This window comes from Corvus cornix, chromosome 2 (genome assembly GCF_000738735.6).
Source record: "Corvus cornix cornix isolate S_Up_H32 chromosome 2, ASM73873v5, whole genome shotgun sequence".
Lineage (NCBI taxonomy): Eukaryota > Metazoa > Chordata > Aves > Passeriformes > Corvidae > Corvus > Corvus cornix.
In genome coordinates this window covers 74,887,937-74,960,025 of record NC_046333.1, presented here as the reverse complement: position 1 = coordinate 74,960,025, position 72,089 = coordinate 74,887,937, and positions in this window count along the sequence as shown.

The following is a 72,089-nucleotide window of genomic DNA, read 5'->3' as shown; positions in this document are numbered from 1 at the left end:
TTCTACAAGAACACACACAGAGAATTGCCATGTGGACATGTTATAACAGAACATACTACTGAGCAGCTTCTGAATAGGACAAAGATACACATGACATATGAAATGTCATGTGTAAAGTCAGGTAAGAAACCCAAGGCTGACTTAGGAATTACTGACCGCTGTGCCAAAGCAGTCTACATACAGATTTTGGAGCATCTAACCACCTTCCTATAATGCTGTTTGTAGTTCACAGATCTGAAGGAAAAGGCATGTCCAGTGGAGGTGAGGGATGCTCCTATGTTATAAAAGGCAGGTTCAAGAAGTATGCCTTGCAACTGTAACAGAAGGGACCTCAGCCTGCTATTACTGATTCTTAGAGTCACTCAGTAGTTTCAAACTGGCACTTCAACTGAAATGAAAAGAAACTTGGTTTACTGTGCCATAAAAACTTTAAAGAAGTGAACTTTCTTCCCAGTTGGAGAATTACCATTACCAATAGGAAATTATCCATCCCAGGATAACCCAACAGTCAATAATGCGTTTCCATTCTGACCAGAAATTCTGGTTATTCAAATATTCAAACATTAATGCGATATCTAATATATTGTCTGAGGGAAATATATAGTATTCTCCTATTTTTTTGTTTTACCATTCTCAATACTCTGCTTTTTTTTGTACGACTTCCACTTGGTCAAATAGAAATGTAGTCTCCTTTATTGATGCACAATATCCACATGGAAGGCACATTCTTGCCTTAGGAGCATAAGCTTGACCACTGGGTGCATTTATTTTAAATGCCTGGCACCAGCCAAAACTATGCAGTGATGATCTTGATTACTGGTGGAAAGATTAGTAATGCAGTGCTTCTGTATTCAAGGCTCCTTCCAACTCAAGCTATTCTGCAATTATCTGACACACATTTACTTTGTGGAAGCAAGAGAGCGAAGGTTTCATGGGCCTTTGCAGATCTCACTAGTTAAGAAACATTTGCAGCTAATGGTCTTGCCTGCAGGACTGGCACAACTTTGTTAAGAAAGATGTGGATTATTCCTGTCAAGCTGTACTATGTACCCCTCATCAGAAGGATTTCAATCCTGTTGTTATTTACCCTGTCCTGCTTGTCTGACACAGTACTGGTGCAGAATGGATTGTATAACCTAAAGGCGTACATTAGCTCTGACCCATACGGGCAGAATTCATATCAGCAGTGTGACACATTGCTGCTGCTCTGTGTTCTCTCCTATAGCTGCAGAAACACACTGCTGCTGTCCTCACCCCATCTAAGTTGTATTCTGGGCTTTTTTCCACACCACCATTACCTTTGATGTAAAGGCAGTTTGCTGCAACATCAAAATTGCTGTTCCCTTCAGAAGGATTTACATTTGTAAAATGTGTGCCCTGAAGGAAGATATCATATTTAATAATATGTTTCATCAAAAACATGCATACATGCATACATGCATGCAAATTTCCTAACTGAGCTAGCAGAGAGCAGTTTCTGATCAACAAAACTGCAGTTAAGATTAATTTTTTTTATACAGACATAATTTGTCTTATTGATCCAGTGTGTGGACACAACCTTTAAATTCCTGAGCATGTGCTGTGCTGGTGTGGTTTTGATTTTTTTTTTTTTTTTTTTTTTTTTTTTTTTTTTTTTTTTTTTTTTTTCTGGGGGACAGTGGGGATAGGGAAAGTATTTCCGTACAAAATTGTAAATTTATTTCTGTACAAAAAAAAATACAAGATGCCTTAAATATTACTGATGTATAGCTGTAAGACATTTGTGCAGGTACTATGGATGCATAAGTGAAATGAATACAAGTTGGGATACTTCAAACCACATAAAAACAGAAAACTGCATTAGTGAACATATAGTCTCTTCTATAGTCTAACAGAATGTGTTAACTTTTGTTCTGATTTAACCAATGCTCTGAAGCAAAAGCCCAAGCAGTAGAAAAGTTTAGATTAGGACTGTTAAACTGGAGACCACAATTTTTTTGTCTGGTTGTCTAAAACAGCTGCAAAGGATATAAAGCTAGTGAAAAAGATAGAGTAAATGGGCCAAGTGCTGTGGAATTTAATAAAAATACTGTGATATATCAATGACTGAATCTGGGTTATTAATTTTATTAAAACATATTTTTATTATGGAATAACAGACCCCTATCCAGGTCAGATGTAATCAAGAAAAATGTTAATTGTCTGGAAAAAGTAGGATGGTCTGACTCAAAGTAAATAATTACAGGAGCAAGACCTTTTTAAATAAGGAGAATGAAGACAAACATTAAATTTCATTACTAAGTGATAAATGACTTATGATTGATTTAGTTTTCACTACAGTCACACATTTCAAAATGTTACATTTACACTCAAATAACCTTTTCAGGAAGAATCTGTGTGGCATGTATAAATATTTTGCTAAATGGTCTCATGCTTCACTAAGTTCTCTCCATTTGTAATTCATTATTTTGTTGATTTAAATGGCTAGTGGTGTCCCAGCTTTTTTAGCAAAAACAAAGAAAAGTTCTTTGTTTTTTAAGATATGAAAATAAATTCTTGCTCTAATATAATGCAAGCTATAATTAAATAAGGATAAAAATATAGAATTTTGAGTCTGAAATAGTTTTCAAATGGATTTTTTATTTGTTATTCAGACCTCCTAACAAAAGTTGGTTAGAGTTTTTTTGTTCTTTGCTTCTGTGTTTTGGGATTTTTTTTAAATGAAAGATAATGAAGGATTCTTTAAAGGAAGTGGTAGACTTAAATATAAAACTATATATATATATATACATATATATATATATATATACACACTATATATATATATATACATAAATACATCTGAGTAACTTTTAAGAAGCCTTTCAGCTTGCATGCGAATTTCTCACCATCTTGTGGTGGCATGTCACTGAAAGGTCATAGAATCATTTAGTTCTACTTTCTCTGACAATTTTTCAACATTATGTTCCATCAATCTACAATATTCAGCACCACAGGGCACTAAATAATAATGTAGATTTATGTACTGCACAGAGAGCAGAGAAGCAGGAGAAAAATGTGCAAGGTACTACACTACACTTGTTTCTTCCTGCGATACTCTTTTGCTTGTTAGCAGAAAATCTGTCACTATTCTTGCAAAGAATTTTTAGTGTGAAGTTTTAAAAACAGTATTATTTCACAGCAAGCTTCATACTTGCAGTTATGACAGAAATAAATCCATAAATTTTGAGAGAGAGAGAGAGGCAAGTTAGGCAAAATGTTCTGCCTGCCCTTCAGGCATTTACCAAAGAAATGGTGAAACACTGAATTCTTTAAGGCCTATAAATTTTATATTTCAGTATAGAAGTTATGAAGCAACACATGCTTAGCTTCTCTTCTTGGTGTGCACCTTAAAGTGTTTTCAGAGAGGAATCGAGTTCCCAGAGGAAAAAATACACATACCTGAATTAATCACATGTATTTGTGCTACAGTCATGGAAGAGTAAAGTACTTCCTCGGTGCAACTGTTTGCATCATGGAGTAAAGAAGCAAATGAAATATGATGACACATATCCTAGAGGTGTGGTTTTGATTCACTAACTGTAAAAGAAGACTGGATGATTGGGTCAGGTGAGCAACCAAAAATAAGAGAGATAAACTGTACCTTATGGCCTATAATTGGCTACTCAATTAAAAAAAATTAAAAAGAACAACCAAAAACTAACCAACTACCACCAACAAAACCCTCTAATCCACAAACCCCAAGCACCATTTGTAATCCTTGGAATCTTTAGAAAAAAAACCAATGCTAAGATATAGAAGTTTCTGGTGTAATAGCAATTTCTTCTCTGTCTTCAGCCAAAGTAATAATATTATTTGTGTTTAGGTAATGTTGAAATGGAAAATGTCCAAAATAGGATAGACTGTATGAGCAGGTGTAGAAACAGAGTGATGTAGATTTTATGATAAGAAGAAAGCTCTTACAATTAATGGACACCTATCCAAACAAGAATATTGGGGAAAAAAATCAGCTACTGTTGCCTTTTAAATCCAGAAGGCAGAGACTGTTCTGTACTCCTAAACATGCAATATCTCTTGTTTGAGCTAAAATGTGAAGAAATATTGTTGCCCTGAAATGATTTCTTTATATAAAGAGCATCTCTGTCAACTCAGAATTTGGAGTTATGTTAGCCTGCTTGCTCAGTATAATATTATCTATTTATTTACCAAATTATTACAATGAAAAGAGGAATAATTGGTTATTAGAATTTTGAGCAGCAGTGGTTGGGAGAGACCATTAAAAGTATCTGAAACAAAGAAAAGCATGCACTTATTGCAGAGCTAAGAACCTGAAACAGAAAAAAGAGAACTATCTTATCCTGTCTGAGGGTTACCATTCTTCAAGAAAAAATACATGCATATCGCATCATGAAGGATTCCTGTCCTTTCCTTTGATCTCTTCTTATCTAAGATCAAAAGACAAACTCCGGCAAAATATATTTAAAACATGTATAGAAATCAGTCTGTAATCAGTGCACTAAAAATCAGTATTTGGTTATCATATAACAATTGGATATTTCTAAAATTGCAAGACACTCAAAATTATTACTCTCAGATTTTTCTGTTATTCTTTTAGCCTGGAAGTTATGAATGGTTACATAAATCATGGCTTTAGTTTGTTGCATGCTAGTATTAGTACTTTAATAGGTTGTATACATAAAATACACAGTTTTAGAGCACAAACACCTATGAATATCAACATGCAAATCAAAACTTCAGCCTTTATTTTGTTTTCTGTGTATACTGAGACACTGTGCTTTTTAATGTACAAAGGTAGTGCAGGAATGTTCTCAGCCTTGAGAGTTCTTGCCTCTTGTGCTGGTAAACCATCCACTTACATGCTCACTGCACACTTGGTAGACAGATGGGAATTAATAGTAACCTTACCTGATAAAGTGCATAGGTTAAGCAAGCACAATTGTTCATTGGATTTTGGCTTGCTCTGGTTAGAGAACTGTGCTGGTATTCTGTTCTGAGGAGGAGTGGCCCATGATTTACCCAAATAAAAGCATAAATTCTGAAGTACTGATGCACTTAGCTGTGAAAATAAAATAAAAATATTATGTCTCCAATGATTAAATGTGCATTGCTACTCATCAATTAGATGAGTAATGCAGAGTATGTAATAAAGATCAGTAATCTGATCTGATTTCAGATCCTACACCTGTTACTTTAGATGGTGACATGTTATATTTGGAGCTATTTTCTAGTAGCAGGTATTGATGTCTTGAATAGTTAGTAGATGTGGCTGTGCAGAATTTCAGTCCCTAATAGAAATCCTTGCTGACATGCATTATAAATGCCCAGCCCTGTGTTTTCTGTCTCTCCCATTACCCTTAGCTCTGTTCCTTCCTGTCGCCCCTGATGTGTTTGGATTTCTTAAACTCTTTCAGTCAAATCCTTCCTTCTCCTGCAGTCAATATGAATTTCTGCTGGCTTTGAGCTCTATGAAGGCTGGGGAAGTTGAAAGGTCCTTTCTCTTAAGAGGCATGAATTAGCTTTAGGTTTGCACTGAACAGTCTGAAATAAAATTCTGAAAGAGTTATATAATCTGTATATTTTGTATATATAACAGGAATGAAAAAGGTCGGAAATTTGATAAGTTTATTCAGAAATATCTAAGGAAAAGAGTAAGTTTTATGGACAAGGGAGAAGTTAAGATATAGACACCTAAAGTCAGAGAATCAGAGAATCACAGAGTGGGTCAATGGGCTCTTGAGTATCTCCAGTGACGGAGACTCCACACCCTCTCTGGGCAGTCTATTCCAGTACTTGGTCACCCGCACAGTAAAGAAGTTCTTCTTCATGTTCAGAAAGAACTGCCTGTGCATCAGTTTCTGTGCATTGCCTCTTTTCCTACTGCTTGGACCATTGAGAAGAGCCTGGCTCCACTCTCTTGACATCCTCCCTTCAGATCCTCATAGACTTTAATGAGGCTCCCTCAGTCACCTCTTCTTGAGGCTGAACCAGCCCATCTCTCCACAGGTAAGGCATAGAATGTTATCTTCTGTTCTGGGAAAAGGAATGAGAAATATGAGACAGCTGTGGGTGAATGATGATACCTATTCATTTCAGTGTAGCTTTATATACCATATAATATAAGTCTAATAGAAATAAGGAGTTAGCTGGAACTTAAAATCAACCATTCTAAAGCTTTTGGTAGTACTGAGTTTTTCAATGGAGCCCCAAAGTATTTTGAGACACAAAACCTGGAATTTTTCAATTTATAATCCACAATATTTGCAATTTCTAGTAGGATGATTATGTAGCATATTGGAACAAAAGGTCTATCTATATACACATCTCCCTGCCTATTCATGGATCACTACAAGGTGGACTGGGCTTCTAGGCCTAATTTCAGTCTGTACAGCATCTGTCTGGGTTACTACAAATTCTGCAATATCCCCTTTTCGTTTGTTTTTCCTTACCCCACAGCAGCCTACCTGTCTTTGCATGAACTGCAGTCTGGCTGCCTGTGCAATGACTGCTTGCTGTAACTGGCAACAAGGAAACTTCTCATTCATTAACCTCAGGAATATCACTGCCCTCTTTCCACATCATCCTTGTCTGGTCACTCTTCTTGAAAGAACAAAGCACATAACAAGAAGCCAACACCTAGAAGAGATACTGTTCATCAGGCTGCAGCTGTGCATACCAAGTCTGCTATAGTGAAGGGTTAGAATTCCAAAGAAACAGCTACATACATGATGGAGGGTAGGGATTCATTGGAAACAAGTAAATATAATTCAGTCAGATGTTAATGTCAGGCCAAATCCTTCAGCATCACTGGCGAAAGGCTTTGTAGAATGAGGCTGCATAGCTAGGATCTAGCTCTCATGTACTATTATGGTTTGTTTTCTGTGTTGCAGTTTGACTATGTGCATAGTACAGGTCTGAATAAGTGTTTGATTTTTAAAAACAGTTTTCAGGGGATTAAATCAGTTTTTGCTGTACTAGCACAGAAGATTCATCTCAGATTCCTTGGAAATTTTGCCTGTATAAGACCTTGAAATTAATTGCTTTAATGCAAACACAGAATTGTAGAAAAGGTCAAGTTGTTTTTTCTAAGCTACAGCAAGCCCAGTCTAACTAGCAAAATAATTCTGCCAGACAGACAGGCTTGTCTGAAACTTATCCTCCTGCCAGTGGAATAGAAATATGATGATAGTGCTTTTCATAATATAATTACTGAGAAACATTCAGTAAATTGCTGAAGAAATCTTCTGCTGCAGTAGTGTATATTCAATGCAATAAACCAGGTGGCATTTGGACCAATCCTGTGGGAGATGAATGCGAGCAGACAGACTGATGTAACATGGGCTAATATGCACCATGATGATGATTTAGCACATTGTGCATTTGCTGTAATTACTTGGTAGTAGTACTGTGCTGTATCAGACCAGTGCTACCTTTCTATAGTAGTTTGAGAAACTTCTCTTTTTATTTTATTTTTGAACGGAGGCTAAAATAAAACTTTCATAGCTGTGTAGTAGTGTTGCTTTACACAGTTTGGATTCCAAAGCAATTGAAAATTAGTGGGGTTTGTAATTTACAGTTTACTCTTTGGGATACCAGTGTGTTGATTTTACCATGGAGGAAGGTCATGGAGAAGAAATAGAAAAGAGATGCTGGCATCAGTTATAAAGCAACTTCTTGTTGTGTCAAAAAATAATAATTGTTGTAGGGGTCTGTCTAATCACTGATGTTAGTGCATGCATGCATAATTTTTTTATTTTCTGTGAGTGCTGGAAAGGCAGCGCAGTCCTCTTATAAATTTTTATGGGCTTTTCAAAAATACCAGGTTTTCTGGTAAATATATGAAATTACTTTAGATGTCTACCCTTACTCTTGATTTGATTTTGATTGTTTTTGTTTGGGGTATTTCCCCCCCATTTGATGAAATACAGTGGAAATGATTTGGAGGGAGTTGTTTGTTTCCTTATTTCTTTCTATTACAATTATTTTAGCAGCATTCAAGTAAAATATATCTGAGTCAGACTAAGACTAGAAATATGGGAGGATGATATAATGTAATCTACCATAGAACAATACTGAACAAATATTTCACATGTTTCACAAAATAAATGAAATTGATATAAAAAGCAATTCTCTTTCATCTACGATTTCACAAACACAGCAATTACAGCCTCATATTTGCCTCATGAAATGCATGATGCTTTCCACCATGGATTTTAGTCTGCATTAATCAGGCTACAGTTTAGCCTTCAGTTTTTCCTATGTTTTTCCTATGTTTTTCTGTTGCAATTATTTTTGTCAGAAAATAAATTCATGTTGTAAATTTATTCTCTTCACTGGAAATAAATCTGCTGACCTTAAGAAGACAGCAAGTAAACATAGGCTTCCCTTTTTCTGCCAAAAGAGAAGTTACTTGATCAATTGATGTATGTGTCTGTGAGTCTGTAAAAACCCTACTTTTTCCCTGAGAAAGAGTGAAAATGTGACAATCTAATATCTTTATGCAAGTCTCTATGTTTTGTTCTGTGATTTTGTTTGGTTTTTGTTTGTTTTTTTTTTTTTTCCTGGGGAGATCTGCCTTTTATGGTTCAGTTGTATTTCCTTTGCAACAGGCATCCATTTTTCTCTAACATTAAATCCTCAGGATTACTTCCTCTGAAGTCTTCAGAAGCAATTGAAATGCTAAACACTCAGAGTAACTGGCAGAAGTAGACTAAAGCAAAACATGATATGAGATGCCTTCATGAACCTGTAATAGTAAGATACAGTGTGTGAGAGCAGGGGTCATGTCAAGGTAAGGCACCACTGGGATTGTGTCTGGGCTGTAGTTGTTTCCCTCAAGAGCAGAGTGGCAGTGTGAGATCTGCATGCATATGATTTTGTCATTAGCCTGTGATGCCCTGGCACCTGTGGGGCCAGAGTCTGGTCCTGGTCTGGGTGCTGCTGGCCACCCCAGCTGCAGGGGTGTGGGTCACTCACCTCCCCAGTGTGAGCTGGGTCTGCACACTACCAACAGCAACGTGGGCTGTGCTGGGGAAAAGCACAAGGCTGAGGAGGAAGAAATCACTGACACTCTGCCAGACAACAGGAGGAAGAAACCCTAACCATGAACCTCTTCTGACAAAGACTCTTAAGTGTGATCTTCTCTGCTTCACCCCAAGGCTGTAGTTTGAGGAAAACTGAAGCTGCTCACCAGAGGATCCAGAAGGGCATTGCAAAGGTGATCTCAGTACAAACAAAAAGAGGTCATGATGTTTTAAAGGAGGATATTATTAATGAGGATTTACTGTGGCATCTGGACTGTGCATATTAGTGTTACTGGACCAGTCATAACTGCTGTGGTTTTGTTAATTTACTAATGCTTTAATTAGGCTGATGATGGTTTGGGCTTGTCTCACATATATATGGTGTTTTCTCTTTTTGTCAGCAACAAGATTCTGCTAGACTAATTGCCTTAGGTTTAACTAAATAGCTGAGTATTCTGGTTTATATTCTAATGAAATCTGACTTTTGAGTTTGAGAGTGTTTTCTGTTCTCGTTATACAGAAATTAGTGACATGGATCTTTTTCAGGCTCCTGAGTTCCATCACTATAATAATGTAAAGATCCAATGAAACTTGTCCACTGTTCCACATTGGTGTGTCCCCTCTTGAAGTGTGATGTTGTTGAGAGGAAGAGAAAAAATTATCTCTTATTAGATTATTTCAGAGAGATTTTACAGTTTAGTATATTTTCATGTTCTTCTGTCTAGAAAATACAATACATTAGGGCACCCTGAAAACCTATGAATATGCCTTTAAGGGTCCTGCTGAAGGAAGGGAACTGCTTTCTGTATTCTGAAACAAGGAATGGCAATTACACTTTCCCACAACACACAGCAACACACAGTTACCACATACAGTTACTTTTATTTTCTTTGCCCTGGAGTTCTATGATAAGTCACATTTTCAATCTGTGCAGGTCTGTATCTTGTTTCTCTTTGGTTTTGCATCTATGAAATCTTAGAGTATATTAGCATTTAAGGTACAACAGAGGTTGATTTCTGTGGAAAATTTTGTTTTTTTTCTTTCTGGTTTTATACATATTGGCTTAATGTTGAAAATCAAGTTTGGGAAGAGGTTTTAGTTATCATGGAAAGTGCAATTTTATCACAAATTTAGTGATTAGCTAGTTTATTTTTTATCAATTTATCATCATTATTTATACAATATGTTTTTATGCATGTATAGACAGAGGGAAGCTGCCTACTGTGTTTAAGCAAGAGAAAAAATAACTCACCAAAAGCTGGTGTGCAACATTTCATGTGAAGATGATGATTTTTGTATTAGAATGTATTAAAGGAGGAAAGGCAAATTACTTTGAAATTTATTTTCTAGAAATGTTAAATCTTTTGGGGAATTGCCTGGATATTACTCTTTTTCCTAGTAATTATGGCCTCAACCTCTTGAAGCAGTCTCATAATCCTAAAAAGAATTCTTTTTCTTGGACTAGGAAATTCCATTCTAGATTATTTTCATTACAGAACAACTGCTTAATATTCTTCAAAAATAAACTTTGGTAGAGAATCTGCTATTGTGAAAATTTCATGTAGGATATAGATAAGCCTACTTTTGATGAAAAAATCCATGAGGTAAGTAAGAAAAAAGAAATTAAAATTGGAGCAAGGGGAATTTTTGGGTGTCTATATCATCATATTTCAGTTTATTATTTCTTTTTCAGTATTGTGGCTTTTTTCTCAAATGACATATTTTTCAGATACTGTTAGGGAGTGGGTTTTGTGTTTTAAGGACTGCTTCCCTGTGTGCATTCCTGAAGTCATTAGTCTGAACTTTTCTTAGTCTTGATTGTAGGTGAGTTCAGGGTAGTGTGGCCTTTGGAGAACAGTTTACTGTGAGTAAACAACTCAGTATTTATAATAAATTGGAGTATATGAGTGCATCATTCCTTCACAAATCATTGTTGGAATAATTCTGGAAGTATTCCTCAGTTCTAGTCAAAACAATAACTAAGCTTAAGTTCAGGAGTGAAAACATACTACAGTTCCTATGACAGCAGCTAAATTAAAAAATAACTCATAATCCTAAATGTTTGCTTATTGGACACCTATGAAGGTTTCTTAGGGACTGTCTGAAGGTCATTACAAACTTCAGACTTGAAGAAGCCTTGGCATTATAAAAATTCTTCTGTGAAAAGTGAGGTGAAATGCTCTCTTTATACAAGAATACTTAAAAAGAGGAATCTTCTGATCTAGGTAAAGGTGACTTTTCAGCGGTACTGAAAATGTGAGGAGAAACAATAAAATTGTGAGTTTTTCATTGCAGTTGGTCTGCATAAGAAGTATCTTATAGGCATGTCTACTCTGCATGAATCTCTCTGTTCAAGTTGCCGTTCATTTTCTTGGCATAATTATTCACATTCCACATTTTTAAAGTGATCTAAATTTGTCTACAATGATTCTACAATTAAATAATTCTAAATGGAACAGGCAATAGCTATTGTGAACTTTTAGACTTTGCTTTTTCTGACCCATAATGTCAAATTCATTTTTTCTTGTGACTGGTTTAATGGCTTAATGACCTAGAATTTCAAGAGGAAATGGGAACCATTCAGATGCTGTATAGATAAATGGTCTTCTGCTGACCTCTAATGGAGAAGATAAATCTGAAACTACCTTGGCATGTTCATAGCTCAACAGAGCAAGAAGACATAGTAATAACACTGTGATAATGCTGTCATCCAGTTAAAAGTAACTATGGTGTATGATAGAATGTGAAGAAAATTATGCTGGAAAAGAGTTGTCCAAGAGTTGACTTGTTTTGCAATCTTAAATCTACTTTAGATTGAAAAATCTGTTCCTACTTTTAAAACTCAGGAATTTTAGACAGAAATGGAGAATTTATGTGTTTGTGTACCTGGGTGTTGTGCTGGAAAATCCTGCACTTTGTGAGCTGTTGCTAGTGTGGAGTTAAGTACAAAACAATGTAAGGGTTAGACTGACAGATTAAGCAAGAGATTCATCATATGGGGTCTTTGAACTTTGGTGCAAAGGAATAATGTCCACCTTTGCTTTGTCATTAATTCATAGATCTATAACATGGTGGAGGAGATAAAAACATACATGAAGTATCAATTTTCACTTTTAAATGTTTTTTTTCAAGATCAAAAATCAATATAGCATTGTAGAGAGTAATCCTGTGGCAAGTCAGCTCCATGTGTGGATATTTTAGAAAGAATAGTTGAGGCAGCAGAAGGCCCCTCTACAGATTATCTAGTGGGAGTTGACCCTGGCTGGCAGCTAAGCCCACATTTCTTTTCTCGTTCATTCACCCCCAGCAGGATGGAAGAAATAACTGAAAGGGCAAAAAGGAGAAAATTTGTATGTTGAGATGAAGATAGTTTAACAGGTGAGGAAAAAAAAAGATGACCAAAGGCAATCACTCACCAAGATCCATCAGCATACTGATGCCCAGTCAGTCTCTGAGTAATGGCTACCTTGTAAAAAGTACCCCCATCCCCATAGTTGTATTGCTGAATAAGATGTTATATTGTATGGAATATCCCTTTGGTCTTTCGCATCTGCTGTCCTGGCTGTGTTCCCTTTCAACTTTTTACCCACCCCCAGACTACCTGCTGGGGGAGGGGAGAAGATAGAGTGAGAAACAGAGAAAGCCTCATTACTGTGCAAGCAGTGCTGAGCAACGCTAAAACACTGATGTGTTATCAGCGCTGTATTGACCTAAGATTTCAACCTAGCACTGTATAGGCTGCTATTAAGAAATGTAATTCTGTCCCAATCAGTACACTAGTTAAAACCCCATGTTCAGAGCAAGGGAGCCCAGATCTAGACATAGCACTGCAAATGTGTCTTACCAGGGCTAAGCAGAAGGGAGTAATCACCTCCACTGACCCACTGGCAGCAATGCTCCTGCAGTAGTCCAGGATGCTATTGGCTGCTTTTGCGGCACGGACACATTGCTGGCCCATGGTCAGCTTCTTTCCCAGGACTGCAGGTCCATTTCTGCTAAAATGCTAGTTGGTATATCAGCTTTCCTTTTTATTTGGGTACAGTTTACCTGCTTTGTGCCAGTTGGTTTTGGACTAATAACCTGATATAACTCCATCAGCCTGAATTTCTTGTTAAACTCCCAGCAGCTTTTTAATCTGTTGGACAGTTCCAACAAAATTTTTAGTCCTTTAGCTGCTCCAAGAAACAGACAACAGTTTGCCAAACAGCACATGTACCAGTTGACTATGCACTTAGCTCTGAACTAACCAGAGTGTGATTAGCAATTGGCCAATGAAAAGAAACCCTTCTTTGAAGGAGCTTCAGTGAAGAGCGCTGTGTATCACGCCCCAGAGAAAGGCGGACACTAGTGACGCAGAGGGAGCTGGCGAGGACAGGAAGATTATGTGCTGGGAGTACAGGAGTCTGTTTGAAACCATGCTCCATTAGTTACTCTGCTCACAGAACAATTTGCTAATCTTTTTGCATATACAAACGTTTATTTAACTGAAACTCAATGCTCTGCTTTCACTGTAAAGAGTGTCAATGCCTCGTTGACTCCAGAAGATGGTGCTCTCTGCATTTAATTTAGAAGTTATTATGCCAGAAACAACTTCTATCCAATTCAGCCTTTGTTGGTTTGTAAATTATTGAGGATACCTTTGCAATAGGATCTGCTAATGCAGCCTTGCTCCTGAGGCTTTCGCATTTACAAATAATTTGCATAAAATTTTCCACATGGGAGGTTAGAAAATCCACAACTTCTCTAGTAATTTTACATTAATATAACCTGATATGTTAAACCAATCTCAGAACATACATAACAGATTTTAAAAAGAAAAATAACATTTGATTCAATCAGTAACTGCAAAACTGACTTTTTTAGCAAAATAATTTCTAAATTCCACTGTTGTGATGATTCTTTATGGAAGATATAGGCTCTTTGCTATAAATATTGATGTATGGTTCTAGAATAGTGTACGAAGTATGCATGTAACTATAGATTCTGATGTATTGTGTGAACTGTAACATTAAAATCAGTATGAGAAATCATGCTTGTCAGTTCTGAAGTACATCCTCAAATTTATTTCAAACTTCATATTGTAGTGCTATGTTTCTGTATTTGTAATTGATTTGCTACTCCTGTACAATTAAAAGCAGCAACTTTTTATAGCTTTTTGTCATTCTTTTCATCCTGTTTCCAGGGAAGATACTAATACAGCCTGGAAAAAAATTTAACTTATGTATACATTTTACATGCATATGACAGTCCGTGAAATACTGCAGGTAATTCACTTTGTACAGGGTGTCAGAACAGATGACAAACTAAATCTGAAAAATCCATTGGATTGCTGCCTAGCTGTAGTCAGTAATCACAACTGTTCCTGATCAGCCTCTCAGGTACAGGCATCACAGGTTTACTATTTTGTACTACTTTGGTGTCCTGGGGTAACCCAAAAAGTCATTGTATTCCATATACATCTGTGCCCAATAATTGCCACTGTGTCTTTAAAGACCTGCAGTGCAGCAGGAAACAGAATGGCGATATTGGGGATGGTATCACAGGCCTTTTTAAATTCTGCTCTGGCACACAGCTTGAGCTCTTTTGGTCCATGATTTTTTCCTCACTTGTTTTTTTATCTTCGCCTTAGGCAAAGATCTCTCTGGTCACTTGGTTTGGGTCTTGGTTTCTTGCTATAGAGTCAAGGTAGTGTGGGCAGAGGCTTTTCCTTTTTGGGTTCTCTTTTGGTTTTTTTCCATTGCTTTTGGTTCATTTTTTTTTCTTTCATTTTTGGGGCAAACTCATCAGTTTTGTATCTGGTGGTCATTTGCTGTTTTTTCTTGACTGTTGCTTTTTCACTTGTTATTAAACTGTTATTTTTTCACTTACATCTACTTGTATTCATTCCTTATTGGTGGAAAGGGATTGGTTGAACCTATGAAGAGAGGCAACTCATTCCAGAGTGTTCTCCTTTAAATTGTCTCAAACCAAGGCATTTGGCTATTTTGATGCAGTTAGTGCTATGGTTTCATGTCTGGGGTTTCTGTGAGAAAGCAGAAAGGTGTAGGAGTATTATTCACAAAACTTGAGTAAGGAATGCAGGAAGTGGAAAAAGACATATGTGTATTATAGACTAGAAGTAGAGAGTAGATGAAATTGGAAGGTTCTCCCTAAATCATCTAGTCAGATGCACTGTTCAGAATAAGGTTGACTTTGATGCTGGATATGGCTTTTTAGTTCAGTCAAGTGGCTCAGGTTTCATAAGACCTCCCTGAGCAACCTGTTCTGGTGTTTGACTGACATTGTCAATTAGTTTTTTTGAACATCCAGCTGGAATACCAGTCTTTGCAGTTTTACCCATTGTCCTTCTTTTGCCAAGGACAAAATTGTGTATCGCCAAGAAAATGTTAGTTCCAACTTCTCTGTAGCTATACACTGAAGTTCAGGACAGCAGTAAGATCCTCCTTTAGCCTTTCATTCTTTGGGCTGAACAAACCCAGCTCTCCTAATGAATACTTTTGTGTCCCATATTGCAGCCTCAAATCATCTTGGTGAGTTCTATCTACTAGGAATGATTGAAGTGTGAACCTCTAGGACTCTCCTGTGATGTCCCATGTTTCTACTGTTGCTATTCTTCTGAAATACGCAGCTTACACTTAATTTTAATATATCTGTGTAAAGTATTACTCTACCCCATGCATGTAGGTTCTCTACACTGTGTAGACCATAGCAATGATTTCTTGAGTTCTTGAGTGATAAAATGAAAATCCAAATGAATATTTCTTCTTGGAATTCTCCTTAGGACTTGAGTTGCATGAAATTAAAATATGCTTTATCACTACCAAGCAACATTTTTAGTTACTGCTTTAAAATTCAAGAAGACAGCATGCATGTTTAAAAAAAAAAAAAAAAAAAGAGAGAAGAAAGAAAAGAAGAGGCCCCTTAGATATCATATGAAAGAGGAGTCTTTAATATTCTCTGTATATATCTGTGTTTAGAGATGTATAAAGAATCAGCTATGCCAACTTGTTTAGTTAGAGTATTTCTAAATAACCCTGGATAGCCCACACTAAATGCTATAATCAGAAACACTGCTATTCTTGATTCACAGGATATAAATGAATATGAAACATTTAGGTGCTTCTTTGACAGGTAGGATATACTTATCACTGATGAATAACAGTAGGAATGGATTTCATAAAGGCTTAGCACATAGAAGAAATTATTTCCCCCCTTTTTTTTTCAAGATTATTTCATTTCATATTGCAACCAGAAATCAGAAATTTAGAATTTAGAAATTATAAAAATGTTTCCACCAGAAATTGCTATGCACTTTCCAGTGGCTCAGGGTACCCTCTGAGTTGAGAAACAACAGTGTACTTAAAAGATTTTTTGTACAAATCACCTTTAAAAACAAGATAAGGCATGATGTAAATTCAGTCTCAGACTCTAATGGAAACTCCAAATTGTCTGCCTCTTAACTCTCAGCATGTATATTTTCTTTTAAAATCTTTCAAAGTTTTCATAGATTAAAAAGACCACTTTTCCTTATTTTTCTTACTCTTTGACTTTTCCGACATTTTTTTGTGTTTCTCAAAGTTCAGGGGTACATCAGACTCATGGTCAAGATTAACCTGACTTCTCACTGGGTACAATTTGGATTGACATGCCATAGTGTATATAATAAAAGGCCAGATAGGAAAATCTTCAGAAAATAATTTCACCATTTATAACAAGAGTTTCAAGAACTAGAAATGGAGTGAGCAGGTTGTAAGTTATGCCTGGTATTTGAGAGGCTGGAGAGAAACAATGCTGAAAATTGTACTTCATTCTAGAAATCTAGAAGATTATTTAGGATGGTTTGAATGAACTGTGTAATTAATTTTGAACCATTTTACCTTTAGATCTCTTTCATAGCTGCTAATTCTCATTGTGTTGTGACAGCACAGTCATTATTGTTCTAAGAAGTCACCTTCTTTGTGAAAAGAATGGTTTCCAAAAGAAGTCCGAAGTGTGCCATTTCATGGTCCACAACCTAAAGTGACCCAAGGATTCGTGCAACATAAGAAGGAGCAAACATTATTTTTGGTCCACATGGTTGATTTGCTTTCAAAAATTAACACCTTTGTCTAGTCTATTTTGTAAACATTTCATTAAGCTCCTGTGTGGACAAACTTCTCAAATCTTAGTTTTATCAGTAGTAATTCAGATTTTATAAAACATCAAAATGAGAGGTATTAGAATATCCCTTCTGTTTATTTTGACAAGAACTAGGAATGTTTATTTTATTTTATACAGGACAGAACTTGCCCAATTTGGAGAGAAAAAATTGTATCTGTGACTCTTAACTATTCTAACTGAAAAAATAAGTCTTGAGAACTGAAAGAATCATAAATATAATAAATGTAGGAACTTGCATAATCTATCTACTGGCATAATCTATTTAGCCTCTCTTTTCATTCAGTGAAAGGAAGACTAATAATTCAGTATGAATTGAAAAAGCTGTATAATTGTTAAGAATAACTTTTTGTAACAGATATAGAAAGCTTATTTTGGATAGTGAAAAAAAAATCAATGAAATGTTTATGTTATGAATCATAATAATGTTTCACTTATCTGAGTAATTAAAACTAATAGTCTTGATCTTGAAAACAAAACCAAAACCAACACCACATTGCATTAAATAGATCAAAGATAATTCATGAGTATCATTTGGTCTCTCACAGTAACCTACATACCTCAGTTCTTTCAAGATATGTAGGTTTTAACTCTTATAAAATGGAGATAAATGTTTATAAAATGTTATTGTCTGAAACATACAATTAGGAGCTACTGAGTTCTGTCTCTAGGAACTTCAGTACTGTGAAAGAATGTTCAAAAATATTTCAGCTGTTTGCTTAGAGAAATAAATACTTCAGAGACCGTGTCTAGGGTTAGCAAATTTACCTAGGAAAATCTATTTTGTTACATAAAATTAGAGTGAAAATAACAATGAGATAAAATTAGGTATTGTTTAAATGACCTTTTTAATGCCTTTTTGTTATTCAAATTACCCATAGACAGAATAGCAGGGCAAATGAATCACAGAGACTACTGAATACATCTTCCTTTAGTTTATTTATCTCTTGAGTGAAGCATAGAGAAGTATTTTGAAAAAGCATAAGAAATTATTTAATATGTTGAATTTAAATCTGATTAAAGTCTTTTTAATAGCTACCAGGTACCGTGAAAGAGTACCACAGAAATTTCTCATAATGATTTCATGAACAAATATTGACATTTAATTTTCTCTCTCTTATTCCTCCAGTCTGCAAGTCTTGGACACTGAATATTTTTAAGTTTTCTCATTCTTACTTCAGAGATTAACCTGGTGATCTGAACATTATGCAAATGGAGCAAGGTCATAGCTCCCAAAATGGCATGTTTACAAGAAGTTGTCAGACGAATACCTAACCATTAAGGTTATATATCTTTTTTCTCTAGGAAAAAAACATCTTGTATGTGATAAGTTAGATTTTTTTCTGAACTTTACTATCTAGGGAAATAAGTCCTTCTGCAAACTGGAAAATGGGAAACTGATTCTCTCTGGAATATGTTTTTGTGGTGTGGGTTTTTTTTTTTTGTTGTGCTACAAAAATATTCTTATTTTATATTTATATAAATCTGCAGACACAAAAAACGATGTAAAATTCTGCAATCTCATATCCTATATCCTACTTGAATTTTGAAAATTAGTTCCTTTTTACATGAAGCAGTCTGAAAACCTTTGTTGAAACTAATGCGCATCATTAACTTAGGGAGGAGATGATAGATTTCAGCAGATGATTTAGCTGACCAATACTGCTCTGAGCAAGATCCTTTAAAGCTTCTCTAAGGGAGTGGGGTTCTCATCTTACATTCCAATGACTCCCCCATTCCTTCTCAGGGAATCCTGTTTTTTAAAGTTCCATCATTAAAATGGAGATTATTAAGGATGAAAAACGTTGGAATAGACCTTAACATAGACAATTGATTGTCCTTTGAACTGTACATCAATTTCTTGAAAGACGATTGTTCAGACAACTTGCTCTATGGCACAGTATTTTATGGATGGTAATATGATTTAGTTCTTCTATACCTTGATTCATGTTGAATTTGAGTAATTAATTTCAAACTCTGATCCTCTTTTTAAAAAAAAACCTAGCCATTTACTTCACACTATTGCTAATTAATGATTGTTATTTGCTCTTATATACATATAGGTGCATCTTATTTTAAACAAATAGTGTTCCATTTTGATCTTTCAAATTTAACAATTTCCACCTGCAAACATAAATATTTTCTGCTCCTTTCTCCTTTTCATTAGTACATTGAATACCAGAAGTTACAAGACCTATGCTGGCAAAACCTTGCCTGATACAACCATACAAGTTGAGAAAGATTATTTATCCAAATTTTGAGTGTTTCCATACTTAATTTTGTTCCCACAATATAAGTATTTCCATTTAAAATGTATCACCCTAATGTCCTTGAGAGATTCTCATAAGATAAGATAGAAATCTTTCTTTCATTTGAAATATAATGCACCTATTTCTTCCCAAAACACCAAGTTTTATTCCATTTTAGTTTTTCAGTAATTAATTTTGTTAAGCTGCCTGGTTTATAGTGCCTTGCGTCCTTTTCTCCTTCTCCTGTAAATATTTGTCTTCTTCTGAGCTTACTCCTTGTTGGTTCTAAAGCTTAACTGATAACAGCTGTGAGAGAGTCTCACAGGTTGACAAAGTAATTTTTAGCAATTTTCATGGCTTCCAGCTGATCAGAGAAAATTTAACTTATGTAAACAGTTTATACACCATTCTTTTAATACAGTGGTTTATGTTCTTTCTCCTTTATTCCTTTCAGTTGTGTCAATCATCTGTTCTGGATGTCTGTGATTAAGATACAGTCACAGATAGAGACTGATGTAATAGAGGACTCTTCTAAATATATTTCCTTTAACCAATGGACGAAGCATATTTTTCCAGAGACAAGGTCTTGGTCACAGTATCCCAAAATGGAATATTTGATTTTACAAGATTTTAGAGTAAAAGCCATTCTTTGGAAGGCTTTTGGTCCTTCCCTTTTGTTCCAGCCTTTGCACAGATCTTTCCAGTCTTGTACTGTCCCATTATGAGCCATAGTCCAAATTGTCAGAGTCTATGCCTGTCATGGGTTAGCAAAGCATAGTCCCGGAAGTGATGTTCTTGCAAAGGGGTGCTTACAGCTTCCTCTGTGAACTGACAGAACCTATCAGCTGGCCAGTTTGAATATGGACAATTCTTTAAGCCACTTAAAATTGTGACCACCTCTGCAATCCACACTTAAGAATAGACACACCCCAGGCAGAGTCTCTCTCTCGTTTCCAGCGCTGGGACAGGTGGTTGCGGGCCCCATGCGGGGGCTGGCGGGCCCAGTCCAGGCCCTGCTCAGGCCAGGCCGGGCCAGGCCACGGCCATCCTGGAGCCGATGGGCCCTGTTCCACCCGCGGGAGCCCCCCCCCCCCCACTCCCCCCCACAGCCCTGCTGTGGGCAGCCGGAGCACCCCAGCTCCCCCTCTCCAGGGCTGCCAAGATTCAGCTGAAGCTGCCCAATGCTGTCCGGCAGAGTTCATGTGACCAACAGCAATAAGCCACATTCCAGCTGCAAGGCCTGGGTGAGATTAACCCTTTTAGTGCTGTGAAGAGCTGAAAACCTGAGGGAAGAGAAAGAGGAGTTGCTTAAAGCTGAAATTCTGTTGTAAAGCTATGATGTATCAGAGTACCCATTGTAATTTCATGAAGGCATGGGGGGTGGAGTGTTCAACTTGTACTTGTGAGCAAAAGCACCTGCGCTGAGATAGGCAGATGCTGACGCAGCTGTAATTTCATGAGAAGTTTGAACAGGGAGAGATGGAAGCGATGAGGACTTTTGCTCCAAATGGGAAAGGAGATAATCTCAGTTCCTAGAGATGCTCCCAGAGATAGTCCTAAAGATGAAGATGAGGAAGACCCTTTGCTCCCAGGGAAGGAGAAGGGCCTCTGTTCTTAGAGATGAAATGCTCCCAGAGATGGGTGAAGAGAACTTTTGTTTCTGAACAGCTCAACCTTAAAATTGTACCCCCAAAACCTTCAAGAGTGGACCCTCGAAAGCAGTTGTGGGAAAAGCTGCAAGTTGTGGGAAGGGACTCACATGTGAGCAGAGAACCAACCCGGGTGTCAGTCTGGTTGTGATAATGCTTTCATAGCATGGACAAGAGAGACTCCTCTTCCTAAATGGACTGAACAAGGTTATTATGGAAGTGGTAAACAGACTGAACATCTCAAGGGTTGTCTTTTTACATTGTCAGTGGGAGAAGAGAGGAAGGTGGGGGGGGAGGAGAATTGTTCTGAAGGTGTGGTCTGATTTTATTTTTTCTTCTTTTAGGTCTGTTAATAAACTTCTTTATATTCTTTCAAGTTTGATGCCTGCTTTGCGTTTCTCCTAATTCTTATCTCACAGAAGGTAAACAGTAATGAGTATTTTGAACCAAACCACTACAACGCCCCTTTCTTTCTCTCTCTGAGACACTTGTTTATAATGTACAATAAAAGTATCTCTCCTGAAATGTACATATTTCTAAAGTGTAGGTAAACTGGAGTCCATAATTTCCTTTGGAAGCTTGATTTCTCTTGCTGATTCTTTGCTGTTAAGAAATTCAAAAGAATTTAGAGTAATTCCAGAGAACTAGGGATTTTTTATATTACAAATACCAATAACCAGCTATCTCTTCAGATGAACTCCTTCCAGCTGACTGTTCATCTCTGGTGTAGATGAGTGTAAACCTATTTCTTGAATGTTTAGAAGGAAAATCCATTTTTCTAAGCTCTTTTACTTCAGTTTATTTATTAATTTTCTTCAAAGAAGTTTCCACATGGGGACAAAAAGAAAGGCTGGAATGAGTAATTCATTGAGAAAACACCATCCATCTCTTATCCAGGCAATGTAAAGCTTCATCTGGTCATCAGGGGAAGTCTTTCATCTGTGCTGGTAATTTTCAGTCATGTAATTAGTCCTTTTCAAAACTAAAATAAAATGAAAAAAAAAGACATACTGAGTGCTTCACCTTTTACCTTCAGATAACTTACCCTCAGATTTCTGTTACCATTGAATAATTTACTCTTGTTTTCTTTGGATTTCCTCTTGCTGCTGCGGGATTTAAAAAAAGTTTGTCACCCTATGCATCTTTCAAAGAACATAAAAGGTTAATAATATAACTTTATCTTGTTATGTGAAAATAGATGTATTGTAAATGAAGAATTCTCATGGTATAGTAATAACATTATACAAATATTTAGAAGTTATTTTATGTGTTTTGTGTTCAGTTAAATACTTCAAATAGACTTTACAATGGTCAGTGAATGTGGAAGATAGAAAAAAAACTGAACAAGACTGAACAAAACAGGACCCTTGAAAAAAAACCACAAACTGTCACGTATCAGGTAATAAATGCTGCAGGAAAATATGCAGAAGAAATAAATTAGCATTTCTGAACTTTTGAATGCTTGACTTAGAAATTTTCTGTACCACATTTTTTAATATAATGTGTTTTAAAAGATTGTGTACTTATACATTGTGGACTTTTCGTTCGTATTTGAATCAATTTTGATACTGTAAATGCCAGTCTGGCTTCTGATTCCAGCATAACTTTTGCCATTGTTACAGCTTTGTATTTCAGTACAAATGAGTTACAAGCCAATTACCTTGAAAAAGAAGGAAACGTAAAAAAGAAAGATATCCTATATTAATTTAAGAAGAAGATTTTAGAAGAAAATCACTAATATTTTAGGCCAGTAAGAGTAGATATACTGGCTGGACCTGATTGATTGCTAAGCAGGATAAATAGAAGAATCAATAAAGAATATAGCTGTTTGACTAAGTCAGCAAATTGTGAATCCCAAAACTGCCATTGTCATTGGAAGTCAATTAGATACTGATAAAGATTGTTTGAAATATGGCTGTCTTGAGGTGACTTTATGATGTGTATCCCCTATTGCTACTCTACACCCAGAAATTAATTTTGTGCCTTTCTGTGCCTTTAAACTAAGCCTGAGAGGGGGGAGAGGAAAAAAATGAGTGAAATTTTCTAAGCAGTTATTCAAGGACACAGACACACACTCCCCTGCTTCTGCAGCAGCAAGAGCAGAGGAAGCACCCTTCTTGCTTTTCAGCCAGCTTTCAGCTCCTCTTCTCCGCAGACAGATGGAGAGTTGAACTTCGCTTTCCTGGGACTTCAGAGTTTTTTTCCCTTCTTCTCTTCTGGACTGTTTCAACATCAGAACACACCAGGAGAATTTTCCACTGAGGCCCTGGAGGTGGGCCCACAACCCAGCTCCGAGAAGCAGGAGAGAGACTCCATCTCCAGAAGGACTCTGAAATTTTCCCAGGTTTCTCTCCTTGGTGAATAGGTTTTATTATTTAGCATTATTATCCTTTTCCTGTGTGTTTGTTAAATAGTTTTTATCTCTTTCACTTTCCTCCTCCGAGGATTTCTTTTTTTTCCTGAACCTGGTGGGGGAGGGATGGTTGTGACCTGCCTTCTGTCAGGATATATTTTTCCTCCAAATTTGTCCAAATCAGCACATTTTCAGGTAATTTTACTCAAGGAGCCTTACACGTGTCTCCTACGCTATGTCAACCTCTTTTACTTAGGAGGGTATGTTTTCTTATGGATTAATAACATAATGAAAGACAGGTGAGAAGATGTTAGGAATACCTGGTCCCTTTCCACAAGAGATTTAGGGTAGCTGTGTGTAGTAAAGGATATTGTGAATTTAAATATATTCATAAGTGGTATGAAATTAAAAGCTGAAATAAGATCTTATAGAAAGGTATCATGATACCAAGTGACTGGCTATACCAAATAATAGGCGAAATTCAGTTTTTCTGACTACACTTTGAAGTATGTGAATAAAAAATTTCTAATGTTCAACATGTTTGCTGCCATTACTTAGGAAGGAAATGCGGAAACCACTGCGAAAACACTGTAGTCCAAACACTCTTTCCTGCTAGCAACAATGAAAACTGCAAGCAGTATTATGAATAGTAAGGGAAAAGTTGGATAACAGATAAAAAACAGATTCTGAATGTATTATGTCAAAAATGAAGTGCCCATTCCAGTCACGTGATATAAATTGACTGCTGTTCTGAATAGGAGTTTGGTAAAGAGGAGCTTGTGTGTGAGAATGCTTGGGTTTGGCTGCTGAATATTTAGAGAATCTCTAAAGTTAGGAATTAAAAGGAGCCAACAGCTAAGTGGGAATCAGACCCTCAAGTATTAAGGGTTTCAGCTATGATACTTTACAGCTACAGCTGATGCTTCTTCTATGAATGAAAGCAGCTGGTTTGCAAGGAAGGGAAAGAGGGAATATTTTGTCAGTCAGGTACAGGGATTGTCTTTGAAATGAATATTTGCCTTTCTCAGAGGTTAAATACCTACAGAAAGACACTACTACATGTGCTGTACAGATTGCTCTATGTAGATATTGCTTCCAGTGTCATTTCAATACAGCTTTCATACCACTAATAATTCTTACATAGCATTTCTCAGACAGACATAATGTAGATACATGAGCCTTCAGGTTGCCTACAGATGTATCAGTATCAAACTACACTCAAATAACTTTATTTTATATTTTCCCTCTTTTATTGTCGTGTCAAATCTTTCAGTGTCCACCTAAGAACTAAGAAAACAATTCAGGAATCTAGTTCAATTTTCAGGTGTGTGATATATGCTACACAAGTAGGAACTGTGATTAAGGAAAACAGAAAATAATATTTCTAGCCTACTGTTCCAGTTTGAGACAAATTCAGAGGAACGTCCAAAATGAACGTCCTCTGATAGAAGGCAGGTTACAGCCATCCCCCCGCCACTAGGTTCGGAAAGAATTTTCCTCCAAGGAAAGTGAAAGGAAAATAAACTATTTATTTAACAAACTCAATACATGCATGCACGGGAAAAGAATAATGCTAAATAATAGAACTTCTCACTGTGGAGAGAACCTGGGTAGATTTCAGAGTCCTTTGTGGGTGCGGCTCTCTCCTCTCCAGAGCTGGGGTTCACCATGGGCCCCTCCAGGCCAAGGTGTAAGGTCTCCCAGCTGATGTTCTGGTGTTGTTGAACAGTCCAGAAGGGAAGAAGAAGAAACTGAAGTTCCAGGGAAAAGAAAGTTTGCGTCAGCTAGCAGGTTGTCTCTCTCCTGAGAAAAGGAGTTGAGAGTGGGCTAAAAGCAGGAAGGGTGCTCCCTCCCTCTTGCCACCACAGCAGAATGCGGGGGAGTGTGTATCTGTGCCCTTGAACACAAAACTCCTTTGAGAAGTTTGCCTGGCTTTTTTTTCCTTTCTCTCTGACCCAGTTTTAAAGGCACGGAAAGGCACAGGATTCATGTCTGGGCATAGAGCAGGCGATGGGGGACAGAGCATCATAAAGTCACCCCAAGACACCTACATAAAAGTGAAGTAAATCTGTAAATTTCTATGAGTGTACAATGCCAGTTCTGAAAGCACAATTTAACTAAAATTAGAGGAAATCTTTTTAAAATTTGCTCTGGTCTTATTTTTAGTGATAAGACTATAGCAATTAAAATGAGCACATGCCTATGGGTTCTAATTATATGCAGGATATTTTGTCCTAAAGGTTCATATCTTGAAGAATCAGATAGAATACATTGATGAGCAAATCTTATGACTCCCTTGGAACAGAGAAGGCAAAAAACCCCACTTAATGACTACATAGTGAATTACTACTGCTGAAATTTCTATGAGACTGTTATTACATGGGTACAGTATAAGGTTTTGTGAATGGCCTGAGTTGTCTTTCTTTTAAGGCCTTGTATATTTTGGGATTACTCTTGTTACCTATCCTCATATCTGATGTTTCGTTAGTTCAAGCCAGAGGCATTTCAGGGATATATGGTATGGCTTCATTATTATTACATTGAAAGAATGTAATGATCCTTAGAAATTACAGAGAGCATTTGTACAGAATTAATTTCATCAAAAAAAGGGCTTTTTCGGGAAAATTCCTGTGGCAGAAGAAATTCATAGGTAGTTCTGGCTGAAGGGTGTTATCAGGAAGAAAGAGTGGGAAGAGGGAGCTCATAGGTGCCTCAGAACTCCTTGATATGTGCATGTGGGACCACCTGCCTTGGGTTTATAGTCACAATTCATAGGAAGATATTTGAAGAAGCTTTGTTCTCTTTTCTACTTTCCTGATGATGAAGTAAGAGTATTTGGTGATTTTGGAATAAAAAGCTGAAAATAGGAAGAATCCGTGACTCAATTCTTACATGACAGCCCAGCACCAGTTAATGTAAGCGTATCTGTGAATAACAGCGGCAATCTTCTCTTTATTGCTTCCCTACAATATGAAGCTTTGTTCCACATCCCCAATATATATCACCAATATTATATCTTTCAATATATAAACTATTCTATTTAAAAGGTGTAAAAATTTATTGTGGATAGAATCAGCATTAGAGGCCAATGAGAAAGAAATGCATTTTACCTATCTTGAGGTCTTCATTCCATTTTCCGTGATGCGTTTAATGTGATTGCCACGACTTTGAACAAAATGTCTTTGTGGAAGGACAAGCTTTTTTCATAAACTAGTGCTTCCTTGTTTTATTGATCCCTATTTGCTGTGATAGGGATAAGGAATATCACATTTGACCTAGGATGTGATATGGGGTATCATATGATCTTTAGGTATAAATTTGTTTTTACACACAAATATACATATTGGGACAGATGGAATAACTGAGCCTCAGGTGCTTAAAATAATATTCAAGAATTAGGTGGAAAAAAACCTAGTTAAGCCAACAGCTTACACTAAAATGCAGATTATAGTATTATTCTCTCTCATGAGTGCTGCAAAGGCCTAACAAAAACCTGCGTGAGTGTGGCTGGGGTTGAATCTATTTATTTAATTCTCCCAGGGCACTGTCTGCTATATTTTTTAAAGGGGCACAACATCTGGACATAGGTAGCAGACAGACTGCCTGTTGCCCTGCCCCAGCTGCTGTCTTCTGGATCAGCCTGAAAACCCAGGAGACAACACTAGTGGGAATTAATGAACTTTTTTCAGGGAAAATAAATGTTCCAGGGACAGGGAAGGTCAGTGACTTGGTAAGCAGCAACACCACAGTGTAAATACAAACTAAGACACTTGCAAAAATGTATAGAGAGTGGAGCAACTTTATCATGGATAGATCTAAAAAAAGGAAATAATCTTATCTTAGGGCACACTGAGTTTAAAATATAAATACTGTTATTTTCCACTTCAATGAAGATATGTAATTATACTTACTTTGAGCGCCTTCATTTGGAGGGATTTTGGTGTCAAAGTCTTTAATCAAACTTTTTTCCTGGAGTCCTGAGAGTAGCTCAAAACCAAGAGTTCTTTAGGTTCATCATAAATAGAACCTTTTGAATGACCCTTTAAAAGAATTGAGAACAGATTAATTCAAAGCTGAAGTGCAACTCTGACCTGATCTTAATTCTGTAAATTTCTGATCTTTTGGGGTTTTTTTAAATAAACCAAAGGTTAAAGCAGACATTTTTTTTGTAAATTTGGGATTTCGTTTCAGATAAAAATTTTCTCCTGAGTGAATGATACTGGATTTGAGGTTTAGTTTCAATCTGCACTAGTATAGTTGTAATGGCATTAATAAAATTTATTCTAGTTTAAGGAAGAATTTAAGAACTACCTACTGGTCTGTACTCACCTGTCTTAGGGGGGAAAAAAATTACACTTCAGGAAAATGTGTGCATAACCTTGAACAGAAAAAATGCATAAAGATTTTTTGTTTGTGTATAAAGAAATGGATTGAGATAGCCTGAAGTAGTATATGTGAAATTACATCTTATTTTTAGATATATAGTACAAAAATGGAACCCTGTAAGTCAAGACTCCTTATGTAATAGATCTGCATATTCACAAAAATTATACAAGCAAGAAACTAAGGGCTATTTTTTTAAATTTGTAATTTAAAAAAAAACTAATATAGGTTTTGATGTAAAGCTGTCAGCTAGTTAACTCATTCAAAATGCTTTGCTAACAGCATAAATCTACAAAATAATAACTGACAACTGTGCCATTTCTTTCTCAGATTATTGCATATAAACCTTTCATGGGTCAACATATGTATGTGTCTTTTGAAAGTGCTATTAGCAATGTCATTTGATCAAACAATCATAATTCTTTTCCGGAGGTGTTACCTATTTTAAGAATCCATGTTAATACATTCCACTGATTGGTGGAGTCTGGTAAAAGATGACTTTTGATATAGGCTCAGTTGCTTTTTTTTTTTTTTTCTTCTAGCCATATGTTTACTTCATATAATTAAGAAAAGCAGAGATAAACAGTACAGACATAATTTTGTATGAGTTGATGAAAGAATGCCTTTAACCTAAAGTCAGTCTGGGAAATTGAGCTGCTTGACATCTAGTTAGAAGGGGTAATCAAACAGTGCAGGAAAGGTAATATTTGTTCAAATGCAAATGACATTTGCTCCTCTAAATTTTGATTAATCTATGTGGTTATAAGGATGTATTCTTGATCTCTAAATTCCTTGCTGAATAACTATTCATATATAATTGTGCCAATATTCAATGACAATTTGGAGTTATATAGTGATTTTACAAGAGCCAAGGGCTTTCTGGGAGACAATAAATGTATGAAGAAAAAGTAGCCTCTCTTCAGTGAAGAGAAAGTGATTGGAAGACCACTAAGATTTTTAAAGAACCTTGTAAGGTGTAGAATAAATTAAGAAAATAGCAGAATATTAAAAGATTGAAATGATAAAATTGAAAAGTGTAATCCAAAGCAAAAATGTCCAAATATTCAGTTATTTTGTAGATCTCTGAATTTGTGTATATTCTGTGAAGATCTCTTTTCTTAGTGGATAACAAAACAGTAAATTGTATTCATGTGAAATAAAGTATTTTTTTTGAGTAAAGTCAATTTTTATTTGCTGATGTATTTAATGAGAAATTCATGTCCAGTTCCTTGCCTTCTTCACTATTGCTTCACTCCTTGCTTCACTATTAGTGATTTTCACTTTTTAAAGAGGAAAAAAGAAAATCTTTACTTCTTCCTAAGTCTTCCAAACTGAGTAGTATATGTATTTCACTAATAAATATAATAATTTCTTTATTTCTACATCTATTATAAATCCTTAAGTATATGTTCTTTGACAGGGTACACACGTCACCCATAAAATCCAAATTGTTACTATATTTTAAATGCATATGCCCCTACTGCTTTCACATGACCATATAATAAAACCCATCCCAGCTATAGTTGTAGCAACAAAAGGGAATAAGGGTAATGGAAGTTTCAGTACTCACCCTGTATTTGGCTCTTTGTTCCTTGATGTTGCCTGACCTACCTTTTTCCCCTGCCTTCCTAATTTGATATTAAAGTGATATCTAACACCAGCAATTCTTTTGCTCATTCCCATTAAACATACGACATAAAAACCATTCTTTTGTTTCTATTGGTTCAGTAAGAAAAATGGGTGATCTTTGGACAGTTACAGCAGAACTGCCATATAGATTTCATTTAATAAGAATACTCCAATCCCTAAAAGTTGTGAAAAATCCATACCCAGAAACTCACCTACACCAATACCTTAATTCTGCAAAGACCAACATGTTATTAATGTTTGGGTTCTTCTTCAAATTATTTGTGTGGCAGAAGAAAGCTGTGTACTGTGATCAAAGTGATCGCTGCCTTGGGCATCTTTCATATTACCCCTGTCTTTCACCATGTCTTTCTGTTCATGGCTGGGCTTGTGTGCACTCAGCTAAAAAGAAACATGAAGGTTTGAAAGACAAATTAACAAACCTGAGACTGGAGAGTTCATGCATGCACAATGTATGTAAAACTACAACAGAATCCACTATTGCTGCATCTGGAAGAAGAAGAGTTACTTCAGTAAGACTAACTTTTCTTATTCTACCATTAGAAACAATTCCTTCTAATCATAGCAGTCTGCAGATTATTTTCTAAGATTGTTATGTATTTCTGTGCTTTTAAGATACTCCCACAAAAAGTAGATTTGGCAAAGTTCTCAGTATTTCTTTCCCAAACCCCAATTTGTTATTGCAAACGTACCTGTTTTATTTGCTAGTGTGATTTATTTATTGCTTTTGTGTCCATGACGTATAATTTACAGTTGTTCTGCAGGCTGGCAGGTCTCATGGCAATATTACATCAAAATCAGTTTGAATTAATTCATTAGTTAAAGAATCTATCCTAATTTGATTTCTTTTCAACAGTTGTCAGTGATAGTGTCTGCTGCCAGCTAATCTTGATTATTTAAAACAACAACAAAAACAAAAGCTAATGGCTAGTCGAGTAGAATTGCACTGCTTAAGGCTTGCAGCTGATCTTACAGCTAATAATATGAGTGTGTTGCAATTAGTTCTGATAGATGTTCAGATTGCATTTCCCTGATAAAGGGGAAGAAAAAGCAACAGAAATTTGACTTTATAGGCTATTACTCATTATTCAGGGACTGGCAATGGTTCCTTTAAATTAAGTAGTCAGGTTCTGCATTAGGATTTATATAATATGATCTTTGATTATATATGGGCAAATCAAACATGCTGAAGCCTCAAGACTGTCACGTCAGGAACAAATCTCAAGACAGCTAGAAAAAGTATGGTTTTGATTAACAAAATAAACTATTCAAATCCCAAAGCCTACATCTTTGAATATTTTTGGTGTTTAAGATTCTGATTAGCCTAACATTTTCCTTTGCCAATTAGTATTTTTCTTTGTTTCAGAATAGCCTGTTCTTCTTCTCTTCCCTTTGTGACATTGTTTTCTCCAATCAAAGAGTTCAGATGTTTAATTATTCAAGGACATTTTCTCCAGACAGATATGGAATTACAAGCTTTCTGCAATAATATACATGCAGGGCTGACTTCTGCTCATGATAAATTAGTGTAATTTTGAAATGGCTTAATAAGAATAAATTATATTCAAATAGGAAGCAGCAGAATTTTTAGGAGCATTACTCCCTTTCCCACTACCTATCAACCCCAAAACAAAGCAAAAAACACAAATAACTTTACTGGGAGAGATTTTTGTTTATTCAACAACAATTTTTATGCTGCTGAAATATTACCTTTTAGTTGTTTCTACAATTATATGGTGTCTGCTAGAACTATCTTGGATGCAGACATCATTATCCCCAGCTTCCTTTTTCTAATGAAAAGTCCTGGCAACTGAACTACCTCATCTGCATTTTCTATGACTATACACACTGTCCTAACTTAAAATTAAACCAAAATAATGCCAGTGAACCAAAATATTTTATATGAAAAAATACTGAAGTCTAGCTCTAAGCTGAAGAAAATTAAATTCCAATTTTATCACCGTTTATATAAGAAATAGTTTTTGCTTTTATGACATTCATGCTACCATCTATTTTTTTCTGCATGGTGTGCAGATGGCACAGAGGTTTTGGATATTCAACAGACCAGCTCCTGTACACTCTCTGTTGAAACCTTCCCGAGTTTAACAACTGAGGACCCATTTTGCTTAATCAGACTCTCAAGGTAAATGGTAGGATTTATTTTTCTACTAATCTACATTTTATACTGAGGTGTGGAACATAATTACCAAGGGAAACTCTTTATGTTACAATATCTCACTATCTTTCAGTGACTGCCAGTTTTGAGTAAAGTTTTCTTCATTTAAAGTTGCTGCCATGTAAAATTAGAATGGTCTGAAGTTTAATTAAACTTAGTAAGCAGTATCAGTCTGCTCTTTACCAAATGAGTACTTTTTAACTCACCATTGTGAGAGAAATTCCTAGATATGTTATCTTTTCATATTACTGCAAATCTGGATCTTATAATGATTTTTTCTTTTTTTTTCTCTAGATTGCTATATATGATATAAAACATATATACATTTCTAAATGCATGCATTTGCATGCCTCCCTGCCCTCAAATTATCTATATATTTATTTTGATGAGATTAGTCTCTTTGTATAAAATATCTAGTGGGATGGTGTGAGAATGTCATGGTTTAGATCTAGGAAATATGTCTATTTACCTCAAGAAAAACAAATATGTGAAACAGTAGTAACAAATCTGAAGTTTCCATGCCCAATTTTCAGTAACTGATTACTAAAAGGTATTGTTTACCATGGTGTTTGTTTCCAGCAGGTGACCAACTTACCTCCAATAGCCTGAGCAGGTGGAGGTATGCAATGATAAAAATACTACACCTGAATAGACATTCCTTTTCCTTTTGGAATAACAGACCAGATGGCTTGGCTTACAGGACTGACTAGAACACCAGTAACTGCAGTAGATCTTCATGTATCAGATACATCTTTTGACACTGTGCTAACTTGGTATTTGAAATCTTGTTATGATATTCAGAAATGTATCATAAAGTAATTCAAATGTATCATTGGACAGGTCTCATTTGGCCTCATTTTTCTTCTTTCTTCAAGCTAATTTTATCCTATTTATTTTCCATGTTTTTGGTTTCTTTTTGTATCCCAGGACTGAAATATCAGATCCCAAACTTGACACAGGAAAGATACTAATGAAACGTATTATTACACTGGATTTCAAAAAGCAAGTCAAGATGTGAGGAATGATTCCATGAAATTTATTTTTTTAGATCTAATAATGTCAAGTGGGTAGGATAAACACAGCTTACAAACTTTATTTGAAAGAAGAAAAATAATGATTTTAGTATGACAAGAGAATGCATGCTGTTACAGGCCCTGGGTTTTTTTTTTTTCCAGTTATGGAATGCTTAAGTTTTGCAGGAATAAAAAATTGTGTGCTTGTCTTGGCACACAAGGGAACATGAGGTAAATAATGTGGCAAATACTAACAGGAAAACTGTGAAGACTACATTTTCTCACTGTGTACCCCATCACCAATGATTATTTCTCTGTAGGACAGTTTGACTCAACAGCAGGAGGACAACTCGTGATTATTTCCCTCTCCCTCTCTCTTTGAAAGCAAGGGATTCATTTTGGACTTTTAAATTTGGGCTTACTACAATTTATACATTTTAGAATGCTAATCTGTTTTAGACTTAGGGAGCTCAGTATCTATCTTGATCACTACAGATACAGCTACATTTCAGGCCCTCAGGAATTCCTAACTCACAACTTCTTTTAGTAGTACCAGTCATTGCAGGTCTGTAAAGACTGGTAATGCTCCTTAGTTCATGCTGGTAACATACTGTTAGTTAGAGCCATCTTTATCACTTAATTCTATTTTTTCTCTTAGAATAACTTCTCCTCTCCCATAACCAATGTGATTGTATATTACTCTCTTGAAGCTGTAGCAGTTCCAGTGTACGATTATGTTCTTCAGAATAACCCTGATAATATCAGTGTTTATCTTTTTAAGTTGTTTTTGTTTGTTTGTTTGTTTTTCTTTCTTGCAGGTAGCTTGGAGTTCTGTGTATGACAGAAAGAAAACTTCTACTCAGTTTAATATTCTCTTTAGTGTGTGATTTACAATTTTCCATAACTAATCAATAATTTTATCACAACATATTTCCTTAAGTCTCTCAAAGATAAGAACAAAGGAAAGTTTTGGGAAGTTTTGATTTGGTTATCTGAGAGGAGAAGATCTTGAGGTATTTAAAATAACAAACGGTTACTTACATTCAGTTTTGGTCCATTGCTTCTAAGAAGTTTTTGTTTGTAGCACTCTATGTATTCCTTCCTGTGCTCATGGTTCTGTAGACACTAATTAGTTTAAATATATGTCTAGGTGTAAATCTCTTGCCATGTTTGGGGTGGGGAGAAAAACCAATGAAAAGCATACTCTCTCAATGGACTAGCAGTTTGAAAATTAAATCTATTGACTCACATAATTGTACTGCTATAGAGAGACTCAATTATCTCAAATTTCCATGGAGATATTGACCTGATTGTCATCTTGAGCACCAATTGCAACTCCTACATCACAGTAACAAAAATTTAGTAGTAAATGAGGAAAGGGGAAGTCAATCTTTCATGACAGAGAAGATTAAAATGTCCTAGTACACAACTAGAATTGTATATGTGCAACCTGATATAAATGCATAATATGGAACAGAAATTAGTATTAGCATAATTGTTTGAAGTTTTGAGATCTCCTCTGACCTACATGGAGATCAATCAAGTATTGTATGTAGAGCAATTATCATGTCAGAGTCATTAAATCTTCAAATTAAGGCTTTTGCTTCTTTGAACAGAAGAATGAAATCTTTCAACATTCATAAAGTGACAATTACCCTCACATGTCTTTCTTTAAAGGGTATCTTTTACTTGAGGAAAGCAACGTTTATAAACTTACATGGATTTAAAATAAAAGAAGGCCTTGGGGTGATCTTATTGTGGCTTTCCAGTACCTGAAGAGAGCCTGCAAGAAAGATGGAGAGAGGCTATTCACAAGGGCCTGCAGTGACAGGACAGTGATAAAGGGGAATGGCTTCACACTGAAAGAGAGTAGGATTAGATTAGATATTGGGATAAAATTCTTTACTGTGAGGATGGTGAGGCACTAGAATAGTTTGTCCAGAGAAGCTCTGGACGTTCCACCCCGAGGAGTGTTTAAGGAGAGCTTGGGTGGGGTTTTGAGCAACCTTGTCTAATGGAAGGTCTCCCTGCTCATGGCAGGGAGGTTGGACCTAGATGAACTTTAAGGTCCCTTCCAATCCAAGTCAGTCTATGATTTTATGATTCTATGAAAAGAAATTAAAACATGCCAAAAAAAAGTATTGAATCAGAAAAAAAAAAGTGAGGAACAGTTGAAGATAGGTAGTATTGAACCTAGAACACTAAGAAAAGCTGATTAAGGATGTTTTAAATGAATTATTGGTGAACTGAGGTCCCAGAAGTAGAATGTGGACAACATTATGATAAGATTTTTTAAAAGAGTGTATTACAAGATCTTCACACTGATTTAAACAGTATGTGAATTTGCTCTCTACATTTCATCCTCTGAGACTCCATGTCTTGTGGAAGACTAACACCTTCCCACCAGTAAAGACAGCTGTTTTCTTACATTTCTGCATTTTGATTTTCTGTCATTTTCCCCCATCACTTTTTTTTTCTTCAAGTTTCATAGCCTTTGGAGTGCCAATGTTGCTGAATAAGAAAAAAATAATTGCTTTAATATCTGACAGTTTCACTCTAGGCAAATGCAGCAGAATTTGAATAGGAGAAAACCAATGGTGTTATCTATAACAAAAAGCTTTTCTGAAATCTCTAATCCCCTTATGAAAGCTACTGTATTCTTGAATCTTCAATTTTGGTATGCTTGTTAAGTCTATGATTATGGGAATATATCCATGAAAAATTCACTTAAGAATTGTCTGGGGATGAAATATATCTACTGCATTAAATAGTCTGCATCATATTGAAATAATAACAGGACTACCTAATGCCCTCATTTTAGCTGAACTTTTTTCCAATCTGATTATAACTTTAATAGAAATTTGACCAGTTTGCAGAGACAATGTATTATTCTACATGAAATGAAATTATGTAATTAATCTTAAATTTTACATAGCTTATCCCTTCTGTCAGCTTTCCTTGTATTTCCATCCTTCACAGTGTTCTGATCAACAGTCAGCGAATTTGATCAGAAAGTTTAAATGGAATTCAGAATCACAATGCTTAAGAAAACCTGTAACAGTATGTCAATCCAGAGGAAAAACCTACTTGTATTGTGTGTCTATGGAATCCTGCCATTGATTCAAGGATGCAGCTTTCCCTGGAGAAGTTGATTTGTGCACTTGACTACTTTATACATCAAATACTGCATTTTAGAAGGGTTCCACATAAAACATTTTAATGAATTTTTAGCTTGCAAAAAACACTGTTTCCAGTATTCTTATTATTGAGTAGCCCAGATTTCATAATTGTCTAGCTCTCCTTAAAAAAAAAAACAAAACCAACCAAACAAAAATCCCAAAAAACCAAAAAAACCCCCAAACCCTCCCACTTTCAGAAACTCCACTTTTAAACTAGCAAGAAGACACTGAGTACGGTATACAGTGATAGTAAAGATGAGGAGTTGCATCTGAATTGAAAGATGCAGGCTTCATATTTTGTTTTGAAGATGACTAGGTTAGGGCTACTCCTTGTGCTGGGTTCTGAATTTTTAGCCTAATTCTCTTGAAAACTCTATTTTCCCCAGATGAAAGAAAATGTTTGCCCTCACATTCTGGTTTTCAATGGAGCAATGAAATTGCAAGAGAGGGAGCAAGGATCTTTCAAGCAGTCAAAGCATGTAGTGCTTTGAAAATCAATACAGCGACCTTGAACATGGGATCTCTGGGCGAAGAGCTAGTGCAAACAATTCAGTAGGGAACAGAAGATACTAGATAATGATTTCTGAACCAGACATACCCTACATTCTTTCATATAACATGATATTTGGATAACCTGCACAAAAAATGCTCTCAAACAAATAGATAAGAAGCATGAAAAAAAGCACAGAAACAGGAGAGTAGTCACGAGAAAAAGGAGGAAATTAACAAGTGAACAAGATGAAGAATTGGAATGAGTCTCCTTGCCTATACATGTAACATGGCCACTTGATCAGAGAACTAAAATAGTAAAAGATAAGATAAACCCACACTAAAAATAGCATATTGGAACTACAAGAGAACCTTTTCCTCACTTTGTCAATATTGCTTCCTGTGCAAAAGGAACACAAACATTTTGATCATTGCTGCAGTGTGCAATAAGACAGGGAGTTACCATGCAAACCACATATCAATTCAGAGTTCTTTTCCACTGTGCTATTTGAATTGTTTTATATAGAAATGTGATCATTTACATTAGCAGCTGCTTTCATGTGTGATAAAATTCTTGGTTTTGTGTATAGCAAGCAAATACAAAAACTATACCATTGACTCTGCCACTATGTCTCAACCCTGCTCCCTCACAATTAAGTCTACAAGGAATGTCTGTGTTTCCTCCTGCCAATTCTTATTCCTCCCACAGATCAAATAAGAATAACCCAATAGAACAGTGGGAGAAGTTATAATTTCTTCTTTACGTTACAGCACTGGTTGCTTACCTGTACTACTATTCTTTTTCTTCTTGAAAGCAGTAATTTTTTTTCTAAAAAAACCTGAAGTTATTTAGCATATCAGGGTTTTCCTATGATTCTCATATATCAAAAGTGTTAATCTCTGAAAGCAGATTCTTATGTACCTTATTAGTTGGACTTTAACAGAATTCATTAGAGATGAATTTTCATTTTCATCATTGGCAGTGTATCTATGGGAAATATTACAGAGATAAATAATTTAAAATTAGCCTCTGTCTGACAGAAAAAATGGCATTAGGAACCATAAATTTCCTAGTGTTTTCAAAATACCAGATATTGTTAATTCTTTACAATCTGTCTTATTTTCTAGAACATGAATTAGGTATTTGATCACAAACTGAACAGAAGGCTGCAATATAGCACATCATGTACATTTTAAAAATACTTGATGATGCAGTCATGGATTAATTATACATTAATATTCACAATGATGTATCACCTAAATAAATTTTCATAAGGAAAAGTTGATTTTTTAAAAAATGCTTAATTAATTTAATTAATTTCAATGCAATATTTCTATTATCTTTTCACAAAACTTTCATTTATTAATATTTATTGGGGCAGGATGGTATTTTACATTAAGTATTATACGTTAGAACATTTTGAAGAGGTGTAAATTAATATTATATATGAAATTTTAAAATTTGGACAAGTCTTTTAAAAGGTTGAAATATTTGTTTTTCCAGCTGAATGAAGAAAGAAAAAATAAAGTGGTGTCAACATAGCGTAAACACAATTTAGCAACATTATTCTCCAACTAATCCAAAACACAACACTGTACCAGCTGCTAGGAAGAAAAATAACTCTATCCCAGCTGAAATCAGAGCAGTATCCATCCCTTATTCTATACCATTTACATCATGCCTATGTCCCATTCTTTCTCTACATTCCAGTTAATGATCAACACCTTTCCAGTCTTTTAATATATACACACACAATATTGTTCCCATAGTCCATGTGTTATCCCTCTAAAATCTGTTGAGTTCATTTAGTCCACGACTTTGTGCTTCATCAGTCATAAAATTTCAGGGCAGGAAAGATGGTCTGTGATGTTAGGTTGTTGCAAGCTGCAGTCAGTTCTGATTCCATCACCACTGCACTTGTCCAGCTTCATCACAATTTGTTCTTCACTAATCTGTGTTATTTTTACTGTAATCCTCTTGATATGGCACATAGTCACCACAGAAGTAATGATATACAATGCTATATAGCAATTAACAGTGTACAACTTAATTAATTGTCTCTTCTTACCCAGAATCAAGTTCCCTAGGGGTACACACCAGACTCCTGCATTATTCACCAAGTGCACCCAGGCCCTTGAGTGAAAGCAATCTCACAGATGGATTTGCCTTTGCTTGAGGCAGGGATAACCCAGACAATTTTCCCCAGCCTATATTTTAGTACTGGAGGAACTCTGTCCCTCTCAGCTTGAGAGGTTGAGCAGGGCCAGCCCAATTGGCAGATTCTCTAGCATTGACTAACCAAGTGGCCTTTGCTAAACGTGTATCCCAGTGTTTGATGGTCCCACCACCCACTGCTCTCTGTGGAGTTTTCAGCAGTCCATGGCATTGTTGGATTTTCTCAGAGGATGTGATATATTTAGATTATTCTTCCAGCATCTGTCAAAACTTACACATTTGAAAGCACTCATCTAGAGAGAATTTTGTATCTATGTAGTTGCCTGCCTGTCAGACTGAGTAATATGTTTAATGGCTAGGGCTAAAAGATTCGCAATTAGTTACTTTGAAGATTAGCAGAATCTGTTACACGTAACAAAACACGTTTGGGGCCAGACATCATCTCAATACCAATTTGAATTTGTAACATCTATTAAAATTAGCACCAATCATCCATACCTGCAATTCAAGTTCTGAAATTGTATCTGCCTTGATCAAATATTTTCAGATGAAGAGAATAAAAAATTTTCTGTCAGATAAAAAAAAAAAGAAAACAAGGCTGTGTTCTTTTCATGTCTGTCATTATCCACACTACTGATTCTTTTGACTGTTGTAGCAGAATCACATAATCAGAGAATATGCTGAGTTGGAAGGGACACACAAGGATCATTGAGTTCAACTCCTGCCCCTGCACAGCACCATCCCCCAGGAGTCCCACCATGTACCCGAGGTCATTGTCCAAATGCTTCTTGAGCTCTGTCAGCCTTGGTGCCCATGACCACTTCCCCAGGGGAGCCTGTTCTAGTGCTCAACCACTCTCTGGATTAAAATCCTTCTGCTAATATCCAACCTAAACCTCCCCTGACACAGCTCCAGACCATTCCCTTGGGTCCTGTCATTCCTCAGGAAGAGAAGAGATCAGTGCTTGCCCCTCCTCTCCCCCTTAAAAGGAAGTTGTAACTGCAATGAGGTCACCCCTCAGTCTTCTCTTTCCCAGGCTGAACAGACCAAGTGACCTCAGCCGCTTCTCATCAGGCTTCCCTTCAAGGCCCTTTGCCATATTCATTGCCTTCCTTTGCATGCTCTCTAAGAGCTTAATGTCTTTTTTACATTGCGGCACCCAAAACTGCACACAGGACTTGAGGTGAGGCTGCCCTAGCCCAGAGCAGAGCAAGACAATCCCCTCTCTTTCCCAGCTGTCAGTGCTGTGCCTGATGCACCTCAGGACAGGGTTGGCCCTCCTGGCTGCCAGGGCACTGCTGACTCATGTTCAACTTGCCACTGACCAGGACCCCCAGGTCGCTTTCTGCAGCGCTGCTTTCCAGCCTTTCGTTCCCCAGCCTCCAGGGTTGCCCCATCCCAGGTGCGGAATCTGGCACTTTCCCTTGTTGAACTTTTGCACAGTTGGTGATTGTCCAGCCCTCTGATTTGTCAAGGTCTCTCTGCAGGGCCTCCCTGCTTTCAAGGGAGTCAACATTTCCTCCCAGATTTGTATTGTCTGCCAACTTGCTTAGTATCCCTTCCAGTCCTGTGTCCAAGACATATATGAAGATGTTGAAGAGCACAGGGCTGAGGATGGAGCCCTACAGAACCCTGCTAGTGACAGGTCACCACTCTGATGTCACCCCATTCACTACAACCCTTTGTGCCCAACCTGTGAGCCAGTTGCTCACCCATTACAATGTGTTTATCCAGCTGTGTGCTGGGCACTGTGTCTGGAAGGATACTGTGAGAGATGGTATTGAAAGCTTTACTGAAGTCCAAAAAGATTACTTCAACTGGCTTCCCTTGGTCAGCCAGGTAGGTTACCTTGTCATAAAAAGCAATCAGGTTTGATAAGCATGACTTTCCTCTCATGAAGCCATGCTGGCTGTGACCATCGACTGCATTGTCTTTTGGGTGTTTTCAATACCCCACAGAATAATCTCCCCCATAACTTTACCAGGTGCTGAAGTGAGACTGACAGTCCTGTTGTTTTCAGGCTCCTCCTTCTTGCCCTTCTTGAAAACCGAGACAAAGTTTGCCAGCTTCCTGTTAGCTGGGACCTCTCTGAAGAAGTGTGCATGTTCAAACCTGGCCTCAGAGCAGGTGTAAAGCCAATTGCTCAGCCCTTTTCTAGCTTGGTTGCAGATATGTCAGGGAAAGCTGGGTGGTGCCAGAACATCCCTTCTTGGATGTTCAGGGTTGGTAGGATAGACTGTTTTTGCTGGCATATAGTCTCCGCAAAAACTTGTATTTATTATCAGGAAGGAGCAAAAAAATCATGGAAGACAGATTGCTTTCATGTCTGATCCTCTGATAAAATGAAGAAGCAGTGATGCACAAATATCTTTTTGCTGCTAAGTCATTTGTGATGTATAGTACTGAAAGCTTGACTTGCCACCAAAGCAAGTACTATTAACATGCAGTTTTAAACCAATATATTTGGATAAGGATGTGCTGTTAATTTCAAAATACAGATTGCAATATTTCTCAGATATATTCTGGGGAAAAGAGAGCATTCTATTTCTTTGCGCCCATGAGCTAAGTCTGCCGTGTAGAAGGCTGTTGTCTCAGGAGTAGGGTGATGCAATTGCCAATGTGAGGCAAGCTGACAACACTCAGACATGACCTTGACTCTGTGAATTTCTTTTCATAGTCTGCATCAAAGGGTGTCTATTTGTCTGACTGTGGGTTGAGGAGGAAACATTCTGAGCAGGAACTTCAGAGATGACACTAAATAATTTTTTAAAACATTTTACATGAAAGCGTCTGTGGAGAAAACAGAATTAGATGAAAGAGGAGACTAGAATGGTTGAGAGGTGTTGAAGACAGTTGCAAGATGACAGGTGGCTGGAAAAAAAGAAAAGAGGTTTGGGGACACCCATCTGATCAGCTGGAGAAGAGGAGGATTTGAGAACATGAGTGCAACGATGGAAACACTCCGGAGAGAGAGAGATGAAGGGCCAGGAACTAGGATCTGTCAGTCAGATTCTACTGATTATGTTCCTTCCTCATGGAAACTGAGTAATGAAGGATTTTGTTCTGCTGCAGGAAGGGGAAGATTCATCTTCAGGCTTTGTTCAGTACTTAGAAGTGGTCAGGCAGTATTCCATCATTATGTGGTGCAAAGATCTGAGCTCATTGTCTCTCAATGACAGGATGTTTTGGCTGTATGAGATGTTTATTCTGGCCCCTATGCGAGCCACCATTTAGGAAAACTTTTCTGGTTTAAGTTAACAATAACTGCAGTAGAGATGTGTACCTGACACAATGATAGCCTTGCATTTTGTGGATTAAGTAGGGAAATGCAGATCCTTTGCCCTGGCAACAAGTATTGCATAACAAGGACAAAGAAAATGTGAAAAGACAGAATATATTGATTGTGTCATCATTAATGGGCACAGTAACTTCCTTGTGTAAGGCAATTAATATGTCAAATAATGACAGGAGACAACTTTGCTAACATTAAGATCTAGAGATATCTTAGGTTCTGGTGTTTTTTTCCAAGAAAAGTAAATTAAGATAATATACAGAGAAAAACAACAGTGTTCCTACAATGAAAGAAAGGAAATATGGACAGGAAAATTCAGATGGCAAATAGCAGTTAAAAGGTCAGGTTGGAGGCACATGAAAAAACACAGGGTCAGATTGCAAGAGAACATGTGAGAGGACAGAGGAGGGAACTGAAATCTGGAACTGGAGAGTAATAGAGAACAAAAAATTATTGAATGGAAAATAAATGGAACACCAAAGGAGATTTGCAGTGTAAAGAACGAAGAATGAAAATGAATTATTATTGGAAAATTATTGGAGTAATGAAAAAGCAGAAAAGCAAAATATATGATAGGCAGTACAGCAGTATTGCTGTGTCTAGTAACTGAATGGAATACAGATCAGCTGTTAATTGTTGTTGAATTTGCCTTAATATTTTCTTAGAGGACAAGCAGCTAAGCTAATTATCCACATGCAGAAAGGAGTCATCTGAGGTGGAATTGTGGAATACCTGCCTCATTAAGACTTGGAAACCCAAAATAAATGGTGCACATTACATTAAGAACACAGTATTCTGTTAGATCATGGAAGCAGCAGAATATGCCAGCAGAAGACCAGAGGCAGTGAAGGAAAAGGTGGTAGTGATACCCATTGTTGCACCAGCTGTTGAAACTAGAGTCTTTCTGCAGACAGCAAGAGTGGAAACAATGAGGTTACAGAGTGCTGTGGTCTCTTCCACAGCCCCTACACCCTCACCCATTTCTGCTGGCCACTCTTTGAGTTTGAATGCCTTAAATTTAGTACATTTTGAACAAAACCACACCAAAACTAAATGTCTCGGCTTAGTCTTATTATTTGCAGTTGATATGTATTCTCATAATATTTGGAATCAAAAAACTTTGGCTGTCTGCTATTCAGACTCTCAGTTTTGGTCCACAGCTACATCACAGATATTCATAATAAATGAAAAAAAAATGGAAAAAAAAAAGGCATGTTATTGAAAAGCAGTCTATGTTTTCTGTAAATTATGTATCTGTAAACAAAACCAACACCACCAGTTGTATCCTTACTTCAAATACAGACTTTAATGCAAAGGTTTTTTTGAGGTATTCTGAGTATAAGAGTCTGAAACAAAGTAGGCATCTATTCCCAGGTCTCTTTAGTTTCCCAATGTTTTATTGTGTAGTATTTTTTCTTATGGCTAATTATTAGTAAATGCATATGAGGTTTAGCAATAAGAAGTTTCTTTGAGAGCATTCTGAGCTTAAAAGCACTGAAATATGAAATACCTTGCCAGTTCTGTATTTTGAGTGTTTTATTTCTGTACCCTGAAGATTTTCATTTTTGATAACTATGGAAAGGTGATACATATGCCAAACACATTGTATTTATATTCTTGGGAGTTAATGAGGGGCATTGTGTAACAATGTGTTATACTGCCATAATTTAAATTTTTGGAGTATTTTTTCACTGCATAAACTGCTAATTTCTAGGCAAACAGCTGCATTCTGAATTATTTAGAACACTTGTTCTTTAGCTAATTGACAGCTAATTGATGCTTTGAGAGACCATCAACTAAACAGCATGTAAATGGATTCAGGCTTCTCATGGAGACAAGCGACAGCTTATGAGCTACTTCCACCAGGGCAGCTACTCTCTTCTCTTGCCAGAGACAGGCTGGAGAAGTTACTGCATATAGAGCTACTTCCCTAAAATATTCTCCCTTCTACTAGGAACTTGCAGTCCTTGTTCCAGAGATGGTGCCTTTCTTTAAAGGAATTACTGAAGTGCTCAGAGAGCAGCACATCTATTTATGAAATGCCTTGCTTTACCTAGTATTGTTTCATCTCTCTTCAAATCTCAGATATATGTATAGTTATGTCTTTGGACCAAATGATGCAGCACAAGAGAACAGCAACTTGCAGATTCCCAACTTTATTCTGGACCTGTGAAAAAACGAACTAATTTTGTACTTCTAATGTATTATGTTTTTTTCTCTATTAACTTCTGAATATGTTTTGTTAGTTGGAAATACCTCACCGAGCTCGAAACACTGCCTTCCCTCTTACAGAGCTATAACTGTTGTCTTCTGTATTTCAGCACTGGCTTTTACTACAGTGCCCTTCTGACTGCCGGAGTTTATTCCCTTGATACGTTACACTGCCTGTTTCCTTGGTCACTCACTGCTAAGGTGTTGCACAGGACAGCAAGGGTTATTCAACTGAGACAGAAAAAGAAGAATCATACTTATGTGGGACTTGTAACTGAAAGAGAAAGTACAATGCATTTAAATTCATGGAGTACAAAGAAGCTACAGTAGTTATGCAGAATTTGTAGCCTTAAAGGTTAAGTCTGAATGGGATGGGAGTGTGATTGTTTTCCTCTAGATGGCAGTTTTGGCAAGCTTTGTTTTAGCCATATAAGCAAATAGAAAGTTTTTCAGGACAAATTACCCAGTTTGGTCAATACCTTTACCCTACTAAATTCTTCCACTATCCCAGCTGTTCAAGCATGCATGAGTGTGTAGACCCCAATGTCTATGTTTAATCACGAAAATAAGGTAGTAATTAAATATTTTGTAGACAAAGATCTTAAAAGCCTCTACTAAAACTTTATTCTGTGAAATAGATCAGGAATATCTTTCTCGGAAATGTGCATATAACTTATAGTCAAAGGAAAAGTCAGAGGAAATCTTAGTTTTCAATCACTTTCTGAAACTGTTTAGCTGCTTATTAACTTTTGACAGGTAGTTAAGCCATATATCACAATCTTCAAATTAATCTCTTTTTTCAATTGCATCCCAAAGGATGACAGGGTGAAACAGGGTGAAACAACTGCTTTGGAGCCTTCAGTTATTGCTTCTGAATTTACACATTTTTGACATACAAAATTCTTGCTTTTAGGGGTTTGTCTAGTCGAAACATGTATTTGCATATATTGGGGACAAAAGGTACTTAATTTCTGAAGCAATGTTAATGTTCTTTTAATAAAATTAAAATGTACTATATATTTACTCCTTTGCTTGCCACTTTTCTTGTGTGTAACTACATTTGCCTGAATAAATGTATGTATGTGTGAGGAAAAGACAATAAGTGACGCAAAACTCAGGATACAGAACAACTGTTTTGGGGTTTTTTTTCTCAAAGGCGAATAAAACTTGAAATTAAGATTTATCTTTTTGTGAAACTTCTGTGACATTGCCTTTATACATTATTTGTGAATGTGAAATGACGCTGCTAATTTAAGTAATATATTGCCAGTGTTTCAAAATCAGTATTTGGCAATATTCATTCCACACACAGTAATGAAAATTCAATTATATAGTTTGCAATGCTCTTTGAATTAGACATAATAGTCACATCAGCTTTTTATACAGGGCAGCCAGGGAACATATTTTCTAGAATCTCTTCAGCTGCAGAAATGCATCGTGACTGAAATGTTGCTGGAATGGATATTGATTGCTACACTTGCCACCATTTCGTGCAGTAATATCCCATGCACACTCCTTTGTACTTGTGTGTCCGAAGTATAATTTTCCATTCACTGCCAATAACCAAACCCACAGTTCCTGTAATTGCTAAACTCTGGGTCTTTGTGATGGTACAGGAAGCTATTGATGCTGTTTACAGGCTCCCCAAGAATAACTACTAGAAGTCTAAAGAATGTGCTTTGCAATATTGACAGGCTTTTGTGCAAAATTATTGTATTCAAGAATTGCAGACCACTTTTTAGAGGGCAGAAAAAAAGAAACAGCAATATGTTCAGAGAAAATTCTAAATGGTTTTCAGGGAACAAAGCAGTTACATATCTTTACATCATTCAGTGCTCAGTTTGTGTGTTGCCTCCACAGGTGAAACTGCCTTTTCTCAAAGTTAGTTTTTAGTAAAGTGTTCTCTGTTTTTCCAGCTTTTTAGCTTTTTCTCTAAACCCATGTTCCATAATGACGATTACCAAAAAGCACGTTGTCGAAAATGGTGTGGAAAGTAATAAATTTGTTGCTAACAGTACCTTGTTTAGTCCCTCTAAAATGTGATGAAAATTAGCAAGTTGAAAAAACAAAATTAAATGCTCGTGGATTCTCAGTTTCTCCAGTAAAACTTTCTTCTCAGGTATGATTTCTATGTGGTGGTAATGCCTGAATGGGGAAAAAAATAACAGAACTGTAAATAACATAATATCTGTAATTTTGTTCAGCAGGAGTTCTCTTTAACGACTGCTTTTATATGCTGTCCTATAGCATAAGATAAGTACTTTGGCTTATACAAACAAGCACTAAGCTAAAAAAATGGGGAAAAAGAGGATTTATGTCTATTGTTTACTGGTGTGAAACATGTGCAACCTCCTTGTCACTGCAACCACGTCTTTGATTTCTTTTCTGTCAGAATTATTTCCTGACACTGAGGGTAAATCAAGAGGCTTTTTAGAATACCCAGGTGTATGCCAAGAAGTACTCAAAGGTTCAACAAGACGTCCCTGTTATGTTTGTGTACTGGGTTTGTGTACACAGTCTATTTTTAGTTTAAAATACTAAAAAGATTTCTTTGGGATATGTTGATTAACTAAACTCTGCTTTGGGAAGAGCTATATTTGAATTTTTTTTCTAAAAAAAATATTTAAATAATTACATTTTCACCATTGTCCTGTATATAGCATGGTATTTCTGAATACTTGAGGGCATGGAGTAAAAGCACGTTTTAAGTGTCCACTGTGTAATTCTTTACTTTTATGCCATCAAGGAGCAATAGTTTAGCCTGCATTCATGATGACAATATTTTAGTGCCTAAAAAAAGGCATTACCTGTTGCTATCATTGTGTTACCTGTCATCTGTCTATCACAAAAATATAAGCCCTTATCCAGGAGATCTCTCCTCTTAACAATTTCTTACTTCTACCTGTTTATCATATGCTATCTGTTGCAGTTTTTCTCTTGAAATTTGAGAAATTGCCACTCACTCTGAAGCAGAGTGATTGCTCCCCAGCAACCAGGGTTTTATTCAATTATTTTAAGGCATTATGTCTCATGGTAACTAGATAAAAAATTTACATGTGAAAGAACTCATCTATTCTACAATATATACTGAGTCAGTCAGTACATGAAACATTATTTTTATTAAAATCACATGGGGTTTTTTTCTCTAAGAAGTGATCTAAAATGTTTTTATTGTGCACACATGGGAAAATGAGTCAGTTCCAGAATACTGCATGAGCAAAAATTGCATTAGCGAGTTCATAAAAGTTGCTGCACTGCACAGAAACAAGTCAGGTGCTTAGGAATAAGAAAGTCCATATGGAAACTGATGTTAGCAGTTAATGTGGAATAGTACTGTTTCTTTGCAGTTTCTGGCTCAACTTCAGTTCTATTGCCTGCTTCATACTGCTTTCAGGCACTTGGCCACTGAACAAGGAGAACTAGGAATTAGGTCACAGGAGGAGGGTGAGGAAAGGATATTCTAGGAGATAGTAAGCAAGGAATTAAGAAAGGTCTGTTGTGTTGCAGCTCTGAAAGAAATGGCATGTTTGCCCGTTATCACACAGAAGGGTGCTCAATGTCTTGTAGAAATAACACTGTTGTCACTGCAAAAATACTCCAGTTCCCCAAAGCCTTCACAATGAGAAGATAAATGAAAGGAGGGGTTTGTCATTGTTTTCTTAGCAATATTAATATGCTGGTGGTTTGGGTGATTACTTTTTGTAGTTTATTTTTAATAGAACAAAATTATGCTTTTGAGGACAAATACTGTTGCTGTTACCGCGGAATCTTAAAAGCCCTTTTGCAACAGAAAAAGGAGCGTGATCAGTCAGTTCTTGCATAGGTGTTTGTAAACAAATTAAAGACAAGATTTAGGCAAACACAGGAAAATAGTCTGCCATTGTGGTATTTCTGCTCAAACTGCAGTTTTAAGCCCATATAATTTTTTTATTATTGGATTAGCATGATGTCTGCCAAGCAGTCCAAGTATGAGATGACTATCCATCTTTTCTTGTGTATATACATAATGGTTGACTAATTGAACTTGGAAGTAGGTTTGAACTCAAAGGCAATGTAGTTGTAGAAGCTTGTCTAAGAAAAAATGCAGCCTAGAATTAAACTTCATTAATACATTTCTCACCAGTGGCCTTATGTAAAGTTGTGTGTGAGGGGCAGTTTAGTTGCTGGCATGAGCAGAAATGCACAGTAATTCTAAGCAATCCATGAAGGCAACTCTATCTGCAGTTCTAGTGAATTTAGACAGCTATGATGTAGTTAGGGGTATTGGGATTTTTATAACCCATTCTAACACCTCTATTTCTTGAATAGGTTGTAAAGGAATCTTTTATGAGCATGAGTGTTTTCAGTCTCAATTTTGTTGTCGCATCCCAAAATTAGAACTTGAATATTGTCAGAAAGTATCTGCATATTATCTGCTACCAAAAATATTAGTAAGGTACTCTGTGGGAAGAGCACTGATGTTAATAGTGCTGAGATGTCCTGATTAATGCCTTCAAAGGCTGAAAAAGGGCATAGTCAATGGACTGTAACTTTTTTCTGGTTTTATAAATCTACATGTTCTCATCATATTTGGCATAATAATCAAACTAATAAAGTTTCCAGCTCTGAAGATGATTTTAGTTCATTGCACTGGAATGGCTGAATCCATAAGCTATCCACTAAAACTAAATCATTAAGTAGCAACTAAAATGAAATATGTTTATAAAGCTATTTTCAGGTATTATCTAATGGATGCATATCATCGTACCATATCATCTTATTTTCTCAGCAAATTGTTTTTAGGGGATATGTGCAGAGAGCACTTATAAAATTTAATGCAATTCAGTGTAATGAAGAAATTTGCATTTGAAGCACAGTCATAAATGTTATGGGACAAGCAGCATTCTATTAGAAGGCATTTCAAATGTTTCTGAACAGCAGCTGAGGAGGATATTTCCTGATGTGGTTCTATTACTACAGCACATTTTCTCTTCATCTGTAACTACTTTTTTAAAAATAGAAAAGGCAAAACGGAAACTTCAGTTACCAGAAAATACAAAGGACCTCAATTCATCTTTTGAGAGAAGTAATGAGCAGAAGGCTGCAGTTAGTCATCCACTAAAGCTTTACAGTGGAGAGACTCTGATAATTTGATTGCTCATTTTGAAATAGAAGTTCTCCCTGTCCCCAGAAGGTTTTTCTTTGTATTGGTATCTCTGATAGGTAGCTTGTTTCATGAAAAAGAGGAAATGAATAATGACTCATAAAATTTTCTCTGTCAAAATCTCTTCTCCCATCCTCCTCCTGTTGATGCTTCCATATTTTTGCTGGAAAAGGACCCAATACTCTTCCTTTATGATAACTTAAGGAATCGGGATCTATGACCAGTTTATATAAATCTGTCATAAGTCATTCCTAGACAATCAGAATGCCAGTGAAAGTTCCATGTTGCCATTTTTTTTTTTAATCTCCAATAGTCTCTAATAGTCCTCTCTTCTTTATGCCCATGCACATGAGCATCTTGAGCTTTATTTTCGGTTTTGTTTTTCTGATCTTCCCCAAGTTGCTTTGTGTCCCAGAGCCATCTTCCAAAGGTGTATTGTGGCATTATGCCACACTGCACCTCTAGAAAACTACTGCCATGCTGCTACTATCAGAGAACTACTTCCACTAATGTTTAGAAATACACTAGAAAAATATACATTCTCTATAACTCATTTAGGCACAAGTGTCAACAAACCATCCTATATCAGTCAGAGAAAAAAATGGCTTTTTAGATGAGGAGTTGAGCAGAGAGTCAGGCTATGGAATTAGATTAAATGTGCAATGCTATTTGTGGAAACTGGTTACGTCACCTCTCTGATAACAGCCATCTATCTACAGCTGTCTCCCTATTGATGGTTTCAAAACTGAATGTAGAAATTTGTTTGCCTTCTTCACCATTTGGATGACAAACTGCCCTGTGTTGACTATCATAAGTGACAGCTAAAATTTCAACTGCATCCCCACAAAATTTGCAAACATAGAACACTTATTCCTTAATTCCTGCTGGATTCCTCCCTGTTTCTACAATTTACTTAATGGATCTTGAAAGACCAAAGAGGGGAATTACACTTCAGAAACTGAGGTTATCCAGTATATTAAAGGATCAAGATATAACTCAGGATATAGAATGATCAGTCCAAAATGGTTTGGTGCTTCTGAATTTCATCATCTCAGGAGAACTATAAATCAAAGGCATGTAGCTATAAATGTGCGGTATGGAGGGTATAGACTCCACAACAGTGTGCTTCATCAGCTTATTTGGCACTGCGGCTTAGGTGGAGTGACATTACATAATTCGTGATGACTTTGTTCTGACATCTTCCCGTCATAAAGGATTGAGGGACCAAAGTCACAGAAATGTCATCGGTGATAAATTCAAGCTAGACTTTAATCTTCCTCACTTGAAGTAACATCAAAGAGGAATAACACAGCCTGCAAGATACTTTAGACAACTTATTAGAGAAAAAATGGTCCACAACTGACAGATTGAGTGAAAATTGCATTGATAATTTAAGGTGCATTTTCCTTCTGAGCTTGTAAGGATTTCACATATAAAGGTTCAAGTTAACCAGAATTTCAGAAAACATTCAAACCTCTGTAATTTTGCAGTGATTGTGTCTGCTGTTTACCTAGCAGACTTAATGTTAAATGTTAAAAGGTCTTTGAGAAAGCAATCTATTCAGTACCTAATTTGAATAATAAAAACATAGTTGTTATTGAGAATAATACTCCTGATTGCTTGTACTTGAGGCTTAGACTCTAAAATTATACATAAGACCTATTCACTTTTTCCAGGAAAACTTCTAAGAGCCTAAAACAGAAGTGATGTTGTCTTTGGGCCCTATCATAACCAATGGATAAAGACAGGCAACTCCAAGAAATTAATCACTTCATTGCTAGATTCCAGTGAATTTTTAATGCCGTTTAAATTTTTTTTGTCCAGACTGGTTTTTAGTAGCAGGGGGCCACAGAGGTGGCTTCTGTGAGAAGCTCCTGGAAGCTTCCACCATGTCCAGCAGAGCCAATAGCTGATGGCTCTGAAGATGGACATGCTACTGGGCCAACGAGAGAGGTTGGTAACACCTCTGTGATGACATATTTAAGAAGAAAATCAAGACAAAGTCACAAGATTTTGGATTCTAGTCAGAGAAGAGGAGGAGGTGAGAACATGTGAGGGAAAACAACATGGATACACCAAGGTCAGTGAAGAAGGAGGGGGAGGAGGTGCTCCAGGCACTGGAGCCAAGAATCCTCTGCAGGCCATGGTGAAGGCCATGGTGAAGCAGGTTGTCCCCCTGCAGCCCAGGGGTCAATGGGGGATGCAGAGATCCACCCACAGCCCATGGGGGAGGTGCCCATGCCGGAGAGGGCGGATGCCTGGAGGAGGCTGTGATCCAGTGGGAGACCCAGTGGAGAGAGGGGGCCCTTGCTTCCAGGCTGGAGCAGCCTGTCCTTGGAGGGCTGCACCCCGTGGAAAGAGAGACCCACGATGCAGCAGTTTTGGGAGGGCTGTGTGCCTGTGGGAGGGGCTCTCGCTGCAGCAGGTGCAGTGTGGCTGCTGCTCCTGAGAATGGACCCACGCCAGGGAAGTTCATGGAGAACTGTCTCCCATGGGAAGGGACCCCACGGTCTCACAGGGGAAGGACTCCTCTTCCAGAGCAGCAGAAGGAAATCCCGGTGATGAACTGACCAAACCCCCACGCCCTGTCTCCCTGCACTGTCAGTGGGAAGGAAAGAGAGATTGGGGGGGAAAAAATGTGTTTTAAGTGCTTATTTTACTTCTCATTATCCTCCTCTGATTTTGTTAGCAATAAATTCATTTTGTAACTTTAAGTTAAGCGTGTTTTACCCTTGGAGTATTTTCTCCCGGTCCTTATCTCAACTCAAGAAGCCTTCATTAGTTTTTTTTCTTTCTCTCCTCTGCCCAGCTGTGGCAGGGGAGGGCAAGCAAGAAATTCCTGTGGGTGCCTGGCATTGAGCCAGTGTCAAACCATGACACAGTTGTATTTCACTCTTCCCTTTCTCTCTTAGAAATCATCTTACCTTAAAAAATAGGAATTACAATCTGTGTATTCATCAAATTCTGTTTTGATCAGTACCTGGACAAAGTCTGGAGGGTTTATTTTTAAGCCCCCTGCAGTCATCTGGCATATTTCTGTCTTGCTTGCCTCATTTCAACAACTATGATCTTAAATCCAACAGTGACGAATGTGTTGAATTTAACATCATAGGAATGCTGGTGATCAGATGGTGAAGAATTGGGACTAAGTATTGATGCAACACTGTCTCTAAAACAATAACCTCTATAATGTTTTTTTCCAAAAGCTGATCTTTTTAAAACAAAAAGAGAATTACAGTATAGCTGGACCATGGAGTGTTCAAGTCGACTGCATTTTTTTATATATTGCATAAGTCTTTGAGTGAGATGTCTACAGTATATATTGGGCTTTGTGGTTTTGGTTGGTTTGGGGTTTCTTTTGTGTGTGTTTGGAGTTTTTAAAATTATAATATCCAGTAGAAAATAATATGACATTGTTATATCATTTTGCACACAAGTTAAAAAAAGGCCTGTACTTGGCCAGTACTCAATTTGAACTCATGACCTCATAACCCATGCGCTCCAAATCCCATTATTAAACTTGCAATACATGTGCTTTTCTCCAGTGTATGGGGTGTTATTCCACTGTAGAAGTTCTTTTGCTAAATGACCTATATTATATTGCAAAGAAATGGTTAGAGCCAAGTTTTAATATTAATATCCCATTTTTATTTCACTAGCACAGTTGCAATTACTTCCTTTTTCAAAAGTCAGTCTCTGCCAGATTGTTTTTCATTACTTTTTTTCTCATGCTAGAAATTTCACTTTTTTTTCAGATTTAGAAGTGTTATTTTAAGAGATATTCTGGAATATATAGCAAAAAACCTTATGGAAACCTTCAATGTTTTTTCCTTCAATTTAATAACAGGTTTGACTGAATTAGAATGCAATAACACAACTACCTCATAATTTCTCGTTTGTTTTTTTTTTTTAAGTACACAATAACAGAGGATATTTTGATTGACATATCAAGCAGCAATTCCTTCAAAAGCGATGACATCTCTGTTTCTGTACAAATAATGCAAGTCCTGAAAGGTTATTGACATTTCAGCAGAAGAAACAGATTTTGAGTTGCTGGCTAGCAATATGTCCTTTAGAATTTTTTTTTAACATTTTATCAAAGGCAGTGTAATTAACCTTAGAGCAATGGATAAAACCCATCATCATCAATTGACAGAATAACTTTGTCATGTAATGGCTACTGGTCATAGAGTGCTCTTTCAATAACACTTCGGTCATTTAAAAGCTGTATCAGAACTCTTGACTACCATCTCAGAGAGAATCTTCCCCTTCCCTCTCTTCTTGTTTTAGAAAAGTGGCGGGTGCATTGAAGTTAAAGTAGTGACACAGTAAAAAAGAAGACAACAAAAATAGCTCTATCATGTGGGGAAAACACCAAAAGTACCAGATATCTGTGAGCTTTGTGTAGTAAAGGAAGAGTGGCAAGTTTTTATTTTGCTAATCTGCTTAAAGTATTGGGAGAAGAGAAGAAATGGAAAAGTCTTTCCTGGTTTAAATATCTGGTAATGTAGTGTGTATCATTCTTATATATTAAAAAACTATGTTTTCCTGTGCTGCATGATTTATGTCTGCAAAGATGTATTGGTGTTAAAAGGAAAAGACATTGATACATTTCAGTAAGGGAAGGCTAATGGAAGAGTAAATGTATTCAAGCAGAAATCATAACATACTTCTTCACACAGGTTAGTCTAGAAAGCTAAATCTTTATAGAATAATATGATCACAGATTGGTTTGGGTTGAAAGGGACCTTAAAAATTATAGAATCCTAGAATGGCTTGGGTTAGAGGGGACATTAAAATCATCTAGTCCCAACCTCCCTGCAATGGACAGGCACAGTTTTAATGAGTCTCGGTTGCTCAGAGCTACAGCCAGCCTGGTCTTGAACACATCCAGGAATCTTGAACACATCCACAGCTTCCCTGGGCAACCTGTTCCAGTTTCTCACTGCCTTCACAGTAAAGAATTAGATTTAAAAAACAAAACAAAACAAAATGTTATATAATAGAAATATCTGATCTAAACCTGCCCTCTTTCTGTTTGAAACCATTTCCCTTCTTGTATGACTACCTGCACTTCCAAAAAGTCCCTCTCCATCTTCCTTTTAGGCTCCCTTCAGTTACTGGGAGGCCACAATTAGGTCACTGAAGACTTTTGTTTTCCAGGCTGGACAAACCCAATTCTCTTAGCCTTTCCCTCTACAGGGATGTGATGTGATGTATTTCTTTCTTTTGAAATCTTGCATTACTTTTGTTGATTGTTTCCTTTACTGTTAAAAGGTGTCACTGGTGAGATAAATTCACTTTCTTGTTTTGGTATAAAGCCCAATTTCATTGGGCCAATGCCTTTCATTGTAGAGAATCTATTCTGTCTGTTAACAAAGGCTGAGGTTGAGAACAGCAAAGGGAATTACTCTAGGAGACAAATTTTTAGTTAGAAAAATGCAAGATGATATTTGAAAATGCTGATATTTAGAAGGAGTTAATAATTTTTCCAGATATATGGAATTTTAAAAATAAATACTTTGTTGTTTTTTCCCATGTTGGGGGTAAAAAAAAGTTGTCTCTGAATGCTTTTTCACTCATCTGAAGTATTGGTACATAGCTTTTTTAGTCCTTAGATATTTTTTCTTCAGTGATCCAGCCTATGACTGCCAACAAGACAGTCTTAATAAAAATAATATATACAATAGCTAATGAAATAGTCTCATTCTTCTTTGCAATTCATGTCTTTTGAGTAATTCATTCTTCATATTGTACTTGGTACATCTTGTACTTGGTACATCTTGCCATTAGCTCACTACACAATCCTCCTGAATTGGTTATATTTACTCTATTTTAATTCTGCTTCCCCTCCATTATCTTCTCCCCTAACCTGAGTTGTACACAGGCTGTGCATCCTAACTTGTAATTAATCTCTTCTTTAAGCAAATAGCTTTTCTGTTCAGTGCCTGCTTTCCACAATTTCAGTAATTGCAGTAGTTTCTTTTCATGCCCTAGCATATTTTATGACTTCTTGACAATGATTATTTGAACAGGGATGTCTCCTAAGAATTTATCCTCTCCCTGATCCTTCTTGGACTCTCTGTCCCTGGGCTAAATATCTGCATGGTCACAGCAGTTGCCTCATTAACTCATCTCACTCTGACAGATGCTGTTTTCTTTGTTTTTTGTCTACCGTGGTTCTTCAGTTCCCATAGAAACCTGTTCAGATGCACAGTCAACTCAGCTTGATATTTTAGCTTTCTGTTCTATAGGGACAGAAGTGGTACCCCGAGGTGGGAAGACTTCCTGTGCCTGGCTCCCTCAGCCTCATCATGAGGAAAAGCATACGTCTCCCATGAACTCAGAGAGGGGTTGAGTCCAGGGTAACCAAGAAGTCCTTAGGTTCTGTGAAGTTCATTACATATCTTCATTTCTTAGATGTAAGCCAAATCACAATTTGTATAAACACTAAAATTATGTAGTGATTCCAGGGCTTTCAAGTTTTGACAGCAGCTGCAGCAATAACAGCTAATTTCATGCCTTTACAGGGTTTCTTTACAACCACTATGAATAGAAGCCGTTTTTTCTAAAAAAAAAAAAAGGAGAGAACTTTCTCAGAAATCAATGATTTTAGGTCTCTTGCTTGTGAGAACTTCCTATTTGTCTCAGGTGAGAAAGAGTATGCAGATCTTTTTTAACGTGCCAAGTACAGAGGCAAGAAGTGCAGTGGAACATCATATATAATGTGACATACGTGTCTTTGCCAAATTTATGGTTTTTCAGAATCACAACCAATTTCATGAAATTAAAATAAAACATTTATGAACCTGGAAGTGTAAATTAAAGCATGCAAGGTTTAGTAGTTTCTCTACCTCAGCTGATGTCCTGGCACATTGAACCTCAGTAACTCTGTGTCTTAATGTGGCACCAAATCCCACATGCCTTTTTTCTCATGACTACCCTGCTTAATGTCAGCAGACCTCTCTGTATCTATGAATGACATCATAACACTTGATTAGCTGGTTTTGATTTTCTTGAGATTTTAATGTTGTGTAAGTACTCTGCATATGCATGTTGCTATAAAGTAGTAATAATTTTTATTCTTCAGGAATTTATTTTCAACTGTTGTTAAAATGTTATTGAAATATGATAATTATGAAGGGGAGGAGGGAAAGTGTTGTATCTAGAATAGATTGAAAACCATTTTTCATCTGCTTACTGTTCCATCTCTGGTTAGATTTTTCTATTCAACACACTGTGAAAGGTGGTCCTGAATACAGATAAGCAGTAATGCATTGGCAGTAAGTATAAAATGCAACAAAATAAATTTTCAGTGAGTGGTGCTTGATAAGACAGGATACTTGTTCCTATTCAGGTTCCTGTTCCTTTTTTTTGGTTGAGGTGTTTCAAAGGAATTTTTGGATACAGAATACATAATTTGGGCATACACACAAAAGTCCTAATGAATATAATAATCCTGTAGTTTCTTTTGTTGATCATCTTATCAAAGACTTGCATATGAAAAACAAACAAAAAACCTGTACTAATATCTTGTTTCATTTGGCCTCACTGTAGCTGTCAGGTGAACAGTTCTCTCACCTGTGATCAAGGCTTTGTAATTAAAGTTAGTTGTTTTTATAAATCCATTGATCTCCTGAAAAGAGAAAACAAGCGATGCAAGTAGTTCAGTGATGGAAAATAGGAAACAGTAGATGCCTGTGGTGTAGATGTCTGGAAAATTAAACCCACTCAAGATGCTCCCTTGCCTCCACCCCTTCCAATAATGGAGGAACAGTAGGAGAGATTATAAACTGGACTAACTATTTATTGTACAGAAGAGAGAAAAAGTGTTTTACCCACAAAAGCGTATTCACCACTGACTGTTCCCCCAGGCAGCACTCAGTATGGTCTCCAACAAAGGCAATATGGTGAAAAGAGAAGCTTCAGAAACTTAACTTCTCCCCCTGCCTGTCCAAATACAACAGGAAGCAGGAACAACCCAAAACCTGGAAGCTAGTTTGTCTGAATAATGAGTCATTCTGCTGAACCGTTGCCTTCACATGGTCTGGCAGAGCTCAGGCCCTTCTGCTGCTCTCCAGTGTGGCAGCAGCAGTGTGGTCCCAGATCCACTCCCCAAGAGCCAGGCAAAAACAGTGAGTTTCCTCCTTTCAGCTCTGGCATCTTTTCCTGACACCAGCAACTTCCTGCCAGAACCACACGCCCAGCAGTGATATGGCTGGTATGGAATTAAACAGTGCCAGAAACTCCACCCCATTTTTTAGCTTTACCCAGGACAGCATCTCTATCTTTGATGAACATCTGCAGATCCTGAAAAACTTGCTTATAACTGCTGACTCATTTTCAGAGCATCTGAGAGATAAAATTATAATTTCTTGGTTTTGTCTCCTTTGCAGCATGAGACAAAGCACTTCTGGGGTTTTATTTGTCTGTTGGATTCTTTATGGTGAAATTATTGAAAAAATATTTGCTACTTAGAATTTGTCAGTCTGCATTTTCTTAGTGTAATTTTAAAGGTTTCTTCTTCTTGAAAAACTAAATAAGGGAAACTATTGAATTGGTGAGAATCATCCTACATTAGACTATGGATCCAATTGCAGAGAAAAAATTTGGATATTTTTCCTCTTCTAAGTTTATAAATGTTTATGGCCACGAAGAGAACTGAACCAAGGAACAGAAAGATTCTAAGTTCTTGTGCTGGGTTTGACTGGGACAGACCTAATTTATAGCATGTGGCTATGTTTTTGATTTATTCTGAAAACTGTTGATAACACAGGAATGGCTTAGTTACTGCTGAGCATATACTCTGTATATGAGTTAAGGCCTTTTCTGCCTCTTACCCCACCCACCAGTGAGCAGGCTGTGAGTGCAAAACTTTGAGAGGGCTCACAGCTGGGACAGCTGTCCCCAGCTGACCCAAGGGATACTTCAGACCATATGACATCAATATCAGCATATACAGCTAGAGGAATAAAAAGGAAGGGGGTCATATTCAAAGCAATGGTCTTTGTTATCTCAAATAACTCCTCCATGTGGTGGAACCCTGTTTTCCTGGGAATGGCTGAACAGCTCCCTGCCAGTGGGAGGTATTGAATTAACTCCTTGTTTTGATTTGCTTGCATGCACAACCTTTGCTTTCCCTATTTAACTGTCTTTATGTCAATTAAGATGCTCAAATTATGAGTTTTCTCACTTTTCACCTTCCAATTCTCTCCCTCACCTTACCAGATGGGGAGTGAGTGGCTGTGTGGTGCTTATTTGCCAGCTGTGGCTAAACTATGACAAGTCTTCAGTACTTCAGTACCTTAAATATTTGGGGATTTTCCTTTGCTTTGGGTTTTTGGGGGTTTTTTGAAACTCTTTTGTAAAGAGTTTCGTTTTCTCTCTTTTGACAAGATCAAAGGACCAACCAGTTCACTGCCTTTCTGGCTTAGGTTTTTCCTTAAAATTACTAAAGGTGTGTGGAGTGAGAGAAAAAAATTCCCCTATTTAATTAAAAAAAAAAGTCATGAGAAGCGCACATGTAAAGAAACAGAGGTCTGAATCTTTGGGGAAAACCACAGGGAGAATATGAAATGAACATATTTGAGGAAAATAAGAATGGGATTTTTTAGTGGAAAGAAAAGAGGAAAAATTAGGCTAAGTTTAGGGAGAGGAGTAAAAGGTAAAAATAATTTAGAGATTGAAAACTGAAATTTAATCCGAGGGTATGATCAGAAGTGTGTTAGAGCAGAAAGAAGCAATGGAAACACACGCATGGAAGTGAAGTAGCCTGGGAGAAACGTCTGAAGGGAAGAAGATATTAGTGATGTTGGGACACAACATGAGTTTGTCAGATGTCACAGTAGGAGAGAAATGAAGAAAAGTGTATTTGTACTTGAGGAGCTGGAAAATGAAATATGTGAGCTTTTAGGGTTATAAAGAAATCTCCTATACAATGTAATAAGCAAAATTGTTCTATCCTGCTGTATTTTATTGCAAAATTGTTCTATCCTGCTGTATTTTATTAAGGATCATATATATGCTCTAGTGAACACTTTCATCAGTATTGTGATCCTATCAGACTTACTAAAGAAGCAAAGCGATACCACCCTTCCTTGAACAAACAACATGCTGTAGGGCTGTAAAGAAGTTCAAGACAAACTATTAAAAAAAACCATTTTTCTTCTGTGATTGTTAAAATAAATCTGAATTATAGTCTAGCCTGTTACAAATCATTGATTCACCTGTCCATCACTTGTCCATTAGTTAAAAATTAAAAGTCAAGGTAGCATTTATTTCTTTTGCTGTTAGATGTCAGATGTCAGAATGCAACAGAAAAAAAGAAAGTTTTCAATCAAATATGCAAAATAGCTACCTATTTGAATCCAGGAATCCAGTCCTCATACTTTTCATGATGGATACTGTTGCAGTGGGGATCCTGCAACACGCATATATCAAACCAGGAGTCCCATGGAAAGGAAATATATATGGACAGACAGATTCTTGATAGCTGTTTCAGAGAGATGTTTATTTCTCCAGCCGCATGGCCGGGGCTCTGCCGAGGAACTGTCCCAGTCACGGGACCAAGGGTCCTTCTGCCCGCGCAGGGAACACAAACCAACCAATGGGAACGAGGCTGAGCAGGGGCAGGGAAACCCCGTGTCTGTGCCCTCAGGGCCCCTCTCCCAGGGCTCCATGGCAGGGGAGGGACCCCAACACCTCACCCGTTTTATTTTAATAAAAGGAGAATGAAAACAACTGGATAAACATAACAAGAACAGTTTCAAAACAAAACAAGCCACCCTCCTGAGTCTTTAAATGTCCAAACAGATTCTGTGGAACATCTTAGGGCTGACAGAAGGGAGACAGAACTCTCTGAGCATGCTTTGTGGGGAAACTGAGGCAGGAGAGGGTTTAACTTCTTCCCTCCCCTTTTCATCCCCCACTCGGCATTGGAAAGGGATTTTTGGGGAAACAATTGGCAAAATCATGGTTTTGTGAGGGAAACCATGGGTGAAAAAACGGATTGGGAATACACTGGGGGTAATAGGACATAGGGTAAAAGGGAAAGGTGGGATTAGGAAAGGGAGACTGTAGGGGGGGCTTAAAATGGAGATACTGTCTAACATGACCACGATTTTTAGCATATATACTGCCTTTTACAGGAACACCATCAGGCCCAGTGACCTGCGATGCTTGTAACCCTTTTCTACCTCGTATAATTTTGAATTCCACGACTTTCTCCATCTCCCAAGCTTGGGATGTATTTTTCAGGGTTATTCTTTTTAACAGCAGTTCTATGCACGAATATGTCTTGCTGGTTGTCACACCTTGTTATAAACCATAATTTTGCTTAACATTATACCATTTTACTATCCCTAAGGTCTTAGTTACTATGATCTTTTTCTTTTTCCGAGTGGCTGCTGTTTTCTGTCTCGCTGCGTCTTTGCCCTCTCTTTCGGTCGCTCCCGTGTTGGAATTGTCGGGGCTGCTGGTGCCTGTGCGCTCTTCCTGGGGTCGCGTTCGGGGCTGCGCGGGCCGGGCTGGGCCGCACTGCTCAGTTCTCCGTGCGTCACCTCCTCTGGTCACAGCTTTGCTGCCGATGCCGGGCGCTGTACCCACATCTCGGCCGGGCCCCCGAGTGACGACCCCCCCGCGCCCTGCTCCAGCGCGCCTTTCGGCTGGGGCGCGGCTCTGCTCCACCGCCATCGCCGCCCGCCGCCGCCCGCGCGCCGCCTCTCTCGGTCGGGCATTCACGGGGCTCGCTCCACCACGCACTGTGCGGGCCGTGCGGGCACCGCCGGGTCCCGCCGCGCCTCGCTCCGCCACCGACACTGCGGCTCGCGTGGCTCCGCCCGCGCACGGGAACTGCCTCGCTGCTGCTCGCAGAGCGCTCGCGCACGTGGCCTGGGCCGCACGGTCCCTGCGCCACGCTTCCCTTCGCCAAGACACAGCTGACATTGCTCAACAGTCTCGGTAACTAAATAATATTCACGAAAATATTCTTCCATCGGCATATATTTTGACTCCAGTATTAACTGTGTCCAAACGGTTTTCCAAAAGCCCTTGGTAAGAATTAAAATCCCAAGAAACATAGAAAAAGTTCTTAAACAACCATGCCAGGAAGTGTTTCAGTTCTTTCTGAGCTTGAATCAAGCTAAAATTCACAAATCGTTGTTCAAGAATCATTTTAAGTTTAAGATAAATGTCCATATGCGGCTCTGAGAGCCAAGAGTCTTCCCACCGTTCCTCCATAGTTTAGATATGGAATAGCAAAGCAAAACCAAGAAGAGGAATCCAAAGTTTCCAGGGTTTACTCACACAAATCAGTCGCTTAGGGATCGGGGATCGTTCTGCTCTCAATTCACCACCATTATGTTGCAGTGGGGATCCTGCAACACGCATATATCAAACCAGGAGTCCGTGGAAAGGAAATATATATGGACAGACAGATTCTTGATAGCTGTTTCAGAGAGATGTTTATTCTCCAGCCGCATGGCCGGAGCTCTGCCGAGGAACTGCTACAGTCACGGGACCAAGGGTCCTTCTGCCCGCGCAGGGAACACAAACCAACCAATGGGAACGAGGCTGAGCAGGGACAGGGAAGCCCCGTGTCTGTGCCCTCAGGGCCCCTCTCCCAGGGCTACATGGCAGGGGAGGGACCCCAACAGGATACTCCAGGTAGTAGTTTTACAAATTGGGCAGAATCTGCATTTGTTAAAATTTAGATCAATATTTTAGATTCTTTGCTAGTAATTTTTGTTGCCATTGCATTTGATTGCTTTACTTAAAGTTCACAAATGTTGCCAAAGTGATAAAATGTCTGAGAATTGTTGGTGATATGTTCTTTTTTATCTTCTTACTAGTAGTAATCACAATGCAATACACTTTTCAGCTCTTGCTTAATTAGATGTCAGTTACATTGGAATTGTTCTTGAATGATTAAATGAAAATAAAATTTCATTCTAATGGACTAAGATATTCAAATATATTTTGATGATTGAGGAGTACACTGATGGAAATTATACAATCTAACTAGTTCATGCAGATGCTGTGTCCAGAGTGCATGATACATAGTGGTAAGTGACTATTACATCGCTACTACAGCTTTAATTCATGGATAAGAAAAAAATAATCCCCTGTCAGTTTTGCTTACAATAATACATCATGTACAATGTGATTCTTTATTCTGTCCAAAGATAAAAACTTTTTCAGCATACAGTTCGGCTAGTAATCTCTTAAGCAGCAAATTATTCCAGGTTAAGCATTGACTTTAACTCTTCTGGACCAAGTGAAAATAAAAACTGTATATGAAAGTTAAATAAACTAATTTTGGTTGAAAAAGGTGTTTGGGTCTAGACCTTAAAACAACTACTTCAGTATTATATTACTGAAAGGAAGGTAAAAACTTAAGTTCAGATTAGGATATGACACAGCTTTCAATGAATAAAAACTTTTAAACTGTAGGTTTTGCCACGTCAGATGTAAAAGGTGTTTTCTTAGTAGTAATTATATACATCCAATCCCCTGCCATTCGGTCATATTTTCAAATCCCTGGTTTGCTGGTTTTATGTGGTGTTTATTTCTCCTTGAAATTAGGAGATGTTAAAAAATATGCAACTTCACTTTAAAGATTTTCAGCAGTTTGGGCCACGGCAGCTTAAATCTCAAAGATTATACACCCCACAAATACTCTTGAAAGGGCTCTTCTAAAATGTCACTTCTGGTGTAGTTTAGAAAAGGCTTCAGAGCTTAAATGTTCCTCCTCCAGCAGTGACTTGAACATAGAAACTTTTCTTTAATATTTTGTTATCTTCATTATCATCTGGAGAAAAAAATTCAGCAGATAAGGATAACTATAATATATCCTACTCTGCTATAAGGTGCAAATAAACAATCTCAAGACTGCAATGAAGAACTTGCAAATATCTTTGCAGTTGGAAATTTGAAGCAAGAATAAATGTTTCCATGATAGAGCATTTAAGCTTGTAGTTATGTTCCCTGGTTACCAGCAGGAGGAAAGGAAAAAGTAAAGATTCTGCCCTCATCTTCCAGTTACATGATAAAGATGCTGAAGAAAGCCCTTTGAGGCTTGTTGAATTGCTGCTTAGCCAAAGGCCTAAATGATGTTTTCCAAACTACCACTAAGGCTTTTACCTTTTTTTTTTGAACTAGTGTAATGATTTAGAGGTCAGTTCATATGAGATATGTCATTTTAATTTGATTTAATGACTCTTGATACTCAAAAACATTACCTCTGTCATATTTAAGAGAAAATAACGCTTTCAGTATCCATTATTAGAGTTAATCCATTTACTTGAACTGTGATGACTCATTTTTCTCTGAATCCTCTCTTCTCAGCAAGAATGTGGTCATTACAGTGTTTACTGCACACTGACAATATACCAGACTATTTGTACTCCTTCAGCTGAGATGTCAGCAAAATGCATCACTCACACACCTGTGTTCCCTCTCAGCAGGCAGGTTTTTAGCTCTCAGCAGAGCTTAATGATACGTGCTTCAGTCTTGTGATTGCTAATGAAATGGCATGAATTCTGCATTTCTTATGTCAAGGCAACTTGATGCAATGCTGATATCCTTCATTCGCTGTAACTTTCATGTGAAGTGTATTTTTTACAAAACAAATATATCAAAGAAGGCAGCCAGATTACCTGCAGAAGGAAAAATTTCCAAGGAGGGAAAATATATACCGTATTATTAACTCTTGTTTTGACAAAGCCAAATGCTTTCCAGTGAGAAGGAGGAAAGTATAATCATTTATCAGAAAAAGTTGTCTTGTAAGGTTGTTGGCACTTAAAAAGTAAAAACTCTGTTCTGTGTAGGTTTAAAGCTTTTGTTTTCATGTGCTCCTTGTTGACAAACCTTTCTTCCTTTTGATCTTGTTCAGTGATCTTTCATACAGTCATTAAACAGAAAGCATGTAACATTGAAGAATTAGTTTTACAGACAGTAGCTAAAGGCTTGTTGACCTTGCACAAAAGAAAGTCCAAAAATTTTTTTCATTATGTGAAAAAATGTATAGTGCTCTGGAAGGATAACTGCAAACATATTCTTACCATTTCTCCAATGACATTTTCAGTAAAAGGAGCACTTAGAAAAGATGGAAAGTGTTTTGCTTTGACTGGGGAAATGAATACGACATAACTAAGCAAAATTGAAATGACTATAGAACTTCTATTACTACTGCAAAAATTTACCTTCCTACATGGTTTGGTACAAACTCAGATGTGATGTGTGAGAGTGAAGGTTTTATTTGTAGATTAAATAACCCACAAATTGTCAATATTAAACAAGATAAAGCTTCAAATAAAAACAAATTACATGCCATGAAAGTATGAAAATTATTGGTTAAAAACAATCATGATGTTTTTAATAGAAAGAGCATGAGTACCACAAAATCCCTTTGATATTCATGCTTGCAGAAGTACATATGTAGAATATGCTTCACAATAAATATCTGCAAATATTTCCAAATATCTGCAACTTTTTACTCAGAAGCACCATGAGTTATTTGTGCATATAAAACTGAAACATGAATGACCTTATAAGTGTTTGTGACACAATTAGGCTCATAATAAGCCTTAGAGCAGTACAAAAGGTACCATTTATATTGAATAAATACTATCCTGGTAATTAATTCATGGATATCCAGGTGCAGTAAACAATTACTTTTTAATATGATGGTTATAAGCATACCCCACCATGTAACATACAACAGTTTTGTCTTGACATCTATAATCAAAGACAATTTCTCATGATTAAATTATAATGCAACTAATATACCTAATATACCTATGTGATAAAAATGCATTCATTAGTTATGCCAAGGCTAGAATGTTGATGGAAAAAATATTAAAAAATTCTATCAGACAAATTTTAAAACAAAAAAATAATGTGGGGTTTTTTTTAATAAATCAGAATTAGATTCATCCTTACGTTATTCATTACTAAATTATTAATGAAGTTACCTCTGCTTGGATGAAAAGGATGCCAACTCATTAGGTAATTTTATTCAACAGATATTACTTTAGGATATCTTGTTAGAATTCAATTTCAAATCTTATTCCAGGAGTCAATGACTTCATCTTTTCTGGGAGAATATTATATACATTTATAACCTCGCATTTTCGACAAAGGATACAAATGCATTGGGAAATAAGGAAAAAAAAAAAAGTTAGAAACTCTGAAAACTGATATAGGCATGCACTAATTCAAGTTGTTTAGCCTAATAAATAGAAGGCTTGATCAGGAAGAGAACAGCAGGATTTTAAAAGCATGAATGTGGAAAGGTTTGCTTTTTCAGTTTCTGTTGACATATCAACTAGTATGCTGAAGTTAAAGAAAGATCACAGTTTATTGTATCTTGCATTTAATATTTACATTTGGGACCTAGGAAAATTCCAAGATTTACTACTGGACACACTTCCTTTAAAACCTTGTACAAGCTACTTAAAGACAATGCTAAAGAATGAAAAAATAGATGTGATCTGTGTATCATTCATCTTTGAAACTTATTTCTTCAGGGTACTACTTGACACATAAAGAGAAATTTTTGACAATAAATGTGCATTTAATGGAATGCAGTAATTTCACAAAAAATTGTTTAAAATCAGTGTTTCTGCCAGGATATAGGTGATGACTCTTATGGCCAACCCTCTTGTCTTTGCCATTTCCAAGAGATTAACTACCAAACACAAGAATTTCTTCCTTTCTTTAACCTTGAATGCCGTACAAGAAAAGAGACTTCTGAGTAGCATTAATGCATAATGTTAGAGTGTTTTCTCCTTCTTTAAAGGAGTTAAAATATACCATATAACATAAAGAGAGTATGTAATCAACAATTTTTTCATACAGTAAATCACAGAACACTTCTGGCTAAAGGCTGAATGATTCTGCTCTTAGAACTGAACTTGCACATGACAAAATACTGTGTGTTAGCTGACGGGGCTACACAAGCAAAATTTTATACCAAATTTTGCTAAATTTTATGTTTAACAAATATTGTTGAAATGAGAGTTACTGACTGAAATGAGAGTAACATGTTAAGATCTTTCAGGCAGTCTAGGTTTTCATTTCACAGTGGTACAGTAGGAAAAAGAGCTACTCAGCTCAATTTTATTTAGTCAGAGCTGTTTTATTTCAGTAGTACACTATTGAAAGCAAACCCAAAACCAGCCTGGCCAACGTTATGCCAATCTAAGCAAGCAAATAAGAAAAAGTTAAAATATTGTTCAGTATGACTGTAAATGAATAACTGATGCCTCACTGTTTTCTAGTGTTTGGGGTGCTCTTTTCTGCTCCCTAATAGAAATAACCAGCAGAATTAAAAGGGAGTTTTAAGAACAGATATGCAGAGGAAGATTTATTTGGTTTTGTCATGTTACTTAAAGCACATCTTTTATAAGCTATGAAGAAAAAAAGAAAAAACAGAAAGAGTAAAAGAGTTATTTTGATAATGTTATCCCTGTGAAAACTAATGAAAATAATTGTTGAAATTCAGTATGGAAACCTCAACTGTCTGACATCAGAAAAAAAATTAAAGCACTAGTTGAAGAACTCTGCAACAGGAATATGAATAATTTACAATATTTTTCAGGAATAAAAGGAGTTATAGGAGAATATAATAGAATGGCAAAACCCTAAAAGCTGAAATTCAGCTGAGACTGAAATCCACACAGCAGCATTGCATCCTGCTCATATCAGTTCAGAATAACATTAGGGATAGAAAAAAGAATAATTCAGTGTTTGAACTTGAAATATCATACGCACTCTAGGAATAAGAACTGTAGAGACGTGGACTTACAGCAGAAGTTTTTTCCTAGGGGAAGTGTACATAAAGATTTTAGAGAATGGTTTCATAATGATCTGATAAAACTGAAAGTTTCTAGTGTTGAGGAACATTACTATTTAATGCTCTTATTTAATAATAAGTTTAAGCACATTTCAGCAGGTAGTCTGAATACTACCATCATCTATTTCAATCTTAAGTGCTTAATGTAAACCTATTTAAAAAGTCAAGACTGTATTAAAAAAAAAATCAAAAACAAATGGAGAAATCCTAAAATACTTTGAGGTAGGATGTAGCTGGAATTGGCAGAAAAATATTTAAAATTATAAATGTGTTATTTACTTTAGGATAGTGGTACATAAAGATAAATTTTTTGGTTGTTGTGCTGAAAGATTGATATTTGACAGTCTGATTCAGTAAAAGGACCAAAATTTTTGCAGAATTAAGCCATAGTATGTATCTTTTTTTTTTTTTGTAGTCTCTCCCTTATTTATCTAATTTCTGTGCACTGTCACTCTTAATATTATCTTTCCTGAAAGACCATTTACTCCTGCCACCCTACCCCTGCTTTAGATTGAAATGTAAATGAACCACGTACTTCTTTTTAGTTTCAAGTTCACCAGTCAAACTTGAGGTAAACTGATTATAAATACAAGTAAATAAATTTTATTGCACTCTTCAGTGTAGTGATCAAAAGACATAATGCAGATGTGCAGCTTTCCATGCCCACCTCAGTCATGTAAATTTTCAGTCTATTGGATAGGTCACCGATAACTAAGGCATGACAGATTTTAAAACTGCATGTAAAATGCACTCTGGAAAATTATGCTTTTTGACCTAATAATGTTACATTCTGCTTTATAATTTTAAATTTTTTTGTTGTCTAGCAAATGGACATGAACGAGCAATTAAACAATGCATTGAAATATTTTGTGCATGAGGGTTTACTTAATCTGTAAATTGAAATGTCAGAAATGTTTCTACTCCACATTTTAAAAAGTCAGAAATGATTTTTTTTAGCTCTTATTTAAAAAGCTAAAAATCAACAGAATATTTTTGGGAGATATGAGGATGCAACAAAATGCCTGTTTAAGCTAAATCAGCAGTTTCATGGATTTGGCAGATCTTTGCAGTCTCCTGTGTCTTTCCTGCTTTATTTTATATCTTTATTGATATCGGTGGAATATATTGTGAAAAACTGCAGAATTCTGTCTATGAGTTCTGATTCAGATTATTAATCAAAGGTCATTTAATTTCAACTCCCCTGCTGTGGGCGGGGACCCAGGTTGCTCTAAGCCCCATCTAACCTGGCCTTGAACACTTCCAGGAATGGGGCACTGGCAACTTCTCTGGGCAACCTGTGCCAGTGTCTCATCACCCTCACAATGCAGAGCTTCTTTCAAATACCTAACCTAAACCTACTCTCACTCTGAAGCCACTGCCCTTTGTTCTATCACTACATGCCCTTATAAACAGCTCCTCTTCAGATTTCTTTTAGGCCCTCTGCTGGGGACCCCAGACTGGACCCAGCTGTCTGGGTGGGGTCTCACCAGAGCAGAGTAGAGGGGCAGAATCTCCTCCCTCACCCTGCTGGCCATGATGCTTTTGATGCAGTCCAGGATAAAGCTGGCTTTCTGGGATGGGAGTGCCAGCTCATGTCCAGCCTCTCATCCACCAGCACCCCCAAGTCCTTGCAGAACTGCTCTGGATTAATTCATCACCCAGCCTGTACTGATACTGGAGGTTGCCCTGACCTAGGTACAGCAGCATGCACTTGGCCTTGTTAAACCTCATGAAACTCCCATGGGCACAATTCTCAAGATTGGCCAGATCCCTCTGGATGGAATCCCATGCTTGAGGTGTGTCAACTGCACCACTCAGCTTGCGGTAATCTGCAAATTTGCTGAGAGTGCACTTTGTTCTTTTGTCTATGTCACTGGAGATATTAAATAAGACTGCTCCCAACACTCACTCCTGAGGGACACCTGTCATCACTGACATCCATTGGGACTCTGAGCCATTGTCATCAATGTTTTGTATGGATGTGCACCAAGTTAGTATTTGCAGTTAACACATGCAGCCTTTTGCTTCTTTGCTGCCTTTTTTTTTTCTTCAGCCAAATCTTTAGAAGCATCTCAGAAAGAGGATACTTCAGAGCTAGCAGAAGAGAGCTATTGCTGTAGGGGCTCCATTTCTGACCACCATTGTAACCAAAAAGTTGTCTCCATTTAAGGGAAAACAGTTTTGTCAAGGGCACACTGTTGACAAATTGATTAATTCTAGTAGTGATTCAAATCAGGTTGCCAATCAAGCAGAGGAGGAGGAAAGGCAAAAAGGATTGGAAATGGATCTGTTTGTTTGCCAGTCAAATTCAGTATTTAAGGCTGAGGAACACCATCTGCATCCAAAAGAGAGCTGGGGAATGACCCCTAGAACAGTCCCAACACCAGTGCATACACTGTTGAGCATGAAGCCCATTGTCCTGGCAGGGTCTTGCATTTTTGCTATCAGGTAAAAAATAAACGTGTTCCTCCCTAGTAACCCTTCCAATGGCTACTGCAGGATATTCCACCATATTTACCCTGCTACTCTTGTATCTTCATTCATTAGGTTTCCAGGCAATAGTAGGTAGTTTTTGGTTTGGATCAGAGACAGTGGTACTAGGTATGTTAGAAATATTTTATAATTATGTCCATTTCAGGCTGTCTTAAGATGCTCCCTTCTTTGCTCTAATTCTTACACATAACTTAGATTTTCCCACACACATTTCCTATCCCATCATCCAACTCCTTCTGTTGGCAGTTCTCCCTGTCTATCTCCTTGACAGACTTCAGTCTAGGATCTGTAGACCAGTATGCACCAAACATGACATCAACTGAATGAGTCATCTCAATCCTGGAATAAAATTCTGATGGATCATAAATAGTGGTATAGCCAGAAAAAGTGCAATTCACATTGATTTGTCATAGAGTGACTAGTTAAATTGAGTGTATAATAAGTGAGCAAGAGATGTTTTCTCAGGAAATGCAGCTGACAGGAGGAGGTGAAATAATCTTCGGAAGGAAGTGCTAATTTTTTACACACTTATCTCCATTTTTCCATCATCTGCAACTGTAGGATCCAATTTATAGCTGACATTACTGCTTGCCATCCAAGTTTTACTATAAAAATAAGCAATTTCCTTTTTTTCTTAGCTGCTATATTAGATCAACAGTGAATGCAAATGTTTTGTGGACCCATGGAAATATGAAACAGCCACTTTTTCTACACTGATCCCGAAGCCTTTTTTTTTCATTTTAATTCACAGATGTAGCATATTGCTTTTATGTACATTAATTGTTTAACTTAGTTTAATCCCAGGGAGAAATTTTTAGATATAATAAAGAGAGACACTTGCCATTTATGACTGTAGATTTGATCCCTACAAAATTTTCAGTTGAAGATACTGTAGATATAAAAAAAAAAAGGAGAGGGATAAAAGTATAAGTTTAATTTTTCCTGATTCTTATCTGAGTTGAACCTGGCCAGTGGCCTAACACCCCCACCACCTCCTGATCACTCTCCTCTCCCTTGGGTTAGGATGAAAATCAAAGGAAAGTGATAAGTCATGGATTGAGAAAATGACAGTTTAATAAAGAAAGAAAAAGCTGTGTTTGCAAGTAAAACAAAATAAGGAATTGATTCACTATTTCCCATCAGCAGGCAGGTGTCCAGCCACTTCTGGGAAGCAGGGACTCTGCACTTGTAAATGTTTCCTGGGAAAACAGAAGAGATGTGAAAATCCTGCCTTCTTTCTCCTTTCCCTGAGGTTTTACTGCTGAGCACAACGCCTTATGGTTTGGAATAGCCCTTTAGACAGTTTGGATCAGCTGTCCTGGCTGTGTTCTTTCCTGACCTCTTGTGCTGGAGTCTGCTTGCTTTGGGGTGAAAAGTGGGAAGACAGAAAGCCTTGATGCTGTGTAAAACTGTTGAGCCAAAATAATGGTGTGTTGTCAACAGTTTTAGCCACAAACCACAGCACCACATGGGCTGCTATGAAGAAATTTAACGCCTTCGCAGATAGACCTGGTACAGCGCATCTTTTTCTGCTGAAATGCTGTACCTATATACTTACTCTGCAGTCTATGTCCATGATGACAAAAACAGGATGGCAGTGTTTAAAGGCAGTGGGGAAAACTGCAAATTGTTTACTCCTTCCAAGTAAAGTATTCAGTAATTTTATGTAAATTTTTTTGAATGTATTAGTCATGCTCTTGCTATGTGTTTTGAAATGCAGGATTAGATTTTGTAAATAACAGTGTCATTTACTACATAGCTTTATAATGCATTTCCCAATGCATGTTATGTTCTTTTTTGACCTTGCTAGGTATGTTATTATTTGCCTACAAGCTAACATACAAATTGCTCAGGAATCTATTTAAATTCTGAGATTAAAGCATTTGTCTTATGTTCTTGATTTCCAATTATTATTTATCACTTGTTCTCTATTTCAAATATGTGAGAAGAGACATTCTGACTTCTTTTCTTAAAGGCCATAACTACTTAGCTAATATTGTATGAGAGTAATGCCCTTAACAAATTGATAGCTTTATTTTACATTAACATTCCCTCATCTGAAACTGTATCTATTTTACAATCATCTTCTAAAAGCAGTCTAGGAGATGTCAGTATTATTTCACAAAAATGTTTCCTTTACTTCTCCCTTGTCTTCATAAATTTGTGAGTGCAAATTTGTTTCTCTAAGAAAAATTAAGTACTGAATATTGCTCTCATGTTCTGTAGCAGGAGGGAGGGTTCTTAAATTTGTACTTCCACTGCAAGTAAAAACCACCATATAAAAAAAAAAAAAACAAAACCAAAAAACATCAAGTGGAGCAGGACATTGTATTACAGACACACTTTCTAATTTTGATGTATTTTGTAGAATCTTTGAATCATTTTATCTAATAAAAATTCTAATTTTTTTAGATAGTGATCATTTGCCATAACTAGCTTTTGTGATGCTTATTTACTTTTTTCAACTTTTACTACCATCAAAGATACTCCCACTGAAAATACCCAGTTTTTACACACAATAGCTTTCAATAACATACCACCCTCCCTCCTTCCCCTTCATGTTTAAGTTGCCAGCATTTTGTGGACTGGGCTTCATAAAGTATCT